At 33.2% G+C, this 72089-nt stretch overlaps 5 protein-coding genes across 6 annotated transcripts; 4 read left to right on the top strand and 1 right to left on the bottom strand.

Annotated features, from left to right (window-relative positions):
- The first annotated feature begins 13879 nt into the window (after window positions 1-13879).
- LOC108328474 (uncharacterized) lies at window positions 13880-15512 on the top strand. The gene is made up of 4 exons (XM_017562343.2): window positions 13880-14275; window positions 14361-14410; window positions 14531-14592; window positions 14862-15512. Exons 1-4 carry the CDS (start codon window positions 14128-14130, stop codon window positions 15328-15330), a joined length of 729 nt encoding a protein of 242 aa, XP_017417832.1. The 5' UTR covers window positions 13880-14127; the 3' UTR covers window positions 15331-15512.
- Window positions 15513-28736: 13224 nt separating this feature from the next.
- On the top strand, window positions 28737-31817 carry LOC108329758 (adenylosuccinate synthetase 2, chloroplastic). Its single transcript, XM_017564121.2, has 4 exons — window positions 28737-29173; window positions 29922-30614; window positions 30826-31137; window positions 31320-31817. Exons 1-4 carry the CDS (start codon window positions 28892-28894, stop codon window positions 31488-31490), a joined length of 1458 nt encoding a protein of 485 aa, XP_017419610.2. The 5' UTR covers window positions 28737-28891; the 3' UTR covers window positions 31491-31817.
- Window positions 31818-34034: 2217 nt separating this feature from the next.
- On the top strand, window positions 34035-36935 carry LOC108327114 (oligopeptide transporter 5). Its single transcript, XM_017560843.2, has 2 exons — window positions 34035-34238; window positions 34464-36935. The coding sequence occupies exons 1-2, from the start codon at window positions 34149-34151 to the stop codon at window positions 36708-36710; spliced, it is 2337 nt and encodes a 778-aa protein (XP_017416332.1). The 5' UTR covers window positions 34035-34148; the 3' UTR covers window positions 36711-36935.
- A 3947-nt stretch (window positions 36936-40882) lies between these two features.
- Window positions 40883-53174, top strand: LOC108329028 (uncharacterized). Of its 2 annotated transcripts, XM_017563006.2 has the most exons (15): window positions 40886-41080; window positions 41182-41286; window positions 41561-41629; window positions 41892-41981; window positions 42087-42170; window positions 42735-42899; window positions 43734-43921; window positions 49488-49560; window positions 50110-50163; window positions 50377-50634; window positions 51267-51473; window positions 51642-51745; window positions 52074-52218; window positions 52536-52670; window positions 52777-53174. In XM_017563006.2, exons 1-15 carry the CDS (start codon window positions 41000-41002, stop codon window positions 52951-52953), a joined length of 1935 nt encoding a protein of 644 aa, XP_017418495.1. In that variant the 5' UTR covers window positions 40886-40999; the 3' UTR covers window positions 52954-53174. The 2 variants fall into 2 exon arrangements, with proteins under 2 accessions (XP_017418496.1, XP_017418495.1); XM_017563007.2 differs by lacking the exon at window positions 52777-53174 and having other exon boundaries at window positions 40883-41080; window positions 52528-52657.
- A 2138-nt stretch (window positions 53175-55312) lies between these two features.
- Window positions 55313-56661, bottom strand: LOC108328773 (dehydration-responsive element-binding protein 2F). Its single transcript, XM_017562661.2, has one exon. The coding sequence runs from the start codon at window positions 56615-56617 to the stop codon at window positions 55691-55693; it is 927 nt and encodes a 308-aa protein (XP_017418150.1). The 5' UTR covers window positions 56618-56661; the 3' UTR covers window positions 55313-55690.
- Between the last annotated feature and the right edge of the window lie 15428 nt (window positions 56662-72089).

Raw genomic sequence — 72089 nt, 5'->3', positions numbered from 1 at the left:
TTAAACATTTGTTTCTAATGTTCATTAATTTGTGTATTATGTTATTTGAAAAAGAGACACTTATTTGAGACCAAGTATAAAAAGTGAAAAGCATTATGTTATGGGAGAATTATCTATTAATTAAATAAAAAATAAAAAAAGTTAGAATTTTCTTTTAGTAAATTGATTATATGTTACTAAAGATAGATACAGTCTTTGAGACAAGTCTAGCAAATGCAAAATATTAGATATATTATTTTTATATTATCTTTATTTTTTATCTTTAGTTAGTTTATTATTATTTATATTTTGGGCTTAACACATATTTTTTTCTATTATAAATAGAAAATTTTATGTGTATATTCAACACAAGGAAGATTAATTACATATATAGTTTTTACTATATTCAATATCTAGAGCCTAAGGTTCTTTTGAGGAAAAAAAAATTGTCGCCTCTGCTACTACACCCACTGTTGTCAGCAATGGCACCATCTACTGTTGTTAACAATGTCATCGTCTAACGTCGTCATCTACTACAGCCATTACTAGAGTTCTAGTTTCGACCAACGATCACATGATTTTGATCATCTTGGCCAAACGACCACCATGCCATCAATGACTCCTTTATCAGAGCTCATACGCATTCTTAACTCCTTTTGAAGTGGTGGGTTTGCTCCATTTTTCGTCATGCATGGTGGCATGTCTAGTAGCAATTCAGAGTGTCGAGGTTCTCATTTTCCTCTTTCAGGTTCATCGTGCATTGTCGCATGTTCCGTCTCTTCTCAAGCAGTTATTCAAAACATTGAGATTGCTCTTTTCCCTTTTCAGGTGCCTTGATTGGAGAATCTTGGATTTTTATGATTCCTCTCTCTTGTTCATCCATGGCTTCTTCCATTGTCATCTCTTGTGGCTTCCATTTTGTCGCCATTGCGTTTGACCCGTCCGTCCATATATGTTTTTTCTCCCATAGAAAAGATGGTTTTTGTAAGTTTATTTTTAGTTGTGTTGGCTCTCCAACAATGACCTATTTATCCACTAGATTTCAACAATGCATTCCTCAACAGTAATTTGCAAGAAGAGATTTACATAGAGCAACCTCCCAGATTTGTTGCTCAATGGGAGTCTTTTGGGTTGGTATTTTGTCTTTTATGTTATCTTGGAAATCATTAGCAATTTGGTGACACTCGAATGCAGAAGTAGATATTTTCACTAAGTCTTTAAGAATTATATTAGTAACAAGTTTGGTACATACGATTTGTATGCACCAACTTGAAGGGGAGTTTTAGATATATTATTTATATATATCTTTATTTTTAATCTTTAGTTTGTTTGTTATTATTTTTTATTTGTATTTTGGGCTTAGTCCATATTTCTTCTATTATAAATAGAAAACCCTATGTGTATATTCAACACAAGGGAGAAACCTATGAGAAAATATTTTATGAAGAAAAAGTAAAGTTACAAAAATTATTTATCTTAATGTCTTGTGTCTTGCATCAATTAATCAATTGCACTCAGGGACCCAACAAGTTAATCATTGTTCCAAAAACATTTTGAAATGTGTGCTTTTTGGATATCATTGTTTGAATTAGACTTGAGATGAGATCATATATTTCCATTTAAAAACATTTATCATTATGTTTGCATGATTCTATTTTAGTTGAATTTTAGTTGCATTATCATTCATACCATAGTTTAGGCTATTTTCATATACTATTGCATTATTTGAATGATTTCATCTTGTGTTATCTCTATTTTGGATCATACACTTGAATTTTGTGTCTTTCTTGTAAGGTGTTGAAATCACAGTTTGGAGAGGTTAGTGTTAAGAAAGAAGCATATCGTATTGTACTAGTATCAACACGTACAATCAAGAGCAGTATCTGGAACGTTCAAACGTATGTTGTCATCACTTTGACCTAGGGTTCTTTGCTTTGAATTATGATCATTTCTCCCTCTCGATTATGTATACGTCTTCACCTTCACAGAATCTAGATTCAATAATAACTGGATTTGAATCACAAGTTGTCTAACCACCACATGATTGAGGAAATTTATTATTATCGTTCAATTTTTTATAAGTTGAACATTCCCTGAAAATTTTTATTTTTATTGCACCACAAAAATGGAGAAAACCACAAAAATGAAGAAAAGTAAAGGTTGAAGCAAAGAAAAAAGACGAAATACAAATTAATTAAATTTGTAATACTTGTTACAATTTATCGTGACTTAAATTTTTTTAAAAAAGTTACACTACTTTTATAATTTCGAAGTAAAATTGCACCAAATTTTTTAAATTCTCAGCGAAATCGGAAAGAACTAAGTAATGTATAAAAAATATCAATTTAACTCGTTTAATTGTGACAAATAGACGCATCAATTCACAAAACCATAATCACTTATCATATTTATCTTCACTTTTATTTAATTGCTCATATTAATATTTACTCATTAATGATTAACGATTTCTTAAAAAAAAAAAACTAGGTCATGATTAAAAAGACAAATCCACTAAAAATTATCCATCACATTATTCAATAAAAATCAATCATAGACAAAGTCACTATATACTTGTATCAGCAACATGGTTATAAAAAATACTAAACATATTTTTCTAGATTATACAAATCTAAAAAGATTTTTAGATAAAAAAATAAATTTATTCCCTTTTTTAGAGATTAAACATCTAATTGATAAAAATGTTATTAAGAGAATATGTTATTCAACTCATTTCAGATTAATTTTTTCAATTTTTAATTTGTTATTTTTTTATTGCATTCAAAATATTTTAAAAAATTGGCATCACACTTTAAACATATTTTTTAATATACTTTTTATTGTTGACTGAAATTTATGGTCCACTTTTTTATTTAAGGTTTAATATGATTATTGGTTCCAATTTTGGTTGGTTATGTTTGAAATTGTCCCATTTTTTTTTTCTGTTCAATGTAGTCCTAAAGATTGTAATTTGTGTTCAATTTAGTCCTTTTTACAAACGCCGTTTAAATCCTTAACGGCCATTGCTCTAATTATGCAAACTCCAAATGAGATGACATTTAACTACTGCCACGTCACCAAAAGTAGAGTCTTCGTGACAGTCCCTTTACCACCCCAAAATTAGGGTTCTGCATTTGGGGAAAACCTTCATGCGCTTGCGCCGCAAGAAGAGGGAAAACGCTGCTCGCGATTTTGCTTCAATGGAGGATGATTTCGCGAATTGTGCGGCTCATGGTAGCATGAAGAAGACAAACCTAATTGTGTAAGAAAGCACTCATGGTGGCCGATGGAGGCAAGCAGCGGCGCGATTCTAGGTTTCTTTGATTTGGGATTTTTCTATATTTTGTTGTGGTTCTATACAGGTTGGAGAAAATGATGGCCTTGGAGTTTTGCACGGTGGCGGCAAGGATTGTAGCGCTGACGATGAAGCTCTCGATTTGGATGATTCATGGTTGATGCACGAGAATGAAGATTCGAATGGAGTTCGATATTAGGGTGGCTTGCGGCATTATTGACAGTGAAAACTTAGCGGTTTGGGTGTTGTGTAAGATCCTTGAAATTAGATACTAAAAAAAAAAAAAAAATAAAAATAAAAATTAGTGAATAGTAAATTGTGAATAGTAAAAAGTGAATAGTAAAAAAAAAAAAAACAAAAAAAAAAATATTTTTGGAAAGGATAAGTGTTACACGTAGCTTTGAGATCAGAATTCACCAATTTGCAAATAAAAAATTATTTTTGTAATAGTAAAATGAATAAAAAAATGAATAGTAAAAATGAATAGTAAAAATGAATAGTAAATTTTTTTACTATAAATAGCCAAGGGGGGGAGGCTGGAAATTTACACCAAAATTCTAGAGAAATTGTGAGAGAAGAGAGTTGGAGTAAATTATAGTTGAAGAGGGGAAATTCTGAAAGTTTCCGGAGAACGGTTTGAGAAGAGGAAACTAAGTCTGGAATAGAGGTAAGGGGAGCTAACTTTGAGTATTTCCTTTTGTATTATCTTGAGTCTTGAATATGCTATATTTTGCTTTTGTCTGATCTTAAATCTTGAATATGGAGTATTTTGTTTCTGTATGATCTTGAATTTTAAATGAGAGTATGCTTTTGTGTTGATATCCAAGTGTGATAGTTGTAAAATGTGATGTTGATTATGTTATGCCATTTGTATGTTATTAGTTGTTTATTTTGTATTTTGGAAGGATTAGAAATTGTCTAACCGGCTCTGCCAGATTCAATTTCTTGTTTCCCCAAACATTTTATTGCTTTCCTTATTTATTTTTATTGTATTTTGGAAGGATTAGAAGTTGTCTAACCGGCTCTGCCAGATTCAACTTCTTGTTTCCCCAGACATGTTAATGTTCGTGTTATTTAATTATATTGTATTTTTGGATGGATTAGAAGTTGTCTAACCGGCTCTGCCAGATTCAACTTCTTGTTTCCCCAGACATGTTAATGTTCGTGTTATTTAATTATATTGTATTTTTGGATGGATTAGAAGTTGTCTAACCGGCTCTGCCAGATTCAACTTCTTGTTTCCCCAGACATGTTAATGTTCGTGTTATTTAATTATATTGTATTTTTGGATGGATTAGAAGTTGTCTAACCGGCTCTGCCAGATTCAACTTCTAGTTTCCCCAGAAATTTTATTGTCTTATCTATTTTTTTTATTGCATCTTTGTGGAAGGATGAGAAGTTGTCTAACCGGCTCTGCCAGATTCAACTTCTTGATTCCCCTGAATTTTTATATTAATATTATTTTGATGGTAAGGGCAACTAATTATTTTTGTATGAATTTATAAATATACGAATGTTGAACTGGTGTTCTCTTGCGAAACTGTTTTATGACTTTTATTATATTGGGTGTTATAACTGAAATTGTTAAATTGTACATGTTGAGATGCGATGAATTTATTGAATGAGTTTGTTGGCTGAAATTGATCTTGTTGGAAGGTCTGGAGTAAGGGTTCTGTAATTGCTTATATATGAGTATTAAATAGATATACAGATACTGTTTGAGGTTGTTGTGAGAGGAAGTAAAAATATTAAAATTAGGCATTTTAGATTTAGAGCATAAGACAACAAGGTAGATAAATTAAATAAATAAATTGATTAATTATTGAGGGCCTCCCTTTGTTGGTAGGATAGAGGAACCTTAAAAACCTGAGTTGGCACATCCCTGATCATAGAGCAGCCCTGGCCTGGTCCAGTCAGTTGTGACTAGTCATATGTGCTGGCGTCGAAGGTGAGTTTGATGCGTTCAGACATCTGGGTCCTCTCCGGTGACCAATTGGAGTAAAGAAAAATCTCTACTAGGATGAAAATAAAATAAAACAAGTTGATTATAGATGCATAATATTATCATGTTAAAAATTTCATATATATTTTATTTATTATTACATTGAGCCCAGACTTTAATATGTAGTTCCTACGATATGTTGATATATTTTGGTTGATCCATGATCTTTGTTTGGTGAAAATATGTTGAGTTATACTCGTTATGGGCAAAATGAGTTTATAATATGAAGCATAATATATGGTAATATGTTTAATTTATTGATACCAAAACGGGTTATTATGAATTCTTGATTAAAGAATGAACATGATTGAGTTAGGTGGATAAGAGGGTATGAATTGTTGGTTTTATGAAATGTTGGAGTGGATATGAGAAATCATTACTTATGAAATGATGTTTACTACCGGGAGTAGTATGTTCGAGTTATACCATGAGAGTTTGGTATGAGCAAAGTAACACCTGAGGTTTATGAAAGCAGGCAGAAAGTGGTCTGACCATAAGGCTTTGACATAAACATATGATTCGTAAGTTATATAGAAGCAGGCAGAGAGGGGTCTGACCATAAGGCTTCGGAAAGTAAGACATAGTATATAAGTGAGGCTTAAGGAAGCAGGCAGAGAGCGGTCTGACCATAAGGCTTCATGAGTAAGCATGGTACACTTGTAAGATTTATGGAAATGGGAAAGATGACTTTGATAATGATGAATTAATGACATCGGAATAATGATATTTTATCAATTGCAGAAATACATGATTATAATATTTTTACAAGTTTAATGATTTTATGATAAGGTTGGCTTACCCTTATTTGTTTGTACTATGATCATATAACTCATGTTATATGTGATTAGATAATGTTGCAGATGCGGTTGAACAAGCTTAGAGATGAGAGAGATGCGGGGAAAAACTTTCAGGGATTTTTGTAAAAAGAATAAATTTGTATTGGGAAGATTATGTTGTGTAAAACTTATAAGTTGAAATTTCAATGGTGAAGACTATATTGTTTAAAGTTTGTAAGTTTGGTATTGTACTTTGGATTAAATGAAATAAAGTTTGATTGTTTATAAGAGATATCAAATTAATTTAGTCTCTACTATCAGTAATACCCTTTAAAATAGTAGGGTGTTACATTTTGGTATCAGAGCAATGGTTTTCGAAAATATTTTGGGACTCTGGGGAGTGAAATTATTATTCTTAGTAAAATATCAATTGAGTTGATTCTTATTTTATTGGAAACTAGACTCAAAGAGCTTCAATTTGACTACTCATACGCATATTTTGGACTTCGGGAAGGGGTCTAACCGAGCTGGGGAAAACGTGACTGTTTTGCTGTCCAGGGGCTAGCGTCCAACCTTAATTTTAGGTGTATTGTTTTTACAAGTTGCAACTTTTTGGAGTGAGTAGGTTGTGTTCTGCACTAGGAGAACATTTTGGGACCCTTTGGAGACTTTCCTACCATGTTTTAGGGCTGGAAAATGGTTTAGAATGGTCCATTGGTTGTGTATTATTGTTAAGTGCCAAGTGCATGGGTCCTTAGTTGTCTAAGGCATCTTCTTTTAATTCCAAATCAGATTTGGAGTTTTGGAGGAGAGTAGAGAGGTCCTTGGTGGGAGGTGAACGAAATCCTAAGTGTCCTAAGCGTGGAGGCTGACTTGGTCTAGCAAGGAGGAGAGGAGTTGCTCTCTTTGAAGAAGAGTTTAAGGTGTTTGAGCCTTCAAGAGGTAAGGGGAGCTAACTCAACTTAATTTCTAGAATTTTGTAGTTAGAAATATGGTTCCAATTGCTTGACTTTGATGAAGGGGAGCTAATCCTTTATTGTTATGATCATGAATATGAATATGTTAAAAAAAAAAAAAAAAAAATTTTGTAATGGTAGTTATATATTGACTTGTGTAAAATTTGGTTTTCATGATTATAATTTCTTATTTTCGAGTTACTGTGGTGATAAATTTCTATTAATTGTTTTTACCGTTGGATTTAGGTAAAATTTTAATATGTGAATCCTAAGACATATTACTAAACTTTGACAGTTCGGAATTGAAAATAGAAGTCTGTACTTGGAGAAATAAATCATGTAAATTTGAGTAAATTAGTTACCCCTGTAGTTCTGTTACTAAGTTGTCTCAGTAAAATATAGAATTCTGACCTATTTGACCGTTAGATCAACCTCAAAATTTGATATAAAATCCCTAAGACATATTAATACATTGTGACCGATTGGATTTGTAATTAAAGGTCTATGCTTAGAGAAAGAAATTTCGAAAGTTTGAAATATTTGATGAACACTATAATTCTGTTCTTACGTTATATTGGTAAAAATTTCATATATATTCCATTTACCGTTAGATTGATCCCAAACTTTAGTATGGAGTTCATAAGACATAATAGGTGATCTTGACCGTTCAGATTTGGAATTAGATGTCTGTGCTTAGAAGAATTCATTCCGTATTTGGAGTTTAACCGAGAACCACTTAAATTTCTGTCTCTGAGTTACCTCGGTAAAACCTTCATATCTACTTAGTAAACCGTTAGATTAACTTGAAACTTTAGTATGAAGCGCGTAACAGATAGGGACATACTTCGACCGTTGGGATTTTAGATCGGAGGTACCGATTTAGAGATATTAATTTCGTAACTTCTCAAGGATCTCAATATTGCTTAATTTATGTTTTTGGATCATTTATACAAAATTGATGATTTCTGCCTCATTAACCGTTGGATTGGACTGAAAATCTTACCATATAATCTAAACATGTTGTTGATTAGTTTGATTGGTTCAGATTGTCGATAAATAATATGTTGAAAAAGGTAATTTGGTTAATTTGTGCTACTTTGATAAGTAGGCAGGATGAGATGATGAAGGAAGAGATAAAGAGAATGATATAAATCGGGCTACTTTGATAAGTAGGCAGATTAACTATACTGTGCTACTTTGTAAGTAGACAGTATTGTCTTGTTGCGCTACTTTGGTAAGTAGGCAGAAGATCTTGTTTCATGCTACTTTGGTAAGTAGGCAAATTAATTATACCGTACTGCTTTGGTAAGTAGACAATAATGTCTTGCGGTGCTACTTTGATAAGTAGAGAGAATAACTTGGTTTGTACTACTTTGGTAAGTAAGTCAGATGAGGTGAAGTTGCAACACTTTGATAAGTGGAATTTTAAATTTCAGAAGTTTATGAACTGTGTGAAATTTTATTTTAGAAGACTTGTGTTGTAATAAATCACTTAATATTTTGTTGGTGTTGAAAATTGTTAAAGAAAAGTTGTATATGTATTTTTGTGGAAAAATAAATTGTAACGCCTAAATTGGGGTATTACACTATTGGGTATCAGAGCAATGGTTTTCGAAAATCCATATCTCTTTTGTAAGTAATCTTTTGTTAAATAGTCTTTGTTTAAATAAATAATTTTCGAAGACGAAAATAAATGTTGTTGGGGAGACTGTAAGATCCTTGAAATTAGATACTAAAAAAAAAAAAAAAAAAAAAAAAAAAAAAATTAGTGAATAGTAAATTGTGAATAGTAAAAAGTGAATAGTAAAAAAAAAAAAAACAAAAAAAAAAAATATTTTTGGAAAGGATAAGTGTTACACGTAGCTTTGAGATCAGAATTCACCAATTTGCAAATAAAAAATTATTTTTGTAATAGTAAAATGAATAAAAAAATGAATAGTAAAAATGAATAGTAAAAATGAATAGTAAATTTTTTTACTATAAATAGCCAAGGGGGGGAGGCTGGAAATTTACACCAAAATTCTAGAGAAATTGTGAGAGAAGAGAGTTGGAGTAAATTATAGTTGAAGAGGGGAAATTCTGAAAGTTTCCGGAGAACGGTTTGAGAAGAGGAAACTAAGTCTGGAATAGAGGTAAGGGGAGCTAACTTTGAGTATTTCCTTTTGTATTATCTTGAGTCTTGAATATGCTATATTTTGCTTTTGTCTGATCTTAAATCTTGAATATGGAGTATTTTGTTTCTGTATGATCTTGAATTTTAAATGAGAGTATGCTTTTGTGTTGATATCCAAGTGTGATAGTTGTAAAATGTGATGTTGATTATGTTATGCCATTTGTATGTTATTAGTTGTTTATTTTGTATTTTGGAAGGATTAGAAATTGTCTAACCGGCTCTGCCAGATTCAATTTCTTGTTTCCCCAAACATTTTATTGCTTTCCTTATTTATTTTTATTGTATTTTGGAAGGATTAGAAGTTGTCTAACCGGCTCTGCCAGATTCAACTTCTTGTTTCCCCAGACATGTTAATGTTCGTGTTATTTAATTATATTGTATTTTTGGATGGATTAGAAGTTGTCTAACCGGCTCTGCCAGATTCAACTTCTTGTTTCCCCAGACATGTTAATGTTCGTGTTATTTAATTATATTGTATTTTTGGATGGATTAGAAGTTGTCTAACCGGCTCTGCCAGATTCAACTTCTTGTTTCCCCAGACATGTTAATGTTCGTGTTATTTAATTATATTGTATTTTTGGATGGATTAGAAGTTGTCTAACCGGCTCTGCCAGATTCAACTTCTAGTTTCCCCAGAAATTTTATTGTCTTATCTATTTTTTTTATTGCATCTTTGTGGAAGGATGAGAAGTTGTCTAACCGGCTCTGCCAGATTCAACTTCTTGATTCCCCTGAATTTTTATATTAATATTATTTTGATGGTAAGGGCAACTAATTATTTTTGTATGAATTTATAAATATACGAATGTTGAACTGGTGTTCTCTTGCGAAACTGTTTTATGACTTTTATTATATTGGGTGTTATAACTGAAATTGTTAAATTGTACATGTTGAGATGCGATGAATTTATTGAATGAGTTTGTTGGCTGAAATTGATCTTGTTGGAAGGTCTGGAGTAAGGGTTCTGTAATTGCTTATATATGAGTATTAAATAGATATACAGATACTGTTTGAGGTTGTTGTGAGAGGAAGTAAAAATATTAAAATTAGGCATTTTAGATTTAGAGCATAAGACAACAAGGTAGATAAATTAAATAAATAAATTGATTAATTATTGAGGGCCTCCCTTTGTTGGTAGGATAGAGGAACCTTAAAAACCTGAGTTGGCACATCCCTGATCATAGAGCAGCCCTGGCCTGGTCCAGTCAGTTGTGACTAGTCATATGTGCTGGCGTCGAAGGTGAGTTTGATGCGTTCAGACATCTGGGTCCTCTCCGGTGACCAATTGGAGTAAAGAAAAATCTCTACTAGGATGAAAATAAAATAAAACAAGTTGATTATAGATGCATAATATTATCATGTTAAAAATTTCATATATATTTTATTTATTATTACATTGAGCCCAGACTTTAATATGTAGTTCCTACGATATGTTGATATATTTTGGTTGATCCATGATCTTTGTTTGGTGAAAATATGTTGAGTTATACTCGTTATGGGCAAAATGAGTTTATAATATGAAGCATAATATATGGTAATATGTTTAATTTATTGATACCAAAACGGGTTATTATGAATTCTTGATTAAAGAATGAACATGATTGAGTTAGGTGGATAAGAGGGTATGAATTGTTGGTTTTATGAAATGTTGGAGTGGATATGAGAAATCATTACTTATGAAATGATGTTTACTACCGGGAGTAGTATGTTCGAGTTATACCATGAGAGTTTGGTATGAGCAAAGTAACACCTGAGGTTTATGAAAGCAGGCAGAAAGTGGTCTGACCATAAGGCTTTGACATAAACATATGATTCGTAAGTTATATAGAAGCAGGCAGAGAGGGGTCTGACCATAAGGCTTCGGAAAGTAAGACATAGTATATAAGTGAGGCTTAAGGAAGCAGGCAGAGAGCGGTCTGACCATAAGGCTTCATGAGTAAGCATGGTACACTTGTAAGATTTATGGAAATGGGAAAGATGACTTTGATAATGATGAATTAATGACATCGGAATAATGATATTTTATCAATTGCAGAAATACATGATTATAATATTTTTACAAGTTTAATGATTTTATGATAAGGTTGGCTTACCCTTATTTGTTTGTACTATGATCATATAACTCATGTTATATGTGATTAGATAATGTTGCAGATGCGGTTGAACAAGCTTAGAGATGAGAGAGATGCGGGGAAAAACTTTCAGGGATTTTTGTAAAAAGAATAAATTTGTATTGGGAAGATTATGTTGTGTAAAACTTATAAGTTGAAATTTCAATGGTGAAGACTATATTGTTTAAAGTTTGTAAGTTTGGTATTGTACTTTGGATTAAATGAAATAAAGTTTGATTGTTTATAAGAGATATCAAATTAATTTAGTCTCTACTATCAGTAATACCCTTTAAAATAGTAGGGTGTTACATGTTGCGATTCAGCTTTCTCTGTTTCTGGGTGCTTGTGTTTGATTTACAGGTACGAGATGCGGGCAGCGGCGGCTTGAGAAAATCCTGTAATGGCGGAGGCGCGGAGGTGATCTAGTTAGCGCGACAGCTTGAGGAGAGTTTCGTGAGATTTGGGGGAGATCGCGACTTTGATGGTGGTGGCCATGGAGGTTGCGCGTGATGGCTGCCATGGTTCTCTGCAGGCGTGGCTTCACGGCGGCATGGTGACTTTAGACTATCTCTACGGCGGCGATGGCGTTAGGGTTCGATTGAAAAAGATGGTGACGTGGCAGTACTTAAATGTCATCTCATTTGGGGTTTGCACAGCTGGAGCAATGGTCGTCAACGATTTAAACGGTGTTTGAAAAAAGGACTAAATTAAACACAAATTACGCATTTTAGGACTACATTAAACAGAAAAAAAAATGGGGACCAATTTCGAATATAACCCACCAAAATTGGGACCGATAATGATATTAAATGAGTTTTATCCATGATTTTATATTTTTCAAACAAAAAATATTGAGTGTTAGAATTACAAGATATGTGTTGTTTGCACTTCTCAAATAATCATTATTAACTAAATTATTTTTTCTGAAATATTCACAAAATTATTATCTTACAATTTACTTATTTTTACATATGCTATACGATTCACGTGATCCATTCCAATTTTATTATTTATTATTATATACATTACGAGCTCTGTTTACCTTTTACTATGTCAAAACGGATAACTCGATCCGACCCGACCTATCACGGGTTGGTAACTTAGTGAGCCAACCCAACTCAGCTCATTTATTAGCGAGCCGAAAAAATTTGAACCCAACCTGACCCACCACGGGTTGGTTCATTGGCTAACTTAATTAACTTTTTTTTCACCCTTTTCTTCTCAGATTCTTATAACATATTACTTTGATCGATCAAATTAAAACAGTAATAATTTGACCAATTGATATAAAAGAAAATGAAACAAAAGAAATATATTGTTATATATTTTAAGCTATCAAGTATAAAATTTTGTGAGTTTAGTTTAATGAGACATAGACAATTGTTTGACCAAGAAACTACAGATAACTGTTAACAAAAATATTTAACACAAGATAAAACTGTCAAGCTTGTAGATAGGTCTAAAAACAAGATAAAACAAATGATATATTCCTGAATTATCGAATCTATAATATTATCCATATATTAAAATGGAATCCTGAATGGATAAATTCACACTATTATGCTCTCTTGAAGCATCTTCTTCTTTATCTCCATCTATAATATTATCTAATCTATAATCTTATGGTTTTATTTGTAGAGGGGAACTTTTGAAAAGACAACAACGCGAAAAGCTATTGCTAAGTAAAGGTTGTACATTTTGAATAATTAATTTGATTAATTTGATTTCAATAAAAAAAATAGGATTTGAATAATTAATTTAATTTAATTAAAAAAAATAGGTGGATTGGTGAGCTAACCTGACCCACCACGGATTCAACCCGTGAGCCGAGTCAAAATTGGCTTGTATAAAAAAATTTGCATTTTTTTCCAACCCAACCCGGTTCAAACCCATAGTGAGCCGGGTTCACTCACGGGTTTCAACCCATTTTGACGGCACTATCTTTTACAATTTTTTGTCCCTTCAATGACAAAACTATTATAACTTTAAATAAATTAAATAAGTGATAAAAGTTTTTATTTTATGTTAAATCAATTTTTAAATATTTAATATTATATCATGTATCTTAAATACATCCTCAATTCGAACTTTTAAATTCTCCTAAATTTAGAACCGCGCATCCCAATTTAAAAGCAAAACAATAGTAGCGAAGTTAATACGGGAAACAGGTTGAACCAACTAAAGTAGAAATTATACCCTAAATTTCGGAAAAGAGAAATATATTAAATATATATATATATATATATATATATATATTTTTTTTTTTTCTATCACAAAGGAGAAAGGTATACAATAAACTCCTTTGTTTGTATTTTTTTTTAAACAATTTTTAATACAATGAAAAGTAAATCTTAAAAACTTCTTAAATAAGTGATTTATTTGAAAAAAATTATTTTAGTTAAAAAAAATGTATCCACTATTTGTTTCTAATTTGTTCACTTCTTTTATTTATTTTCTTAATTTCAGTTTTTTCTCCTAATTCTTACAGTTTGATAATGAAAAAGAACATAATAACAGAGAGTCAAGAAGAAAGAAGGAGAAAGTGTCCAACGGTCGAATTTATTTAAAACATCCTATTCCTACACGAACGTAAATGTCATGTTCTAACGTCCAAACGTTACACATTCCTTAATCCTGATTAACCATATACAAAGGCCACACCTTCTTCTGCTTATTCCACTATAATCTCCTTCTCCTTCTTCTTCTGAGCTTTCTCCTGCAACAAAATACTGGGATCTTCACATTTCCAACAATTTTCCATCCTCTTCTTCCTTTCCATTTTCCAATTCCAATTCATTTCTCTAACTACTATTTCTGGCTTTAACTTTTCAGATTCAGATGGAACCGGACAACATTGACTGGGACAACATCGACTCTACGTTCGCTCTAGACGACACATACGAGAACTTTGACGCGCCTATGTGGGTCGATCTCTCTGCTTTTGATGACTCTCTCGTTGATGATGAAGCCTGGTTCTGCACTCGCGGTGAGGCTCTTTACGAGGGTATATGTGGAATTTCATTTCTCGCTTTTTTTCCCCTCTTGCTCAGTTGTTTCTTTTCCACTCGCAGATTGCAAGCATCCGAAAACCGCTGAAGATTTTCTTAAACGCAGTTCCAAGGTCGCACCCTCAATTCTTGTTTCTTGTATTCTATTGGATTGTTCAATAACTTAATTTGTGGATAAGTTTTTCGTGATGATGAATTAATTTTTCTTTTCCCTTTTGTTTTTGGTCGAGCAGGTTAAGCGTTTAAGATTTGCATCCTTTTCTGAAATGCTCCCCTTTAGAGACAGACACCGAAGGTACCGAATCCTATGAAAAGGGATTTAAGAAATGTCTTTAAGTAACTTGAAATTTGGCTAAAATTGATTTTAGTATCTATATTTTAGATAGCATGATTTTAATCTTATATTCTGAATTTTACTGGCTTTTATCTCCTATCAAATCAAGATTAAGTATAAGGTCCGGATCAAATTCATCACATTTCAGAAGGAGACTAAAAATCAATGTTTTTTTTTATGATTGCAAATGCGTATGATTAACCTGACTCTTTTTTATGGTTCTGTGGTAGGGGAAATTCTTCAATTGTGGAAATCGCTAAAGCCAAGAATAGTGAAAGATCTAGAAGGCCAAGCTGTTCTGAAAACTTTTATGAAGACAGTGAGAATAGGAATCCAAACTTTACGGCTCCACTTCCCAGTGGAAGTAGGACCAACAAGTTAAAGAAGCCATTGATGAAGACAAAGGATGGAAATCCAAGTCCAAAAGAGCTGAATACTGGTCCAGTGGAGTGTCCTGCGAAAAGTCAGCGAAAAAATCAGCTCAAGAGTACTTTCTCTGCACAAAATTTGTTGGGTGGTAGAGAGATTCTTAGTCAGGTCAGTGGGTTCTGCTCTGAATTGAAGAGGCTGGCAAGAGGGAGAAGAGAGAAAGGTGGAAGTTCAAGTGGGGTGTCAGAAGAAGAGGTGAAGAAGGAAAGGGTGGTAAAGGAAAGGGTACCTCTGTTTGTGGTCAAGAACTCTTCAAGATCAAGTAACTAAGCTTGATCTGTTATGTTATATAGGAATTTTTCAGTAGTGAAATGGTGCTATAATCATCCGTTTCCATTGGATTATAATTGTAACATAGGATTTGAACTTCTATAATGATTCCGTTACATAGGATTTTGAAAATGAAAATGGTGCTAAATTATGCATTTCAAATTTTCAATTGGATTTTGAGAGTTAAGTGTAATAAAGTTCATGCCTAGAGCAGTATTTCTTCTTGTTGGGGCTGAAGAACGACGTAGTCTTACAAATTTTAAATTTGTATTGAAGTACCACTTATTTACCACTATTCATCAAATCATAAACCTAAACCTGTTTTTTAACATTGAATTGAATAGGAATCTTTAAAATCAAATCGATAAAAAAAAACCTAACCGAAAACTAATTCATAAAGGAAAAAACACAGAATGAAGTCGAAGATTTTTGGATTAGTTTGCAATTATTTTTATCTAGAATAGAACGAATCACGTTACTCAATTAAATTGAGATCAACTATTTAAATACTATTATATTATTTATTATTTTTGTTATTTAAATAATATATTAAACATTAATATATATATATATATATATATATATATATATTCACGTGATTAGCCCGTACCTTTTCTGGTGTTTTCAAAATATTTGTATTGTAAATTCAATTTATCACTTTTTTTTCATATAAATAATCATTTATATTTTCCCACCCTTTTGATATTTAAGTTAAAATAAAATAAAAGATAAATATAATTTATAATAATTGCTTAAAGATTGTTGGTGTTATATCAATTATGCTTACTAAGCTTGCAACAATTATCATATGTCTCAACATTTAAGTTAAAATAAAATAAAATAAAAGATAATTATAAAATTTACAATGGCTCAAAAATCATTGACATTGTGTCAATTATGTTTACTAAGCTCATATTTGCAACATTTACCATATGTTTTAAGTATGTTTTACTAAGCTCGTGTTTGCAACAATTACCATATGTCTCAACTTTCCTTTTAACCTTGCATAACTTATCTTTCAATTTTGTCTAATGAATCCCTTTCTCCATGCATTTTATGAGTTTTTGTTCATTTTTTTATTTCCAATACTATGTTGGGTTTATTTAGTTTCCTTCCTGTGATCTAATGTGTAATCATTTCTTTCTTAATTTTGTCTTTGATCTTTTCATTGTTTGATGTGTTTATCTCATTCTTTTTTATGTATTTATCTCAGTAACCCCTTCAATGTCTCAATTTCAATGCCCTCAACAAAATAAATAATAAAATCATTCATTATGATATAACATTAAACTAACTTATAAAAAAATCATTCCTCTGATTTCATGTGTAATCATCTCTTTCTTAATCTTGTCTTCGATCTTTTCATCGTTTGATGTTTACCTCATTCTTTTTGATGTATTTATCTTAGTAACTTCTTCGATCACTCAATTTCAATGCTCTCAACAAGTAGAATAAATAATAAAACAATTCATTATGATATAACATTAGACTAACTTATAAAAAAGAAGAAATCCAAACTAAATTGTAAGAAAACTATTATTCATACCATGCCATTTTTAGTAAACATGTTTAATGTTTGTCCTATGTGTCTTCATTCATTGTATAACATATGACATTACTTTACACTTCAACACTTATCTTTTTGAATGTCACCATGGTTGTCTAAGGTCAAAATTATCACAAAGAACAAGATATTAAACAATGTTGTCCACTACCACTAAGACAACATATCATTTTTATATTTGGTTTTGAATATATGTGTTTAATTAAAAATATAAGTATGACAAGATAATACTGTATTATTGTTACGTATATAAGATTATGACCTTTTAATTGACTTACACTACTACCGTTATAAAAAGAAAAGGCCGTTATCACACAAGATTTGACTTATACTATTTTATCCACAGCCAACGATACTAAATTAATAAATAAGCATTCTCTGGGAGGATACGCCATTGGTTTTATTAATTTATTTCATTCCTACTTTATAAATGTTTAAATTAATGTTTCAAACTGTATTTTTAAATAGCTTTTATTTATATTCTAAGAACCGTTATATATTTGTTTGACGTTTCGATCCATTGATCTCCTGTACAAGAAGAAATGAATACCTAAAACTATGAATATGTTAGTGTCCACGATTGTAATTAATTATTGGTTTAATAGCCTCTTTTGCCCAGTTTTGCTCAATTGTATCATTTTGGTTATTGGTTTTAAAAAAGTGTCAATTTAGTCCTCACTTAATAAATTTTGCATCAAAATCGTCCCTTCCGTTAAATAGAAACAAACGGCGTTAAAGATTGATGATCTGGCAGAAGACATGACATTTTGTAGATATATTTATGCTGACGTGTCAGAGAATGAATGCATAGACAGAATTTAGGAGTGCACTTTGTATTTTCTAGGTCAGGCCCAAACCCTCTTTTCTCTAGGGTTTCTTTCTATCTTTTTCAAAAAAGAAGGTCTCTTCTCCATCTTCATCAGCGACAACTCTGTCCTCCGCATGACCAACGTCGCCGTGCCTCCCTCTGGCCGGCCAAAACTGTCGTCGGTGGCACCGATCGTCGACAGCGGCACCGATCGTCGACAGCGGCACCGATCGTCGACAGGGGCACCGATCGTCGACAGGGCACCGATCGTCGACAGCAGCACCGATCGTCGACAGCGGCACCGATCTTCGACAGCGGCATCGATCTTCGACAGCGGCACCGATCTTCGACAACGGCACCGATCTTCGACAGCGGCACCGATCTTCGACAGCGGCACCGATCTTCGACAGCGGCACCGATCGTCGACAGCAGCACCGATCGTCGATAGAGACACCTCAATCACGCTCAAGAACACAACCAGCGTTGTCCAGCAACCATAATGAATCATATCCCCTCCATTGACGCACCACCGCGAGCAATCTCGGACCACCGAGAATTCTTTCGTTCTTCCATCAACCACCAAAATCGCGACAATAGAGAGAACCCGAGAAAGTTCATCTTCTCCTCCATTCTCCACCGTGAAAACTCCAATCTCCTCCACGCCATCTCCATCATCCTTTGTGTCTTGACATGCCTCAACCTCAATCCAATAAACAACAACCCATATACGAAACCTAGATCGCGCCTCCACCTTGCGAGTTTCGCCCATTCCAAAACCACCATATTCATCACGAGTTCAGTACTTCTCCTTCGAAACCTGCAAGGAAATGAAACCATCCCCAAAACCCCAATCGAAAAGAGCCCCAAATTGCAGAACTCTAATCACGTAGAAACCATCCCCACCGCAAGCATCCTTATCGCGCATCAACATCATGCCTCCTTAGACCTGCAGAGCAAGAGAACCAAACCAGAACAGTCATGGATAAATCGCAACGCAGCCTTGCGCAACCCGCTGAATTGGGCATTGTGAGGGTGGTGGGAAAAAACGGCAGGGTGGATTCGGGGTCTCTTGAATTTTGGAAATTAGGGTTGGCGAGGGCGTAAGAAAGAGGGGTTTGGGGGGTGGGGTTGGTGATAGGGTGGGGGAAGCAGAGCGGGGCAGATATTCGGTGGAAGAGTGGGACGCCATTGCTAACTGTCACATTAATTATAATTAAAAGTAATTAAAAGAAAAAACATTAATCCAAATTAATTATAATTAAAGGAAATACTAAACACGTCACCACAATTTAAAAAAGCCACGTCTTGTCTTCTGCCACATCATCAATCCTTAACGCCATTTGTTTCTTGGGACCATTTTGATGTAAAATTTAATAAGTGAAGATCAAATTGACACTTTTTTAAAATTAGGGACCAAATTGACAAAATCGAACAAAACTGGGGACAAAAGAAGCTATTAAACCTTAATTATTTTGTGTCAATTTGTCAAGATGAAAAGAGGGAGAGAAGAGGGAGTTTTGCCTTCTTATCAAATGTAGAATGACAAATAATAATTAAGAACACTTTTATTTAATTGTTGTTTTATTGATATTTATTTAATATTTTTTTAATCAAATCAACTCATAGTATATTTTTGTAAATAAGACCAGCAAATAATTGTTCTTTAATTTAAATCAGGTGCGTTTTTTTCAATATAATATAAATCAGAGTGTTTTGTTTCCATATTCAAAAATTAACACAAAATTAATGTATAAATAATTTAAATTATGGATTAAGTTTATAAAAATGTTTAATTTATTGAATTGTCTTTTTACGTGAATATTAATTAGTAATTCATACATTTTATTTAGATACTTATATTTTAAGATGTAAATGAAATAGAGTTAATGGAGATGAAAAGTTATGAATAAAAATAACGATGAACGATAATGATGAAGATGAAACTTGATTGTAAAAGAAATTTAAGAGAAAGATGACCTAAATTGTAACAAATATTTTACTAGATTAATCATTATCATGTTCGCACAATCTTTCGATTTTATCTAACGAAATTCTTTCTCAATGCATTTTCTAAATTCTCGATATTTTTTTTTTCCGCTTGTGTATTTATTTTATTTTAGTTTCCTATTGGATTCCCGGTTTAATCATTCCTGGCTTAATCTTATTTTCGATATCTTCATTTCTTTAATATATTTATCTGATCATCATTTTCAAACCACGCATTTTTTTTATATATTTATCTCAACATCATCTTCGTAATTGATTTATAATTGAGAGCATCATTCATTCAACAAATAAAAAAAAAATTCAATACCTATTTTTGTTTAAAATATCATCGACTTTTTTTCGGCGATCAAAGTGATATAAATTTTTATAATTTTTGTTCAATTTGGTATTTTATCTTGAGGGCATCTAATTGTGCCACCACCACAAGGCACAATAGTTCATCATGAACCCAAGTTCACACCACCGTGAAAATCAATCTATGGCTAGACCATTTTCGCCACACCAACCTCAATCACCACAACACCACCACGAAACCCTTGCGCCTCCATCAACCATGTCCATCGCGGAACCTACAACATCTCCAAAAGCCATTCTTTTCTTCCTTGCAATCACAAAACCTACGAATCGCGAAACGCAAGCCCATATATGATCTACGTCTCCTCCTCTCAATTTTTGTTCAATCTGGTCCTTTACCCTAACGACGTCTAATCGTGCCACTACCGCAAGGCACAACAGTTCATCGTGAACCCAGGTTCACGCCACCATGAAAACCAATCCATGGCCATACCATCTTCGTCGAGCTAACCTCAATCACTGTGACACGTCTTAATCTTTCTCAAAAATTGTGCCTCTCATATCTTCATCTTCCTCAAAACCCCAAATCGTAATCATTGTGAATCGTGAAACCACCATCTTGGAATCTTTCCATCGCCACCAATAAACCATTGTGTTGCATCAAACCTACACCATTGTTCTCCTTTAACCTCCTTCACCATAAAAAATCTATAACACACACAAACACTACAAAGAACACTGTGCCACCGCGAGAACAAACCCTAAATCGCAAGATCATCTCCACCATTTTGTGAACTTCCATCTCCATCAACCTCAACATACCTCCATGCCACCTTCATATTAGTTCATTCATTAAATCCACAACCCAAATCAAAGAACACCACAAAAGCCACTAGGTTAGACCATCTCCAAGTCACTCATCACCTTACCTGTCTAAGAAACCTACAAATCAGAAAGCTAAACCAAACCACAGAAACCTAACCTATGACAAACCAAAATCGAGAAAGCCCCAAACCGCGAGCTTCATCACGCCATGAAAACCCAACCTGTGAGAAAACAAAATTGAGAAAGTCCCAAACTGCGGGCTTCATCACGCTATGGAACCCAACCTGCAAAAATTGATTCCTTAGTTTTGGGTAAAATATGAAATTGTTACTTGAGAATCTCTCATTGTGTAATTGTCATGTATGTTAAAACATTTACACCTCATTTAGTAATGGTTGTGGACATTGTGACATTAATGATTTAGACGCAGTCAAGAAAAATGATTAAATTGAACAAAAATTAAAAAATTGGACCACTTTAAACACTGAAAAAAAAAGTCAAGGACTACTTTGAAAAAAAGGACAAAAAATAAGGATCAAAATAAGTATTAAGCCTAACAAAAACTATGTAAAAGTTTAGACATAAATTTGATTTAACATTTTTTTTTCAAATTTTATAACCATTGTAACCATGTATGTTCATGGTTGTGAAATTTAAATTTAAGTTTCTAAATCTAATTTCACATACTGAATAATGAACATTTGCATTTATATAATTATATAACAAAAAGTTTGAACATTGTTCCCAATTTACTATGTTTTTCATTATATATATATATATATATATATATATATATATATATATATATATATATATATATATATATATATCACTTAAAAGTGATCTATTATTCAAATTTATTTCATACTTATCTTTAATAAAGGGAAAATTAATAATCTATTTTATAACATCAGTTGTTTTTTACTTTTTTAAGTTACATTAATCTACTCCAAACTCTTATATTTGTTTCCGGCTATGAAAAGACAAAAGAAGTGAGTTTACGAAGAAAGTGCGAGAATTAAGAAAAAAAAATGAAAAACAAATAATAGTTTTATGAAAACTTCCGTATAAAGTAGCAAAGAAAGATAAAGAAATTACAAAATTAAAGCAAAATTGAATATATAATTTGTTATAATGAGTTTCCCAAAACTAAGTGTTTCGGTAGATATTTTTCGAGACACATGACTTACCAAAATAACTTTGTCGCTCGCTATCCGAATGTTCGCTCTTCTACAATATAAACCGAACGCTCGTCCTTCTATTGGTCACTTGCGCTCCTTTGTTTTCCTGCTGCCGATCGTTTTGTACCTATAAAAGGCACTCTGACGCTCAAGTTAGGCGTGTTGTTGAAGAGCTTTAGCTCTTAATGAAATACTCAGTGAAGGGTTAGCACTGTTTGAGTATTTGAGAATGATAAAGTGTGAGTAAAGCGTAAGTGGAACGTACCTGGCCTTTGCCCTTGTCAATGTACTTATAAGTGCTTCATAGACGAAATAATAACAAACTTACTTGAAGATTCAGTTGGTTGCTCATAAACCGCTTTATGAATATCTTTAATCAGATATCCTTGATTATTTTATCCTTGCTGGATTATTAGTCTAATAACTTAAATGCTGGCCCAATTGTGGCCCAACATCATTTAACCTGGTTTGTTGACGAGCGCTGCTATAGTAGAGTTGATGAGCGCGACTACAGTAGAAAGACCGATCGATCCTAAGTGGATGGACCAAACGGTGCAAAATGTTAATCGTTCGGTCTCCACTAGGTACGATACATATTCCCCCAAGTCCGAGTTAAGCGTTCGACTTTAGCTGAGGTTAAGTATAGGACTTATGAGTTTGAGGGAGGCTGTTTTTAGTTGTTGCTCGTTGCTGGCGAAACAGTGGACTTTATAACTTCTCTTTTGAATTTCAATAGGCCGAGTGGCCATTTTATAAGGCCGGATTAGATTCCACAAAGAACGTTTGTAACCGTTCGACTTTGACATAGGAGCTCTTCCTAGAGAATAGGCTTTACCGTTCGGATTTGCACTAGGAGTTCCTGGAGAACTTCCTAGCGAGAGGGCTTTACCTCTTTGCTTTGATTTTGACCTAGGAGTTCTTCCTAGGGAACGGGCTTTACCATTCGGTTTTGGACGAGAGTGAGCGTTCACTTAGAACGTTCCCCACCGTTCGGTTTTGGATGAGAGTGAGCGTTCACTTAGAACGTTCCCTACTGCTCGGTTTAGGACGAGAGTGAGCGTTCACTTAGAACGTTCCCCACCGCTCGGTTTAGGACGAGAGTGAGTGTTCACTTAGAACGTTCCCCCTCCGCTCGGTTTAGGACGAGAGGAAGCGTTCACTTAGAACGTTCCCCACCACTCGGTTTGGACAAGGTGTTTTTCAGATAATGTCCTTGGATTTTGTTTACGAGAGTGACAGTTCGTTGAGAACTTCTATCACCGATCGGTTTGGACCATGTGTTTTTCAGATAACGTCCCTGAGTTTTGTTTACGAGAGTGACAGTTCGTTGAGAACTTCTATCACCGCTCGGTTTGGACCAGGTGTTTTTCAGATAACGTTCTTGAGTTTTGTTTACGAGAGTGACAGTTCGTTGAGAACTTCTATCACCGCTCGGTTTGGACCAGGTGTTTTTCAGATAACGTCCCTGAGTTTTGTTTACGAGAGTGACAGTTCGTTGAGAACTTCTATCACCGCCCGGTTTGGATCAGGTGTTTTTCAGATAATGTCCCTGGGTATTTTTCATGCGAGTGATGGCTTACTTCTGAGAGGGATTTACCTCTTCGGTCTTCTTGCACTCCTCTTGACCGAGTGGCCGAGTACCTGTAAGGCCGAATGGCCGAATGCTGGAATGCTTAAGGCCATGGAAGGCCGAACGATTGAGGTCGAATGGCTGAGCTGTTGTACAATTGAACACTTGATGCCAAATTTGGCTAATTGGTGAGTGCGTCATTGGACCCTTAATAAGTCTTTGAACAATATTATAATATTGAATTAAGATATTTAAATTAAATCATATAAATTAAATAATAAAATGAATCTATATCAAAATAATTATCTGTAAAGCCGTAAAAGCTTGTTGACGTTAATGGTGAGACTGTATCCTTATCCGGTTTCTTGTGATTATAAGGGATGCCCCCCGGCCCCACGGTGGGCGCCAAAATGTTTCGGTAGATATTTTTGTGGGACCGAGACACGTGACTTACTGCTCCTGAATAACTTTGTCGATTTCTCTCTGAATGCTTGCTCTCCTGCAATATAGACCGAACGCTCGTCCTTCTATTGGTCGCTCGCGCTCCTTTGATTTCCTGCTGCCAACCGTTCGATATTGGCATGAACCGATCGGTCTCCTTCTTGACGCCAGGGGGGTGGGGGGATGTACCTGCAAAAGGCACTCCAACGCTCAAGTTAGGCGTGTTGTTGAAGAGCTTTAGCTTTTAATGAAATACTTAGTGAAGGGTTAACACTGTTTGAGTATTTAGGAATGATAGAGTGTGAGTAAAGCGTAAGTGGGACGTACCTAGCCTTTGGCCCTGTCAATGTATTTTTAAGTGCTTCATAGACGAAATAATAACAAACTTACCTGAAGATTCGGTTGGTTGCTCATAAACAACTTTATGAATATCTTTAATCAGATATCCTTGATTATTTTATTCTCTACTGGATTATTAGTCCAATAACTTAAATGCTGGCCTAATTGTGGTCCAACGTCATTTAACCTGCTTTGTTGACGAGCGCTGCTACAATAGAGTTGACGAGTGCGGCTACAGTAGATAAACCGATCGGTCCTAAGTGGATGGACCGAACGGTGCTGAATGTTAACCGTTCGGTCTCCACTAGGTACAATACACTAAGTATCTTAGATATATTTTATAATATGTTCAAGAGTGTGTACATAATCTCTTAGTTTGAAAGTTAAAAATAAGGTAAAAATGTAAAGTATTGATGGATGAGTAAATTTTATCATAATCCCTTAACTATAGGTTGCATATATGTTTTTATTTAAGCTTAGTTGAAGTAACTTACTCATGTCTAACTGAATTTTCATTGTTCAAACTCATTTATTGTTTCGATGGTGGTATAGAGCATTTTCTAGATCATTGTTAGGAAAAAACCAGTAATTATCTATATTATATTTTTGGATTAATTGTTTATTTTGTGTCTAGCTTCGTAGTGTGTCAAATAGATTCACACTTTAAAAAAAGTTTCAATTTCGTCTACACGTGATATAATGTACATTAATCAAGTCCATCCAGTTAACTTTCCAGAAACAAAGTTAATTGTTTTATGATGTGACAAAAAAAGTATGCTAACGTATCAAAAATAATTTTTTAAAGTTTGGATATGTTTAAATGTAATGTGGTTACAAAAGAAGGAGCTTATACGTGGATATCCTAATTATAATTAGAAACAAATTAGGGTTGAGATTTTCCTTTTAATTATAATTAGAAATAAATTAAGAGTTAGAATTTGTTTTGTTAATTACTTCTAAAATTCAATTTCTGATTAGTTCTAAATCTCTTTGTCATTACAATTGAATATGACAAACCCTAATTTGATCCTCAAACGTTAATTTTCTTTCTCTTAATCGAAAACCCAACTTGAGGGGCGAAGGGTATGTTCGTGGCTTGGTGGTAGCGAGACTTTGGACTTGCGATTCATGACGTGGAGAAATCACGATTCCCAGTTGCATGAAGAAGACGACGGTGATACGGTGTCACGATTCGTGTGGGGTTCTTCGTCGTACATGAACGATGGCTAAGAGGGTTTTGTTTCCCCCTTTTGATCTGGTTGTTTTCGTAGGGAAGGTAGGCATGCTCAGGAACCGCAGGCGCGACCTCTTTGCGACGCAGAGGTCAAGGCAGTGACATCTCCGCGACACAAGGGTTTCTCTCTCCGACGACTTCGCGGTAAGGGTTTCAATAGGGGTTTTTGGGATTTGTTGTTCTCACGTTTTTTATATCAAATTTGGGCTTTTTAGGACATCTATTTTTGGGTTCCTGATTTCTTCTCTAAAAGTTGGTGGCGCAAGGAGCAGTGGCAAGGAAGGCTCTCACTCTTCTCTGTTTTTGGTTTGGCTTTTGGGAGAATCATTTCTTCCTTCATCTTTTTGGTTTTTATTAGGATTTTTTTTGTTTCTGGTTTATGGCTCACAATGCACGTAGGCGTGGCCACGAAGAAGACGTGGTGGTGGATGTAAATTTGGGGTTCTTGGTTTTGTGAATTTGGGTGGTTCTTTGTTGCGTTGTGATAGGTTGAGGTTGAAGAGGGTCTACGGTGGTGGTGACCGACGGCAGCGGCGGACCTTTGGACTAGCTAGGCCTACAATGGAACTCACTTCGTTGTTTAAAATATCCGAACAATGCCAAATGCATTTCAAAATCCCCAAATGCGCTTCTATTTTCGAAACCCCCAATTGGGATTCTTTTTTGTTCCTTATGTAGATAACGAATTCTCTTCGATCACTAACTCGACAATCCTCTATTAGAAATTCCCAAATTCCTTTTCTTTACTTGAAACCCTAATTTTATTAACATTAAATTTTTACCTCAAATGTAAACCATAATTCTATGTCACCCTCTTATTGGCTTACACGTTACAATTAATACCCCAAGACAATACCATAAAAGCAAAATATGCACATCATAGATTCAAAAATAAGTTAACGTTATCTATTTAAATACCGTGAATAGAATTGAACTTGATTGAGGCACATTATACCACGTCTGGACGAAATTGAAACTTTTTTAAGAGTGTGGACCAAGTTGACACACTACAGCAAAACTAGGGACAAATTAAACAATTAAACCTATGTTTTAATTGACTTGTTAATATGTTATTACTTATTTATATTATGTATCATCTAAATTTATTTTTTACTTTTACCATTTTAACATTTTAAAATTAAAATAAACATTTTATCAATATTATATTTTAAGTGATTATTTGTTTATATTTAACCATTTTTTTAAACTTAATATTTTTTTAATTAAAAAATTATGTACAAAATAAATAAAAAGTACTTACAACAAAATTATAAAATTATAAAAAAAAGTGAAAATGCATTGTTTTCACTGGTTGTTGTAAGAAAGTTACCATTTACTCTTTAAAAAAAAGAAATTAAATTTAGAATATTTAAAATAGTTAAAAAAAAAATCTTAACATAATAAAAATGATATATAATTATATTAACTTGTTAAAATGTGATTTTACAGTTCCATGAGAGGAATCTCTTAAGCCCTCTAGAAATATATTTTACAGTTCCAATGTCAACATGGTATCAGAATAGGTTGTTTGAGTTCTTTCAACCTTGGTTGTTCGCTGGCAGCTATAAAAGTTTTGTCTTTCAACATTTGTCTTAGATCTAAATGAGCAAGCTCTCCATCATTTATCTGAAGTATCTTTTAGCTATTTTTCTATTGTTTGCCATAACAATTCATCGTCAGCCACTGTCTGTCGTCGACCACTGCCATGTAGGCCCCCATCAGTCAATGATGACAATTTAGTCCTTGCAGTTTTGTTATTGTTTGCCACTGCATGCCCCATCCATTACTGATGGCAATCCAGTCCCTGTAGTCTTGTTGTTGTCTGAACTGTTGACCATCATCCACTTTTTGATGAAAATCTCCTTTGTTAAAGTCATCCTAGTTAAAGTTTCATGGTGCTAGTTGATGTTTTGTGGTTGTCCACCACTGTCCAATTCATAAGCCGTTGTTAGTTGTTCATAGACCTGTGTTTGCATTTTTGTTATCCGTTGACCATTGTCATATGTTTGCCGCACACTCTTGAAGAGGGATCATATATCTCACGAGGAGTCTCTTTGGCTACATTGGTTAGTGAGTTCAATTTGGTTTATAGACATTCTCTTTTGATGGTCTGAAGCATACATGCATCTTGTTCGAAGCCAAAGTTACCACTCTATTGTCTCATTCGAGACAAGTTGATTTTGTTGGATCAAATGACCAACTTACATATGTATTGACCATGTTCCTAAAGAGATCTCAAATTGAGTTTACCTATTCCAAGCTTGGTTCATACAATATGTATGCTCCAACTTGAGGGAGAGTGTTAGAATAATTATATCTATGTATAATCATTAAGTCTAGGCAAGGTGTAGTATGTTATATCATTTATTAGTTGTACCCAGTTCTGCATTTAGGGTCTAGTTCAGTCATATTCCATGTATTCTTTTATTTTCATTATATATAGATTAAGAATCCCTTAAGTCCTCTAGAAATATATTTTACAGTTTTAATTCAATAATAATAACTCTTTTTTATAATATAATATTAAATTTATAATATTTAAAACATTAGAATAAAATTCAATAAAATTATAATATGACAATAAATTAATATATCATAAGATATTAACAATAAATGTTTCTGAAATATTTGATAATATCTTGTGGATATACTAAATATGATAATAAGTTATTATTATATTATTAGATATTATTTGTAAATATCTTAAATATATTTTATAATAGGTAGGGCACACAAATCCCCAGTTTGAAAGCTACAAATAAGGTACAGGAGGATCGTGTGTTGATGGATGAACAAGTTTTATTATTATCTGTTAATTGTAGTTTGCATACATGTTTTAATCCAATATTAGTGGAGGTAGCTTACTAATGAATATATTTGATTATTTAGTTTTAATGAATAATAGTCCAGTTATTATATATAAAATATTATTTATAAATATTTTGAAAATATTTTATAATAGATATTTACAATAATACTAAAAAAATCTATTTAAAAGAAAATAAACATATTTGATTATTTAGTTTTAATGAATAATAATCCAATTATTAAAACTACGTTGGTAATTTATTTTAAAGGTATAAGATGCGGTTGGTAACCATTTTTAAATATGTAGACTATATCTCACTACTGTACCCTGTGGAATCCAATAATGGCTTGAAATATCAGTTATCAAAACGCAACATTGTCAACATCACACCCTTTTTGTGCCCTTTTTGTGTTTTTTTTTATTCTCTCTCTCACTCTCTTACACATTGTTCTATTCTTCAGTGAGTAGTATCTTTGGTGTGTGTCCACAATGAACAGCATCTCATCGATCACGTTTGATTCTCACGCGATATGCAACCCTCACCGCCCCTTTTCATCTCGCCGCTTTCATCTCGCTCGAAACCTTGTCGTATGCTCCGCTAAGCCCGTCGCACCTCCTCCCACCAAGCTCGCCGCTGCCGACACATCCGCCGCCCGCATCGGCTCGCTGAGCCAGGTCTCTGGCGTGCTGGGTTGCCAGTGGGGTGATGAGGGCAAGGGTAAACTCGTCGACGTCTTGGCCCAACACTTCGAAATCGTTGCTCGCTGTCAGGTACCGGGCATGTTCTTTTCTTTTTACCCTTTCGCAGCTTTTCCCCTTGTCGCGAATCGAGGGATGTCTTGGAATTTCGATGGAATTAGTGGGTTGTGGTGGAAGTGTTGTCTTAGGGTTCATTTGTCTGTTTACCAGTGCCTTTGTTTAAGGTTTTTGATTCTTTGATTCATATTTTTTTTGTAATAATTTATTATAAGAAGTACACTGAATTGAATCTTGAATTAGGTGTGCCGTCAATTTGTCCCTGAATCTACAGTGATGTCATTTTCGTTTCTCAAATTATTAAATAATGTTTATTTTAGTTCTTCGTTGTTACCAAAGGACAGTGGGTTTTGACTTTTGAGTCCCTGAAATTACAAAAAGTAAGAATTCGAGAGGGAAATCTTTAGTAATATGCTGTCTGATACACTCTTTTGAATTTCGTTTCTACTGGTGGTTGGAATTTATTTTAAGTCATAAATTTTTCAGTCTGGTTTCTTCTTTAATGAGTACTGTACATGTTTTGTAGCTTCAATCAAATTTTAACCTAGAGAATCTGTTTTTTATTTTTTTTTTCTTTTTTTCTTAAATTGATTGATGTCTGGTAATTTCAGGGACTATAACGGCATTTCTGCAGTTCCAGATTGCGATAGGGTTAATTTTAGGGATTATTTTGGTGTATTGAGATCGGCTTCGCTTGGTGTTGGTTTGTCTTTTTAGTTGTTGCTTTGCACTGATAATTTGTGGTTATTAATGTATTTCTCAGGGTGGAGCTAATGCTGGGCATACTATCTACAATGCAGAAGGGAAAAAGTTTGCGCTTCATCTTGTTCCTTCTGGTATTCTGAACGAGGATACTCTGTGTGTTATTGGGAATGGGGTTGTAGTGCACCTGCCGGGGTTGTTTAAAGAGATTGATGGTCTTGAATCAAGTGGGGTCTCTTGCCAGGGAAGGATATTGATATCTGATCGTGCTCACCTGTTATTTGATTTCCACCAAGTAGTGGATGGATTGAGGGAAACCGAGCTTGCTAAATCTTTCATCGGCACCACCAAGAGAGGCATTGGACCCTGCTACTCTAGCAAGGTTAACCGCAATGGTATCCGAGTAGGTGATTTGAGGCGGATGGATACTTTCCCCCAGAAGCTTGATGTTATATTGTCAGATGCAGCATTAAGGTTCAAAGATTTCAACTATGGTCCAGACGTGCTAAGGGAAGAAGTTGAAAAATACAAGAGATATGCTGAGAGGTTGGAACCATTTATTGCTGATACTGTGCATGTCATGAATGAGGCCATAACACAGAAGAGGAAGATTTTGGTTGAAGGAGGACAAGCAACCATGTTGGACATTGATTTTGGAACTTATCCATTTGTTACATCGTCTAGCCCATCAGCAGGCGGGATATGCACTGGTCTTGGTATTGCTCCAAGGGTGATTGGTGATTTAATAGGAGTGGTACGTGGATATTTATCTGTTTTTATTGTTCATTAGAGTATTTATCTGTTTATCGAAATTGTTTTTGCTTTTGCTTCTTATAACTAATTGTTCCTTACTGCCAAACATTAAACACTTGGCTCAGGAACTTCAAGTTGTTTCTGTTTTTTTGTGTTAAAGAATATAATGTCAACAAATTAAGCTCATACTTAATTTTATTTTGGCTGTGCAGGTGAAGGCATACACTACAAGAGTTGGTTCCGGACCTTTTCCTACTGAAATTCTGGGTTCAGGGGGTGATCTCCTCAGATTTGCTGGGCAGGAGTTTGGCACAACTACTGGCCGTCCTCGGCGGTGTGGCTGGCTGGATATAGTAGCCTTGAAATACTCATGTCAGATAAATGGTTTTTCATCGTTGAATCTTACCAAGCTGGATGTTTTATCAGATCTTGATGAAATTCAGTTGGGTATTTCTTACAAACTTGATGATGGCACCTTAATCAAATCATTTCCCTCTGACCTCCGTCTTCTTGAGCAATTGAAGGTAACTTTTTTCCATCTTTCCCATCCACTCCATTGTTGGTCCTTCTGGATCACCAACTAAATGCTTTGATTTGATACATTCTAACATAAACCAGAACGTGAAAGAACAGGTTTTTCAAGGAAGGTAAAGCTCCTTAATTGCTAGGGAGCTTGTTTATGTTTATATGTTTTTTTATGTTGTAGGTGGAATACGAAGTACTTCCAGGATGGAAGTCTAATATTTCTTCCGTAAGAAACTACTCTGACCTTCCAAAAGCTGCACGGCAATACGTGGAAAGGGTAGAAGAACTTGTGGGGGTCCCTATTCACTACATTGGTGTTGGACCTGGACGTGATGCCCTCATATACAAATGATTTTTCATGTTGAATTTGCATGCCTCTGTAGGTAAAGTTGAGGCTTTTTGCGGTAGGGATGCCAATTCCCGCTAACATTTGATGAGTTTTGGGATGAAAACATATTCGTGGTGACGAGTGAGGATCACCTACATGATGTAATATAGTGCTAGCCGTTTTGAATGGCATTTTGGATTTCATATAGAAATTTGATTCAGGATACTTCACCGTCTAATTTTGCAATACTTGTCGCAATGATGAGTCTGAGTTAGATGTCCGGTGATAACATGTGTCCCCGTTACTCATGTGGTAGAAAATAAATGTTATACTATCAACAATGTTGCATCATGGTTTTGTTGCTCCTTGCAATCTTTATTTATTCTCTCTTATCATTTCCCATCAATTTCACATGGCTCTCTGGCTTTAGTTCTTAAGAAATAAATTTTTCTACAAAGGGTCTGTTCTAGTCTACTTTAGTATGATAATATTTTGGAAAAGATAATTGTAAATACAAAAGGAATCTATTACCTATAGAGTACAGAGAACATAATAATCTGTTTGAATTTTAGTTTGGAAAATTAAGCCGAGTTAAATTTAGTTGGAGTTGAAATTTTGCTATTTGTAGATTTAAGTTAATTAGAGTTTGACGTTAATTTTGCTTCCAGCTAGATCTAAATGGAAGTGTAGAACATATCGATGCATTATTTAATAAAAATTAAAAGTTATTGAGTATTTAAATTGAAACCCAAATCTACCTTTGATATTAAAAAAAGTGGTTTGAGTAGGAGAAATAAAAATAAAAAAAAAGGAAGGATATCATGTGATAAAGAAAAAAAGAGTATTGCAGGCTATTTGAATTAAAGTATAATGACATTGATGTCCTTTAAGATAAATAATTTATCATAAAATACCTATCTATCTGTGTTGGAATTTTTGTTTTCTTTAAAAAAAAAGGTGCTAAGCGCTAGTCTACACTTTCCAAATTTCAAGTGGGCGTGGAATGTCCAAATTTTTTCCATGGATAAAAGAATTATCTAATAATTATTTATCAAATTATTGCTAATTAAAGTTTTTTGAATAAATTTTAAATAAGTTAATTTTAAATGTTGTTAAATTAAAATTTAATAAAAATTATTTATATTATTATTAATGATTTACGTAAAAAGTTACTTTAAGAAAAACATTGCAATGATAATTAACGTTAAGTATTCATTTAAATATTAAAGCTAAATTTGTTTTGTTGAAAATGTTTTTATAAGTTATTAATGATAATATAATTTTGTCATTGGAAATTAATAATAATTGAAGTAACATTGGTAATTTATGATTAATAATTTGAAATGATTAAAACGGATATATAAATTATATAAGGAAGATTGAGTAACTTTTTCACTGTTACACTTAGGTGGATTATTGTGGTAAGCGGGTGTCATCGTCTCCCAAATATTTAAATTTTATTAAAATTATATATAGTATGTACTGAGAATTGACGTGAATTAAATTATATATATTTTTATTTTTTTTATAGAGCGTAATACTTAATATTAATAAATAATAAACTATAAAATTAAATTGATAAAATAAAAAATATAATTATGATATTTTTTATTTTCTTTTTTATTACTTTTTGAGTTTTTTTTAATAATACTTGATTCTCATTCTCATGGGCTTTTTTTTATGTTTATGAAAAAAAAGGACATAAATTTATTATTTTTGTTCTTAATTTTCATATCTTTCATTTTCGAAGATAATTAATTTTCTTGTCTTATTTGATAGTAAAATATATTTTAATAATTAACATTTATTTTCATCTCATAAGTTTTCTAAATATTTATTTATTATGAAATAAGAAAAAATTTATATATTATATGTTTTTTTATATTTCATTTTTAATTGTATCTTGATTATCATAGATTTATTTAATAATTATATTCACTCAATTTTTGATTACATTGTGATAAATTAATTTAGTCTTAAACTTTATTTTAAAAATTAAGTATATTGATGAATAATAAAATAATATATTTATTTTGTAAGAGTGAGAGAAAATGGAAGTTATGTGTGCGATGATGAAAATAACACATATTCAATTAAAAATATAAGATTAATCTACTGATAAAAGTGAGAAGGAAGATGAGAAAAGTTATGAAAGTTTTACTCACTAATGATTCAATTCATTTTTAGTTTTAAAAGAATAGTAAATGATGAGAAAATCCAATGAGTCAGTTATATATTTATGATTAAACAAATTATCAATAATATTTATAATTTAGTCAGTTATATAAATGTAAAAGTAATAAAACATTTAAAAATATAATCAATTATATTATTATAATTTATTATCATTCTTTTTCTTCACACGTAATAAAAAGATTTTCTCTTAATTTATATTTGGTTTTGCACATTTTCATTTTCTCCTTTTATCCGGGTAAATTGTATATATATAGACACAAACAACAGAGAGATATTTTGGATGCGTTAATATGTCACCATCAGATAAAGAGATGCATTGGTTCATAATTGTATCATTAGTATTACAATATTTGGTTAATCGTACATGTTCAAGCAGCAATTACTGTCAAATGAATATTTTAATGAATTTCACGACAAGTTGTATCGTACTAAAGTTTCGATTTTTACTCTCTGTTTTCTAACTGCAATTCATGTACAACAACATCAATGGAGAGTGGAGTCAGTAGTAAGAAAACATCACCTCCATCTTCGCAGCAATTCATTTCTGTTACCACCCCTCTGCTTCATTTGGAAAAGGTATCCAATTTAATCATCTCATTCTAATTGAATAGTTTTTTCTTACTTGTCCTTTATGTATTGTGGAACCCGCCCCAGACATTGCATGTAAATAACAGATTTAGCAGCAGTTTTATGCCATCTAATTGCAATTTGCAAAAGGGGATAAGAGTGACAAAAGATCCTAGGTAGGGAAGAGTGGTTTATGGGATTTTGTTGTTCTCATTTGTTTCTTTTTTGGGTAAGGAAACTGGGGAATCAAGCACAGGAGTGTTTCACGAGAGGGAGATAGAGGATGCTGAGAAATATGAATTGGAAGTTGATGACTCTCCCATTGAGCAAGTGAGGCTAACAGTTCCAATCACTGATGACCCTACTCAGCCAGCACTAACATTTAGGACATGGATTCTGGGGTTGGCATCATGTGTGCTTCTTGCCTTTGTGAACCAATTTTTTTGCTACAGAACCAACCCTTTACAAATCTCTTCAGTCTCAGCACAGATTGCTACACTCCCTCTTGGCAAACTGATGGCTGCAACTCTTCCGACTAAACCAATTCGTGTGCCATTCACGAAATGGTCATTTTCAATGAATCCGGGGCCATTCACTTTGAAGGAGCATGTGCTTATCACCATCTTTGCTACATCTGGATCTAATGGTGTTGATGCAATCAGCATCATCACAATCGTTAAGGCTTTCTATCACAGGAGCATCCACCCAGTAGCAGCTTATTTGTTAGTAATGTCAACCCAAATGCTTGGATATGGATGGGCTGGGATTTTTAGAAGATTCCTAGTGGACTCCCCTTTTATGTGGTGGCCTGAAAACCTTGTGCAGGTGTCTCTATTCAAGGCATTTCATGAAAAAGAAAAAAGGCCTAAAGGAAAATACACTAGGATGCAATTCTTTTTCCTAGTCTTTGTAGCGAGCTTTGCCTATTACACTCTTCCAGGGTACCTTTTCCAAGCAATATCAACCATCTCGGTTGTTTGCCTGATTTGGAATGATTCCATCACAGCCCAACAAATTGGCTCAGGCATGAATGGAATTGGCATAGGCTCATTTGGCCTCGATTGGAACAATGTTGCAGCCTTCTTAGGTAGTCCTTTAGCTGTACCTGGCTTTGCCATCGTCAACATGTTGATAGGATTTATGTTGGATATGTATGTTCTAGTTCCCCTTGCCTATTGGAGCAATTTATATGATGCCAAAAAGTTCCCCCTCATTAGTTCTCACACGTTTGATTCAACTGGTGCAACATATAATGTTACTCGGGTTCTAAATCCCAGAACTTTTGACATTGATTTGGATAGTTATAACAATTACAGCAAGATCTATCTTAGTATAACATTTGCCTTTGAGTATGGATTAAGCTTTGCAACTTTGACTGCCACTATTTCCCACGTAGTCCTCTTTCATGGAGAAATTATTCTTCAGACGTGGAGGAAGACAACAAGAGCACCAAAAGAACAACTTGGAGATGTCCATACAAGAATTATGAAGAGAAACTATGAACAAGTCCCTGAATGGTGGTTTGCCACCATATTGATCCTTATGGTTGTTGTGGCCTTGGTTGCTTGTGAGAGCTTTGGAAAGCAACTCCAACTGCCATGGTGGGGAATTTTACTTTCTCTAACAATTGCATTAGTGTTCACCTTGCCAATTGGGGTTATTGTAGCTACAACAAACATAAAAACAGGACTCAACGTGATTTCAGAGTTAATAATTGGATTCATTTACCCAGGAAAACCCCTTGCTAATGTAGTCTTTAAGATTTATGGACATGACAGCATGGTACAGGCAGTTTCGTTTCTTAGTGACTTCAAATTAGGCCACTACATGAAAATTCCTCCTAAATCTATGTTCATCGTTCAGCTTGTAGGCACAGTTGTTGCTTCAACTGTCTACTTTGCCACATCTTGGTGGCTTCTGACGTCTATTGAAAACATTTGTGATGAAGCATTGTTGCCAAAGGGTAGTCCATGGACATGCCCTGGTGACGATGTGTTCTATAATGCTTCAATCATATGGGGAGTTGTAGGACCACAGAGAATGTTTGCCAAGGACGGTGTTTATCCTGGGATGAATTGGTTTTTCCTCATTGGTCTACTTGCTCCTATTCCAGTGTGGTTGCTTTCTCGTAAATTCCCCAACCACAAGTGGATTGAACTCATCAACTTTCCCATTATCGCTGCAGGAGCATCCAACATTCCACCAGCCAGATCAGTGAATTATATTACATGGGGCATTGTTGGAATCTTCTTCAATTTCTATGTTTATAGAAAGTTTAAGGCATGGTGGGTCCGGCATACTTACATCCTTTCAGCTGCTTTAGATGCTGGAGTTGCTTTCATGAGTGTGATCCTTTATTTCACCCTTCAATCTAATGGTATTTTTGGTCCAGTCTGGTGGGGTCTTGATGCAGACCACTGCCCTTTGGCCAAATGCCCTACAGCTCCAGGTGTATATGCCGAGGGATGCCCTCTTCTTTGATTTCCTCATTCGTGTGCAATCACCCATATTCTGTAGTGAATATGATATTTTTTTAGGTGAATTCAAGGTATGATATTGGACCTTAAATGTACCTGAAGTGTAAATATTCACATTCTATCTCTGCTGATTGTAAAGTATAATAGAATATTGAACAAGAAATTCAACTTGAGAGTAGAACAAGCAAAAAAGATCTTTTAAACGAACTAAGAATCTGTTTTACTTTGATTTCTTTGTTTTAAAGCTATCAGTGTATGTTATTTCATTCTCGCATGCCTCAGGAGGCAAGTGGAAACTAGAACTATTGATTTTAGTGTTATATGATGAAGAAGACAAATTTGTTGTGATTAGGAAGGATGACTACTTATTATGTTGTTATCCATCATCAATGCTTGTGGATTCTACAGAAATTCGATTAAGGATATTATTATTAGACAATGCATTGCAGTTTGTTTGATGATTTTTCAATATTATAAGAAAATATGGATAAATATGCTGGCTGTTTTATTACTATCTTTGACACTGAGAAATTTCGTATAAAGGCAACTACATCTCAGAAACAAAATCACCCAGTCTAGATTGTTTTTTAAAGACTTAGTCGGATGTTCTCCACCTTGGAATCCACTTTGGTTCAGATGATCTCCGTGTAAGTTTGTCAAGATGGTCATACTTTTTTAAAAAGTTTTTTCAATTGGATTCAAATTTTTGAAAGTGTTTTAATTAGTTTTTTTTTTAAATTATTAATGTGTTTTTTCTTTAATTTTTTTTTAAAATTTTTTATTGTCATATGTGTCGGGTATGACGTGTGACACTGTTAACGACGTTAGATTTTTTTTTTTAAAAAGAACTTAATTGATAAAATTTTTCAAAAGTTTAGAAATTAAAACTTTTTTAAAAGCGGGTAACTTGAAATACTCCCACCAAAGCAAGATTATCTAAGTAATTAAGTCATTTTTAAAATGAGTTTTTATGAGAAGTTGCTTTGATTTTTGGGAAAAACTTTAATTAGAATTAATCACAGACTTATTTTGATTATTGACTTTTTACTTCATGAAAGAAATAAAAGAATAAATACAATTAGACATAGCAATGTTTAAATGAGAAGTTACCTATAAAGTTCTTATTTTTAATTGAGAAATTACTTTGATTGATAAGTATGCAATAAATTAATTAAGTTATGGTTTGAAAATTTACAACAGCAATCAATTGAACAATAGATTTTAGATAACATATGATGAATCTATTTTAAAAAAAATAAAGGAATTGACTTGCTATTTACTTTTTGCATATCAAAATCTCATCTTTTTTTCGTAATAATATTTTCATGTTAGCATATTAAGCATTTGCATGTTAATTGTTTTAAGTGCATTTCTATAGATTTTTAGGCATCCTTTGCATATTTTAAAATATAATTGCATTAGGTTAGATTTTTATATTTATCTTTTATTATTTCTACTTTGTTATTTTAATCATTTGTGTGGTTTTTATAAGAATCAAATTGATAAAAAAATATATTCTTTATTCATTGAGAAATGACATAGTGTTAAATTTACCATATCTAAATTGTTAAGTAATACTGAAGTTGCTACAATTAAAATAATGTTAATTTGATAGCATTAACGACAACTTATCATTCACTCATAGTCATTATTCTAGTATGTAAGTTTTTTCACAATTATAACCTATTAGGCACCATTGTTAGTCTTGGATATTATTAAATTTTGATATCAAATTCAAATTGTAGAGTAAAGTTACACCTTTTTTTTAGTTACATTTATTTATTGTAATTATGGTACAAAATTAAATGATTTCATAAACAATTATCCTAAAACTAATTAAATGTGTCCTTCTAGTGTAGCATGTTCCCTTCTTTGTTACTTTGACTAACTATAGCTCAATTTGAGATCTTTTTTATATAAGAGTTCCTTTAGTCATGTGACCTCAAGCAATCATTCTTTGAAATGTGGTCACAATTTGTTTACATATACCATATAATGCTACAACAAGTTGTTAGAAATAAATTCAATACAATTAAATTTGTTAAAAAATTGTAACTAACCACACAATGATGTTTGTGTCATAATAATGGTTTCTCTTGCATATTTAGACTTTAACATTGACGATGGAGTATCATGTTGAGATCACCTTTCTCTAACACTTAGACAAGATAAGTATATGATACAAAATGATACCGCCCAATGTGTTGCAGTAATGTGTAACATGAGGTCTATAATCAAGTGGTCATCAAAGTGGATTGTCACTCCCTTTTCCAATCCAAATAGGGGTTAATGGATCATTTGCATGTACTTGTGTTGGTGCAACACACATTTTGACAAATGAAAATGTTTGTAAGTTCCTAAGTGGATGTACATAGAGAGCATGAAGTTCACTCAAGTGGTTTTTTAGTGTGATGCTCCTCATACGACCTTCAATTGATTGCATTCAAACTATCAAGCCAGAATTCCATAGCTTTAAGAATATATATTGCCTGACCTACCACATATCTATAGCACATGGATGATACTTGGCATAAGTGGGATTAAAATCTCTCAAACTAATCTTCGGAGAATTTTTGCATTTCCACGCTTGTTACAATATTAATCATTGACCAATGAATAAAAACAACATTATTTGCACCATGATGTGATACAAATGTTAGGTTATTAAAGAGTTTTTGTTCAAGTAGGTTAGTATTCAATATGTTCTCCTACGACGGGCCAACCCATCCTACCTTGTTTTTGGTGGACTAACTGTGGGATAGGTTGACCCATTTTGCCACCTCTATTCACCTAACCTAAGGTTATTAAAGAATTCTAAGTATGACATATCCAATAACATCATACTCATGTCTACAAATATCTTGCATTGCATAAAATGAAACAAATAAGTTCTAGCAAGACATGTCCATATATGATGTATGCAAAACTCCTTATATACCATGCAAAACCAATCGAGTCTCTTATGTTCACTACAACATTATTTGACCTATACAGATACATCATCATAATCCATTACGAGCAACCCACCATGACTATTGTTGTCATTGTCACATTGAGAGTGATGCATGCACAAAATTGTCTCATTATAAGGATGTGAAAGAGTGCAAAACACACATTTTTTCCCTCTCTAACCTTTTTTTTCTAACATAATTTCAGTGAGATCTCTTTCTATAGATCCAAGATTATAAATTCAAGATCTTTGTTTTTGTCTACTATAAAGTCAGAGATGAAACTTAAATCTAATTATGACTTTTGGATTTGTTTTCAAAATCCATATGTAAAATGATACTGATAAAAATGGACCACATTATCTCAATGTGAAAAATTTTCAAGATAAAATTACTAAATAAATACTTTAAATGTGATCACATCCTAACAAAATATTAAAGTCAACTTTAAGGAATGAAATTAAATTACTAAGTTTTCTCTTTTTACTAGACAAATTATATATTGTTAAAACAATTTCGAATTTGAAATATTTATTAAAAAAATTTATTATTTAAAAAGACTTACTATTTAAAATAACCTATGAAACTCTTATTATAATTTTTTTTTCTATAATTTTTTTTGTTATATATATATATATATATAAGCTAAAATTTTGTATAAGTTAAAATTAATTTATTTGTAAACTAAAATTAACAATTGGAAAGAGTTAATTAAATCAGAAATTTTTTTAGAAAATTAATTTTTATATAAACTAAAATTATTTTATTTGAAATAAATTATTTTATTTTCTTATTTTTCTCTTTTGAAATTATTTATGAAAAAAATGATTCAATCCTGTTTTAATAAGGTAATAAGTTTCTTAAACAAATTTTAAGATCTATTTTACTGTTTTATAATTTATTATTTGATAGTTTTATAAATGTAGTGTAGCAAATTTTTTATAAAAGGTACTCAGAAAAAAAATATAGCAGGATCATTGTTAGTTGCAAGCAGATGTAATTGATTGTCCTGAATGAGTTGCCTCCAAACCTTATATCTTTATTATTATTGTGGGTATGGAATTTGGAGTTGATAATAGGGAAAAAACTCTTCTGATTTAATTTATAAGGGTAAAAGGAAAATTAATAAACGGAAAATCCAAATTAAAAGAAGGGAAGTAGGGAAAATAACTTCACGTTAAAACAATCTATTTTTATATATGGTATTTTCAATTTTTTCTTCTTCCAAATATTCCACCCAATTAAGATATTAGCAAATGTTAATATGAAAATTGGATGCGTAAGGTATTGTGAATGCTAACCACAATACAGTAACTTCCGGGTGCAGCGGCGAGTGAGAGTGATCATGGCAACTGCGGGGAGTAAGAAGCCTTTATCATTGCAGCAATTCATCTCTGTTACCGCTCCTCTTCTTGATTTGGAAAAGGTTCCCTCTATTCTGTTCTATTATCATTGCAATAGCTTAATGTTTTCGGATTACAACCATCAAACCGATCATAACTTCAAATTATTTTATCTTTGGCTTAGGAAGCTGAGATTTCAAGCTCAATTGCTACCGGCGCGTCCAGGAATTTGGACACCGCTCAAAAGAGGGGTTCCACAATCCTTAACTTGAAGTGCATCGATGTCCAGGTTACCTCTTCTTCCACTTTTTCTCTAGAAGTCCATATTTTTTTCTGAACTAAGTGTAGTTTCTTGGATTTCGCAAACATATTTGAGGAAGTGCAATTTGTTATGTTTATCTTGTTTCATTTCTGTTGAGATTTCTGGAGTATCAAGGAAATGGAACTATCTAAGTTTACAATTGATTTTTCTTGTTTTCATGTGTGTTTAAGTAGTAAGTGGAGTTGATTTCTATTCATAAAATATTTATGTTTTTGTGTTCCCTTGTTTATTCCGAAAATAGACAGGGCTTATGGGGAAGTCTCTGATCGAGTTCCAGTCTACAAAAGGAGATGTTCTTCCTGCACATAAGGTAAATGTTTCCTTTCTATTATCTGTTCACTATCAAATTGTTTATGCGGGTTTGTTCAAATTTAAATTTGTGCTTTTTATTACTTTCTTGTGTGAATGAGCCTACTTTTATTGTGTTTTATGCATTTCTATCCCTCTTCCTTGTTTTATTCCCAGTAAAAGTTACTTGCCCGAAACATCTTGTATCACATATGATTTTTGTTTTTTTTTTTCAATTTACATTGTATTACCTTCATGAGTTAATGTGGTTTTCTTTTTCGCAGTTTGGTACTCATGATGTTGTTGTTTTAAAACTTAACAAGGCTGATTTAGGTTCTCCTGCTCTTGGACAAGGTGTTGTTTACAGATTAAAGGTATCCAATTGATTCAATTAGTGAAAAGAAAAAAATGTACACGATGTTGGTTAAGATGGTCCCACATTTGGATATATTACTCTGTTTTGATACAATTACTAACAGGACTCGTCAATAACTGTTGCTTTTGATGATATACCGGAAGACGGTTTGAACAGTCCCCTAAGGCTGGAAAAAGTAGCAAATGAGGTATGCAGTTCGATTATAAATAATTATAGATTTGCATAAAATACAGAAATGGTGAGGACCCTAATATGCAGCTGTTGCTCTCCCTTTGCTCAGTTAGCTGTTTTCTTTTTACACAATGTTAACATGTTTCTAGGCATCTTTATCTTTATTTGGGTAAAATTTGTTTTGTATCCCTATAAATTTTTTGAAATATATTAAATACTTTTCCCAAATTTTTTTATTTTTCTCTCTTTAAAATTTAAACATTTTTTAGGTCCTTGTTAGTAAAGATAAATGGAAACCGATATGATGAAGATTTTAACGGGTGAATTTTACAATTAAAAGTGATTTTGGTTAGAAGTATAACTACACTTTGTCAAGACCATTTCATCTGTCCTTATTACTAAGTAAGAACCTAAAAAATATGTTTAACTTTTAGAGGAACCAACAAATGATGCATAGTTCTTTTGGAGGACACATTTAGTTTTACATAATTTTATAGTGATGCAAAACATATTTTACTGTTTTTTTTTTTTTTTTGGTTCCTAGGTTTTTATGTGCTGTAAATATCTATTGCTCATGTAGGTGACATATCGCAGGATGAAAGATGCATTGATACAGTTGAGCAAAGGAGTGCACAGGGGTCCTGCCTCTGATCTGATTCCTGTCTTGTTTGGGGAGAGGCAACCTGCAGTGTCCAAGAAGGATATATCCTTTACTCCCTATAATAGAAATCTTGATCAGTCTCAGGTGTGCAACCTAGTTTCTTGCCCGACCACTTTACTTTTCATTTCTTATAATCTTTACGAAATAGTTTTATACCTTCGGTAGGTGATTTTCATTCAATGTATCATTTCATCTAAGGTTGCTTTTTCCTTTATAATTAACATGGATATTTCTATAACTTTTTGGGTACAAAAAACATATTTCAGTGTTTGTTACACTATTTTATTCTTATTGCTGTCAATAGGTCCTTTACTTTAGGGGATACAAGAATTGTGATCGAGGCTCCAGCAAATTTTTTTTTGAATTTAGAAAATAAAGAACTATATTTTTTAATAACATTCAGAAAGTGTTGAATGCTTACACTACAGATATTTACCTCATTAATCACTTGAGGGCTCAACAATTTTAGATATTTTTTCTTAAAGCATTCTAAAGTCATGATCTCTAAAAATATTATTTTTTGCATTTTAGCACCCTTCTGAAGTTTTTAATTTCCTTATTATTTTTAACTACTTAACTGGATTGCTTTAAATCCTACAATAAAGATCTCATGAGTTATAAGAATGCAACCGTAGAGTTCTATTTGTGTCTAATCATAGCTAAAAGAGCATCACAATATTAAGCTGAAGTTAGATGAATATTATTAATTACCACCATATAAATAAGCTGGAATATTTAGATTTCTAGGACATGCTCTATTATAATTTAAGTGGCAGAGCTTTCGTTGTGGTTCCTTATTATTGATTTTAGTATATCAATATACCTCACCTAGTGGGGTGAAGCTTTTCTTGTTATTTAGGATATCAACTAATAGATGCAGAATATATCTGTTATGTATTTATGTCTTTATCTTGAAAGAAAGAAGCAGTTTTGAAAGCTCTGTCGTCAAAGAATGCGTTCTTGTTGCATGGACCACCTGGAACGGGAAAAACTACAACAGTTGTAGAAATTATATTACAAGAAGTAAAACGTGGATCTAAGATTCTTGCTTGTGCAGCCTCAAATATTGCTGTTGACAACATTGTAGAGCGGCTCGTTCCACATAGGTATGCTTATCTTATTATCTGTTTGGCCCTGAAATATTTAACTGCCTTAAGTGGTTTTACTTGGATTGGTGTGATGTGACTAATATAGTAACCTTAACATCTGACAATATAGATAAACAATGTCTTCTATTGTGGAACATTTCTCCACAAAACCAGTAATTTTAGAAGAAAAAGAAATATCCTCTTCAAAATTCCCCCCTTTGAGAAAGTAATAATGTCTTGTAAAGTTTATAAATTTGGATACATTTTGTTGTGCTTCTGTTCTTATTTATTTTTTGTCCTTTTTCCCGATTCTGTGGTGACATGTGTTCTTTCTGCATGGTTTGGTTTTGTTAGAAATCGTGATTGACGTGATAGAGATTGGCATGGTGTATTTTAGGAAGTTTTATATTTGACGTGCTGTATTTATGTGCTTCCTTTATTAGGTTCATTTATGTTTGATTGATCCCGTAATCACATGGATCTATCCCTTAGAATTAGCGGTCCATATTTCCTAAAATATGCTGCAGACTCATGTATTTATATAGGGGTTAATAACCTCTTAAAATAATAAGAAAGAATTCTATTCCTTCTAAATTTGAGATGGTATCAGAGCTCCCGATCCTTGGGAGTCTCTGACCGTGCCGTTAACCGCAGCCTTCATTGCTGCGCAACCTTTAACCTAAATTGCAGCCTTCGTTGCTATGCCACCTTTAGGCCTTGTTACAAGCCTTCATTGCAGTACAACCCTCTCTACCTTGATCGCACCTGGGTATGGCTGAAGTCATGAATCTGGAGACGGGGGACAGACCCCAGACTGCTGGAGAACTGCAGAATGTTCATTCTGCTTATCGGTTAAATGGAAAGAACTACCTTAAATGGTCTCAAATCATTAAGACCATCTTGAAAGGGAAAGGGAAGATCAGTCACCTAACGGGTGATGCACCTGATGAGACTAATCCCAAATTCAAATCATGGGATGAAGAAGACTCCATGATCATGGCGTGGTTGTGGAATTCAATGGCTCCAGAAATCAGTGATACCTGCATGTTTCTGAAATCAACAAAGGAAATTTGGGAGGCAGTTGAACAAACTTACTCTAAGGCCAAGGATGTTGCCCAAATTTATGATGTAAAAGTGAAAACCGTGGCTGCCAAACAGGGAAACAAATCCATTACAGAATATGCCAATCAACTCAAGTCTCTATGGATGGAATTGGATCACTATCGAGTTATAAAAGCAAAGTGTTCAGAGGACTCAGCAATTCTAAAAGAGTATATTGAACAAGATAGGGTCTATGATTTTTTGGTAGGCCTAAATCCTAAGTATGACCAGGTCCGAATTCAAATTCTGGGAAAAGAGAAAGTCCCAGGGCTTAATGAAGTGGTAGCCATTATCCGGAGTGAAGAAAGCAGAAGAGGGCTGATGCTGGAGACCTCAACCACCGAAAGCTCTGCAATGATAGCTGAAGGAGGAACAATCATGGTTGCCAACCAGGGAAAAAACTGGGTTCCCAGTATGGAGAAAAAACATGAGGAGATTTGGTGTACCCATTGTAACAAGCCGCGCCACACAAGGGAAAAGTGCTGGAAATTACATGGAAAGCCCCCAAGCCGAGAATGGGAGCTGAAAGATGGAAAGACCTCAAGTAGAGAATGGGGTTCGAGAGGAGAAGATGGGAAAACCCCAAGCCGAGAATGAGGGCCGAAAAACCCAAGCCGAGAATGGGGACCGAAAGGAGGTCCACAGAAAAAAGGAGGGCAAGGGCAAGCATACATTGCTAATGCACAAGGTGAAGAAGCTGTCCAGTTGAATCATGAAGAGATAGAACGAGTAAGATCCATCCTTAGTAAACTGGAGAAGCCCACAGGTACGTGCTTCTTAACATATTCTGGTAAGTTTCCACTTTTGTTTGGGCTCAATGTTTCAGATACACCATTTACACATTACTGGATATTAGACTCTGGAGCCACTGACCATATGACCCCCCTACCCAAATACTTCTCCACATATTCCCCATGTCCTAGCAACAATAAAATTTCCACAGCAGATGGAACTCTCATAACTGCAGCCGGACAAGGAGACGTCCAAATAAGCCCATCCATGACTTTAAAAAATGTCCTTCATGTCCCTAAACTATCTACCAACCTGATTTCTATACAAAAACTCACCAAAGATCTTTCATGTAATGTTGTTTTTTATAGCAACACTTGTATATTGCAGGACAAGAACTCACGGAGGACGATTGGACATGCTAGAGAATGGAATGGCCTATATTACATGGAGGACCCTAATCTGCCCAACAAGAGTCTCATCTCTGAATCCACCATGACCAACAAAGAGAAAGCTCAACTTTATCATTACTGGCTAGGACATCCGTCATTTCGAGTTATAAAATTGCTTTTCCCTTCCTTGTTTAAAAATTTAAATGTGGAAAGTCTCCATTGTGAGGTGTGTGAGTTTGCGAAACACAAACGTGTACCTTTTCCCATTAGCAATAAGATGAGTTCTTTCCCATTTTCCCTTATTCACACTGATGTATGGGGTCCTGCATATATTCCTAATATTTCAGGTGCAAAATGGTTTTTAACATTCATTGATGATTGTACTCGGGTGACTTGGGTTTTTTTATTGAAACAAAAATCTGAAGTTAGCTCTGTGTTTGTCCAGTTTGTCTCAATGATTAAAAATCAATTTGGGGTCAGTATCAAAAGAATTAGGTCCGACAATGCCAAGGACTACTTTAACCTTGTCCTAAACTCTTTTTGCCAGAAGGAAGGGATAATCCATGAGTCCTCATGTGTGAACACACCCCAACAGAATGGGATTGCAGAAAGAAAAAATGGTCACCTTTTAGACCAAACTAGAGCTCTACTTTTTCAAAATCATGTTCCTAAGAGATTTTGGGGGGAAGCCCTTCTTACTGCCACCTATCTGATCAATAGGTTACCTACTAAAGTTTTAAACTCAAAATGTCCCATGGAAGTTTTATCCTCATTCTACCCACACTTAGACCCTACAAATAAACTCCAACCTAGAATATTTGGGTTTGTATCCTTTGTACATGTTCATAGTAATGAAAGGGGAAAATTGGATCCTAGGGCTGTCAAATGTGTTTTCTTAGGGTACTCTACCACACAAAAGGGGTACAAATGTTTTCAACCCCTTTCCAAAAATTTCTGTGTCAAGAGATGTCACCTTCAACGAACAAGAGAGCTACTTCCAACAACCTCATCTTCAGGGGGAGAATGTAAGAGAGGAAGATGAGACTCTCATGTTCCTAAACATGACATTTGGACCTGAAATTGGGACAAATGGCATTGTTGTTCCTGAAATTGAGGGAAGAACTGAACCTGCACCTGAACCAGCGAGGCCTGCACCTGATGGCGGCGGAAAATTTGGGAAAAATCTGGTATATTCAAGGTGAGAAAAGGCCATTCTAGAACCTGGCAATGTCCAAGAATCCGACCCACCATCACTGCATGAGGTAACACCACCTTCAAATTCTATAAATTCCAATGATTCTAATGAATTTGTTTATGAAAATCTAGAAGCACAGGTGGACCAAACTCTTGACCTACCCATTGCCCTTAGAAAGGGAACTAGAACATGCACCCAACAACCACTTTACCCACTATCAAATTTCTTATCCTTTGAAAAATTCTCACCTACCCATAAAACCTTTCTCACTAACCTCAACTCCACACACACACCTTCCTCTGTATCTGAAGCATTGTCTGACAGGAAATGGAAACATGCCATGGATGTGGAAATGGAGGCGTTAAACAAAAATAGGACCTGGGAACTTGTCACCCTACCTCCTGGAAAAAAACCAGTAGGGTGTAAGTGGATATATGCAATAAAGTATAGGGCGGATGGGACCATCGAACGTTACAAGGCAAGGTTGGTGGCCAAAGGCTTCACTCAAACCTATGGAGTTGATTACTTGGAGACATTTGCCCCGGTTGCTAAGATGAACACGGTCAGAGTAATATTGTCACTAGCAGCAAATAATGATTGGGATCTGCAGCAGTTTGATGTGAAGAATGCTTTTCTACATGGAGACCTTGAAGAAGAAATATACATGGAGTTGCCCCCTAGTTACAATGGACAGGTTGCTGCTGGAACTGTTTGCAAATTAAGAAAGGCTCTATATGGGCTGAAACCATCCCCAAGAGCATGGTTTGGAAGATTTACCAAAGTTATGACAGGTCTGGGCTACAAACAAAGCCAAGGGGATCACACATTATTTATCAAACATTCAGTTTCAGGAGGAGTAACAATTCTTTTAGTATATGTAGATAACATTATAGTAAGTGGAGACGATAAAAAGAAACAACAAGTGTTAAGCGAATGTCTTGCCACTGGATTTGAGATCAAGACACTAGGAAGGCTTAAATATTTTTAGGAATTGAAGTGGCTCATTCCAAGAAAGGAATCTTCATATCTCAACAAAAGTATATTAGTGACTTGCTTAAAGAAACAGGGAAGACAGGCTGCAGACCAGCAAGCACCCCAGTTGATCCAAATATAAAATTGGGAAGTATAGAGGAGGATATTGCTGTGGACAAGGAAAGGTATCAAAGACTTGTGGGCAGGCTTATTTACTTATCTCACACTAGACCAGACATTGCGTTTGCTGTGAGTCTAGTCAGCAGTTTATGCACCAATCAAAGGAAGCACATTTACAAGCTGCCCTTAGAATTGTCCAGTACTTGAAAGGAACCTCCGGAAGAGGGATTTTGTTTAAACGAAACAAGAGTGTAAGTCTTGAAGCCTATACAGATGCGGACTATGCGGGGTCAGTGGTAGATAGGAGATCAACCACAGGATATTGCACCTTCCTTGGTGGAAACTTAGTGACTTGGAAGAGTAAAAAACAGAGTGTAGTGGCTAGATCAAGTGCTGAAGCAGAATTTCGAGCAATGGCTCACGGAATGTGTGAACTTCTATGGCTGAAGATTATATTAGAAGACTTGAGGATAAAGTGGGATGAACCTATGAGTTTATATTGTGACAATAAATCTGCAATTAGCATAGCCCACAACCCGGTGCAGCATGATAGAACTAAACATATTGGAGTTGATAGACACTTTATCAAGGAAAAACTAGACAGTGGCATGATTTGCACACCATATGTATCCACCCAAAACCAACTTGCAGACATACTCACAAAGGGGCTGAACTGCATTAACTTTGAAGGAATCATATCCAAGCTGGGAATGGAAAACACATACTCACCAGCTTGAGGGGGAGTGTCAGAAACCAGAAACCGTGATTGACGTGATAGAGATTGGCATGGTGTATTTTAGGAAGTTTTATATTTGATGTGCTGTATTTATGTGCTGCCTTTATTAGGTTCATTTATGTTTGATTGATCCCGTAATCACAGGGATCTATCCCTTAGAATTAGCAGTCCGTATTTCCTAAAATATGCTGCAGACTCATGTATTTATATAGGGGTTAATAACCTCTTAAAATAATAAGAAAGAATTCTATTCCTTCTAAATTTGAGAGGTTTCTTCAAATGTGTAAAATGATGTGTTGGTACTTAATACACATTCATGATCTGTGATTTTTCTGCTAGAGTTAAGCTGGTGAGAGTGGGTCATCCTGCACGCTTATTGCCTCAAGTACTGGACAGTGCGCTGGATGCTCAGGTACATTTTGACAACTTATTTAAACGCTAACATTTGATATCTGCATTAGTTATTTTATCCATATTTTCATTACTATTCCCCAATAGGATCAGTAAAATGTCCAAACTTATGTCAGTGTTGTATGCATATTCTCTAAAAGATAGGCAAAGCAGTAATCTGAAAAGAGGTCTGCATTCTCTCTAGAGATCCATTGTAGGAACCCCCGCTAAGAATCATGGACCAATTACCAAGTAAACTACTCTGTCCAACACAACAAGAGAAGGGGGAAAACTGGTTAAATTCTGTCATTTTATTCTATTCATAACTGCCAAATTCGCTTCAACCAAATCACAATGCCAAAGAACATTACATTCCTCACTACACATCCCTTTAAAAACTTTTACCCAATGATTCTGGACAGATAAATCGCTCTGATATTCTGTTATTCGCCCTCCTCTTGTGGTTTCTATTAATGATGGATTAAGTTAAGCAGTATTCTTTGGCATTCTCAAATACAATGTTTTATGTCATTGTTTTTACCCATTCCATATTGAATTTCTCTGATATTAGGTACTACGAGGAGATAATAGTGGTCTTGCAAATGACATTCGGAAAGAAATGAAGGTGAGTTTTAGAACAAAAGTTACAGATCTGCATCTTAATTTTCATTGTGATTTTATTACCATTTATAAACATTGTTAATTCATCCAGCTGATGATTCCGGGACTGATACTTCAGATGATATCATTGATTTCAGCATTAACTTCTGTTAGCTTAATTAGATATAAATATGATTAAGCAATATTACCTTTTACATGATATAACCTATTTTTTCAGGCATTGAATGGAAAACTTCTGAAAACCAAAGACAGAAATACAAGAAAGGATATACAGAGGGAACTTAGGACTCTATCCAAAGAAGAACGTAAAAGGCAGCAGCTTGCTGTAACAGATGTACTTAAAAGTGCAGATGTAATATTAACTACTTTGATTGGGGCTTTCTCCAAGAAACTAGACAGCACTTCATTTGATTTGGTGATTATTGATGAAGCTGCTCAAGCACTTGAGATAGCATGCTGGATACCTCTGCTGAAGGTAGTGTTTAAAGAATACCCACTACATTCAATTTTATTCACTGCTAACCCATTTAGATTTCTGACTTCTTTTTATCTTCTGATTACATACACAAGCCATGTTTTATTGGTTTTTGAACACTTCATATTATCACCATTATGGTTGGTGGGAGGAGGGAAAATAGAGAAGTGATATTCCATGACAAATATAGTTAAAATAAAGCATGGTTGGTTAATTTTTATACAATAAAATCTCCCGAAACCAGACTTTGAAAACTAAATATTTTAATTTTTTGTTGCACAAGTGCTTCTAATGATCCTGAGAACTGATTTTGAGGATAATGATTGGAAAAATGATGTTTTCTAACATAGTCCTTCATTTCTCGTACAATATCCTAGTGTTCTGGACTCCATACGGCAGGGTGTATAAAAGATCCGACTCAAATATTAAATTGAACTGAATTTAAAGTTTTAAAGGGTAGTTGGATACCAAAATGTACTGTCTTTTACAAAAGAGAAGTTGCTCTGGACTGGCCAAACTAAATGCTTGATACTACACCTGGGTTTGATTCTGTATTAAAACATGTAGCTTTCTGATCATTACATGATGTTTTTTTTATTCTAATGAATTAAATGAAGAGTTCATTGTTTTAGGGTTCAAGATGTATACTTGCAGGGGACCATCTTCAACTTCCTCCAACCATTCAAAGTGTTGAAGCTGAGAAGAAAGGCTTAGGCAGAACTCTCTTTGAACGACTTGCAGAAACGTATGGAGATGAAATCACATCAATGCTTACTGTGCAGTACCGTATGCATGAACTTATCATGGATTGGTCTTCTAAAGAGCTTTACAACAGTAAGGTGCTCCTACATTTTAAAGCCTGTTTTCCTATTGCATCAGTTTAAAGCTATCTTTTATATGCCACTACATAGCATAATTTATCAATCATGAACTGAAATAATATTATGTTAGGCGAAGGGGGGTAAACAATTTATTTGATCATCCTGCATGTCATTACGTGTTAACAGATCAAGGCTCATGCAAGTGTTAGTGCACATATGTTATATGATCTTGACGGTGTGAAGCGGACATCTTCAACTGAACCAACCCTTCTTCTTGTAGACACAGCTGGGTATGTGGATTATGTCCTTGTTGAAATTCTATCTTCTCACTGCTTGATTAGGAGGGACATGTGGAATGAAGTCATGGCTTTCTCTTAAGAAAATTTATATACCATCATTTTGTTTATAGTGGTTGTGTTTTGATAATCTGCATTCAGTAATTAGTATACTGGTTTCTTCTATCTAATCAAGAAATTAACATTCAACCAACCTGTTAGCAGAGGCCTAAGAGGAAGAAGTAATTATATTTTGTATGAAGCAAATGTAGATTGTTTAATATCCATAGGAGTTAGTTTTCAAACAGAATGTCATCGAAATGCTTATATTGATGAGATTCAGATGTGACATGGAAGAAAAGAAAGATGAAGAAGATAGCACCTTTAATGAAGGTGAAGCTGAAGTTACTGTGGCTCATGCGAAGAGACTAGTGCAAAGTGGGGTGCTTCCTTCTGATATAGGAATTATTACCCCATATGCTGCCCAGGTATGAACTTGTTCTATGTGGAATTTGAGTCTTCTAAATTGAAGAATGCACTTTACAATAATAACCGTTTATTAGAAAATGAATGGTTCAGATTGTAATTTATTTAATATTTTTTCATATATATGATTTCTCAACCATTGATTTTCTAATGAACAATTATGAGTGAGTGTACTTTATTCTCTAAAGTTCACCTTCTCACTTTAAAGGAGTCAAATCCTTCAATGTAAACCTTTGCTGTAAATGTTCTGCAACAGGCTTCATATTTTAGTACTTTTACGGGGATGAAATTTCGTAACTCTCTATAACTAGTTTGACAGGTTGTTTTGCTCAAGATGTTGAAAAACAAGGAGGACCGGTTGAAGGATGTTGAAATCTCAACAGTTGATGGTTTCCAAGGAAGGGAGAAGGAAGCCATTATCATATCAATGGTTCGATCAAATTCAAAAAAAGAGGTATTTCTAACAAGTCTGCTAGTTTCATTTTCTTCATATAGGTTCTGTGTGGGAGATTTTGGTAGATGAAATGAAGAATAAGAGAGACTTGAAATATATCTTTCAGGTTGGCTTTCTAAGTGATCGCCGGCGAATGAATGTAGCCGTGACACGGTCTAGAAGGCAATGCTGTCTTGTCTGTGACACAGAGACAGTCAGTGGTGATGGATTTCTAAAGCGATTGATTGAGTATTTTGAGGAGCACGGTGAATATCTGAGTGCATCTGAGTACCAGAATGAGTAGACCAGACTCTCAAGATTAAGACATCTATCGTTGCACTCGTGCTTATTTTGGTGGATTCGTGAACGTTAGTAAAATATTTCCTAATGTATTTGGAAAGGAAAGCCGTTGATAGTTTATGTTGAGGAACCATTCATCTAGGAGAAATAGGAGAAAAAAAACTCTTGGAATGGAGTAATGTTATTACTCTTTTTTATTAAGAAACTGCATTATTTCTTTTAAAATCATGCTGGTATAGGTTTGAGCCTCGTCTATCCTTATAACCCTTTCATATTTTTTATTTAAAGAAACTTTACTAAAATTTTATTGTCCGGAGAATAGATCGCATGGTTTTTAGCCTCACAAAGAAGATTGGAAGGAGAGACCACGAAAGATATTAGAAGACATTATAAAATGGGATAACAATCTAATTTGGTCTTTTACTAAACCTAATAAGAAGAAGAATAATAACTATATCATTATTATTAATATTGTTATTTTTAGTCTTATTATTTTTATTTGTTACTATAATTCCTGTTATTCTTATTGTATTGTATTATATAAATGAGACATGGCCTTGTTCTTTTGGCGGGAGGGGTAAGACAAGTAGTTTGTTTTGCAAGGTCAATATTTTGATTAACAGGAATTATTTATAAATTGGCCAGTGTGTAGCAAGCAGAGGCAATAGTTCCTTTTTCTTCTACATTTGGTGTAATTTTTAATTCCGGATTAATCGTGGGATACTCCAAAAGAGGAATATACATACAATCAAATTTGTCATTCAGAAATACACGCGATGTAATAAGGAAAAGTACTTTGGATTGAGTTTTCCAATATCTGTTTAATGTTTATGTGACAATAATCTAGATATGGTTTCCTGGAATGGGTTTTGGATTAAGTTTTTCAGAATGTATTTACAGATTTAACTTTCTAAAATGCATTTTCAAATTATGTTTTCAGAATGTAATTTTTAAAATTTAGAAAAATCCTTCTAGATTATATAATTGGAATGTAACTTTTAGCGGTACAATCCATTTTGACACAAAATTAAAAATTATATTATGGATGTTCTTACCTAGAAATCTTTAACATGACCCAATGGAAACATATAATATAAAAACCAGTGTTGGAAAACTCCAATTTTTATCGAAATGATTTCCAAGCTATATCTTAACATCTTAGGGTCCACCATCTTTTGTCACTCACCATCCACCGTCAACTACGGGACAAATATAAAAGAGAAAAATATAAAGTGTTCTTTTGAAAGATTGGGATCCAGGCAGAAATTATGTGTCATTTTGTGCTAACTCATCATATATAATTGTAATTATTTAGGTCCCACTAATTTAATTCTTGCGATTATTTTCTCCACCTAAATATATTTTTTCTTTCCACATTTCTGTCTTTAATAATTTCTAGCTAGTTTAATGTGGAAACATTAATGTAAAAATTGTATTTAACTATGTATAATATGTTGCGACTTAAAAAAATGTAATTATAAAAAAAGTGCGGTAACATTTTTATAATTTTTGAAAATGTATAAACCACGGTTCTGTTAAAATTGTAGTTTATACTTTTACAGTCAGAATATAAAATACATATCCTATACTTTATAAAACCGTAACCTACTAAAGTATAAGTTACAATTTTTTAAAGGGAATGTAACTTATATTCTGATTAACAGAGTATAAGCTATTGTGTATTGTAGCCTGTATTCTTGTAGTCAAAGTATAAACTATGATTTTAATTACAAATTAGTTTATATTTTTTCAAAAATTACAAAACCACTATCAGATTTTTTTTTTTAAAATCGTAATATATTATGTCTAATTAAATGTAATTTTTGCATTAGTGAAGGTAAAAAAATCTAGACGAGGAAACCAATATCTTAATTTATTAAGTACTTTTTAAATCAAACTTAGGGTTGTGGTCAATTCGCTAGTTAACCCATGACAACCACATTGTACTTGAGCCTCTAATTAGGGTTAGTAATATTTTACTTTAACTTAATCAATTGCTTCCTTGAGCCATATATTTTAAAATCACAACATTGCCTTGGTATGTTTTATTAGAAGTTGAGGGTTGCACCTTGTCCATGATTTTAACAATTAGAGAGTTGTTGGTGATTGATGTTTGAGTATGGTTGTAAAATGGTTCATGATATTGTGTAAGTAAATCAACTTTTTTTTTTGTTTGAATTCCCTAGAAATACTTTATGTAAATCCTGTGCTTCAAAATTTCTTCCCAAGTCTATTATAAAAGACTGTTTTTCCTCATTCATTATGATCTCTATAAATGATATATGATATTAAGGACCTTGTGACATAAACTATTTTTCACAAACAAATGATATATGATAAAACACAATTTTATTAATGCAAAGAAAATAGATTAGATCTTGAACCTGCCTCATATTCCTAACAGCTTCTCTCAAAGAAATCCGTGACATTCCAAATTTGATGTCTCAGATTGTTGGCTATGGATGAGCTTCTTTTTTAATTCTGCAGTCCATAACACTCGCACAAGATGCTACGGATTATTGCATCTGCAACTGCAATAAAAATCCTCACTTTCTCATCTTGCAGAATGATGAAAGTTCTTTTCTACCTGGTAGTCTACTAATCTAGCTACTTTCCTACTCTTATATGCTGCCAGCAGATTCAAATTCTGCAGACATAAACAGGACTAAAGTGCTTAATCTGATATTCCAAGTACCCATATCTAACCTACTCTCTTTTCTTGAACAGAAAAAACAAGTTACTTAGAAGTTCCAAATGGAAGTTGAAAAAGTAAGGTCATCATTTGGGCCATATGCTTCAAGCTGGGTGGATTCTAATTCCTGAATACCAGCAATTCCATGCATCTCAATCAAAGCCTCCCAGTTAACACTCGTGTCAGAAAACACTCCCAATTCGTCATTTTCATATCTCAACACAGCTTCAGGAACTGTTGAACTTTCTGTGCTATCAGCTGACTGTTTTTCATCTTTAAGTATTCCCAGCTGTTGAAGAAACTCATGTAGGTCTATCTGGGGTTTCTCTTGAATATCTCCTGGAACCTCCTCTGATGATGTTTGAGAGTCTTTTGGAGGACTTTCTGCATGATTAGTGTTGTCCACTACATTCTGAATTTCTGCCTCTGGATCATTGGATGAACTATTTGGGGACTGCCTCTCAACTGAATTTTTCTTTAGCTCTTGTAGCCTCTGATGGATAAAATGAACACTGGGTTGAGCACTTAAATTGAGTAATCCACAGGAAGGGAACATCGAAATGAAGTTCTTGGAAGGGAACCATTTGAACTTTCCTGGTGTAATAGGTGAAGTAGACCTGGGCTGCAGATGGGGAAGATTAAGGTATGCATCTGGTCCATAGAGTCTCCTTGCAGCCTCATCATAAGCCATGGCAGCTTCTTCAGCTGTGGAAAAAGAACCAAGCCAGAGTCTGGTTCTCTTCTTTGGCTCTCTTATCTCAGCAACCCATTTGCCCCAAGTTCTCTGCCTAACACCTCGGTACTCGCACGAGGCATTTTGTGGACCACCTTTCCCCCTAGTTGGCCCTTTCTTCCATGGCTTCAGGGGTGACTTCTTGCAAGTATCCATGGTTAAAATACTGTGATAGTTGAATAACTTAGATAACTGGAAAGTGGTGCTTTGAGTATCACTGCTTGATGATACTTGGAACTGCATGCAAGGCGCGGGATATGTAGGAGCAAGGAGTGTAGGTTGGTATAAATGTCTTCACGTTTGGAGAAGTAGCAAAACCCATGTGACCGTTATTGACTGTCTACTCAGTGATTGTTTCAAATCCCTTTTTCTTTCTTTTTTTACGATAATCTTTTAGGTTTTTATGTTTCTCTCTTACATCCTTGGCACTGCCACCACAGGTTGATGTCTATGTAGCCATGCATGGTATTAACACGTGGTGCTAGTAATTATAACTTTGTTTACTACAAAAACATGACACCTAAATTTCTGTTGTTTTAGAAAACGAAAGATAATTAAAAGTCCACAAGGGGAATGCTGAAATCCAAGGATTTTGAATTGAATGGTTTGTATATATATATATAGAAGAGTGTTTGGAGTGATAGTAGTACGCGTCGACGTTGACATGCCTTATGCAGGAGAATGTCCTTGAACTATAAAATGACAATGCTATACGTCCAAGGGTTTGGTAGCTCCGTACCTACCCAGTTGTCATGATTGGTACACAACAAAGCTCCTATTTGAGACCACAATAACCTTCTTTAATATATATAATATATAGGTTGAAGATAGTGATGAAACCGATACAATATGAAAGAGAGAAAAAAGGGGTATTGAATGTTGTTGAGGTGGCGACTATAATATTTGCAAGACTTTTTCCTACTGATACAGTGATTGTGTTGAATGAACTCTGACACTCTTCTTTGGATTCTATTTCTATAAACTACATAATAGTGTTGAATCTGTCCTTGAGGAGAAGGATTTTAAATAAGACCCACCTCAACAATTTGCAATTCACGAACTACATTTCACATGTTGTCCTGCCATATACAGCCTGATTCTCGAGACTTTGCTCACCTTTATCCCATGCTTCCTCTCTCTGTGCATCTCATCGTCAATTACCTCTCATGCCCCTAAAATCTCCACATATCATACCTAATGATATCATGCTGATGAGTGATAAATAACCATGCCAATTCTGGAAATATTCATGTGAGTCATAACGTCTATATGCTTTCAATATAACATTTATGACATTGTTATCCTTGTGGCAGAGAGAACAGCTGGCATACACAAAGGACTTGTAGAGAATATCATAATATAAGCTTACACTGATGAATATTATGTAGAAAATTCTTTTCAGGAAAGGCCAGAAAAATCCAATCCCTATAAGCAAGAGACTGCAAGATATTATTTTGGGTTTCAACAGATCTTTGAACTGTTCACAAATTGAATAAGTGCCCTCTAAATCTGGGATTGAGTATATATAATATAATTCATCCAACAGGAATAATATTAAATAAAAATAATAAAGTTAAATACTATATAAAAATTTCTCATAAATCCAATATTTTGAATTAAAAGTGGCGTCGTTATTATACAATATAACAATTACCAAGATGAAGTTTTGCTTGTCAATTTTGATGTGTGCATATATTATCCTTCTCAAACACGAGAACCAAATATCAAATTTTGCTTCATAGGAAATTGTGGGTCGCCAAAATCAAAGTTCTGCTCTCCCACTTACTGAGTGAAATCTAGCAATTGTTGAAAACTTGTGTATATAAGCTAAAAATGAAGAGTTATGGAAGCAATGGAAAATCATTCTTGTTAAACAATGACATAGAAACATAACGCAGTTAGGTGCTTCTAAAGTCACATCACATCACATCACTTGTAAAATGTGATGAACGATGAAATTAATACCCTCAGAACTCTTCCTCCACAGTTGTCTTAGAAATAGCATTTTGTCCTGGTTGAGGGATAGCTTGGGGTTTTTGCAAGTCAATAAATATCCATGAACGGTAATTATCATAACGATGCCATAACTATACCAACAAAATATGAAGCAAGCTCATCTTTGGGAATTGCATAAAAAATAATCAATAATTTCAATTTTCTCCTATAGAGTTGTGCAAGAAAATAAAGTTCTGACACCTTATTAATCACAGTAATCACGCGCAGTGAAAAAGTAAAGAAATTAGGAAGTTACTGTTGTTCTGGATCCATAGGCATACCTTGATATAACAGACTTCTCATGTTTTTATTTACAAAATTTCTTCCTGCTCAGTATTGTGTGCACAAGCAGGATCCTTTATTTGAAAAACAGTATACTGTTCTTCTAGTGTTTCTTTCTATATATATTCTCTATGGCTTTGATAAACCCGAAGAAGATTTGCTTTTTCATTTGAAAAGTTATAGTGGTCATCTTCATGTTAAGATTACACTTGGTTTTCTTCAACTTCTCATGCTAGTTGAGCTTCAAGTTTAGCAGGTTTCCATTCTTCTCCACCTAAAACTTCTACTATCCCATTATTTACATTTTTCTGATATTTTCTTGAAATGATGAATTGGCACATGAAGTAAGAGCCAGTGGCTGACTTGTTGCAAAGTGAATGTTTTCCATGCTCAGCTACATGATATTCTTTATTGTCTTCAACCACTGGTAATTGAGTATTTCCCTTATTTTAGGCAGGAACATACTCCTATTGCTCTTTTCTGGAAGACTATGTTCTTTTCTATGAACTTTAGAAAGTCACATTAAGTGTTTTCGTGCCCAATATCCTTAAAATGAAGAAATTTAATTCCTTTTGTGCGCAAAGAAGTCTTTTTTTTGCTTCAATATATTCTGAATTAACTTGAGAATATGCATAGTATGGGCATAAAGAGTACCTCTCTGCATTAATTTGAGGAGAGGTACCTTATATGAACCATCAACAGGCAGGTATGTTTACAATGAAATTGAACTCCATCATTACACACAGATTGTTTCTGTCTGCTTACCTGCTGAGAAATCATCACCAAATCTGCACTAAGAGCTCGAGAAATCATGCTTTTTGGCTGCATGCTCAATGGTTTTATTGTGATAACCATCCCTATCACTTGATATCTGCTCCACAACCATTAACAGTATCATCTACTTTACAACTTTATCCCTTAAATCTGTACGTTGAGGCATTATGACATTTGGCACACTATTGAAATTATGGAGCTATAGGTATAGATTGAGGGAAAAGAGAAAATAGAGACTAATTATTTTTTAAGATTGATAGTGACTTGATATGTTGTGTGTATTACAATGTTATCATATGATCAAAAGACCATAAATATTGGAGGAAATGATTACAGGCTGATAGGGTTGGTGGAACGTTTCACATCCTCTGATAAACAAACAACGGATAATGTTTTTGTTCCTAAGGAAGACAGTAATGACGAAGGGAATGCAAGTGGACGTTCAAGAGTGATTGGGGAAAAATGGAGGAAGCTAGATATTCCTGTTTCTGCAGGAGAAGATGCTTATGGCTGGACTAACCGGTTGAAGAGATATTTCCGGTTGAAAGAAGTCAATGAGGAGGAGAGGATGAGGGTTGTTATGGTGGCTTTGGAAGGAAAAGCCTTGAATTGGTTCCAATGGTGGGACACTTGCTATCCGAATCCCACATAGGCTTTCAAAGAGGCGGTTGTTCAACGATTCCAACCAACAATGCTTCAAAATTCTTTAGAAGTCTTGATTGGGCTTAGTGATAACTCTCCAATTTTGCACTCTTTTTCTAGTCTTAAAAAAAGTCTATTTTAGTTCATTTTAGTTCTTAAGCATATAGAATTAGGATAGTTTTAGTATTTTTCGAACATTTAAAAGGATAGTGAGGATCCTTTATTGGGAAGGTATGAAAAAAGATATTAAAGAGTGGGTCCAACAGTGTGAAGTTTGTCAAGGGAACAAAGCTGAAACACCTGCTCCAGTAGGCTTATTACAACCTCTGCCCATTCCCACTCAAGTTTGGTTTGACATCTCTATGAATTTCATTGGGGCCTGCCTAAAGTCCAAAGGAAAGACACAATCCTCGTGGTGGTGGATAGACTCACAAAGTATGCTCACTTTTTAACACTTGCTCACCCCTTTACAGTAGCAGAAGTCACTCAATTGTTCATTAAAGAAATAATAAGATTTCATGGGTTTCCCTCTATAATTTTCTTTGATAGAATATTTTCTTAAGCAATTTTTGGAAAGCATTGTTAAAACAGACTGGTACAAAACTCAGGTTCAGCACTACATATCATCCTTAATCCGATGGCCAAACAAAGGTGGTTAATTGATGCCTAAAGACTTATTTACGTTGCATGACTGATACATATCCTAGGAAGTGGCCCCACTGGTTGTCTTGGAAAGAATTATGGTTTAATACTAACTACAGGACTTCTACTAAGATGTCCCCTTTTATTAGTTTCTATCTTTATTTTGTAACTTGTGAAGGTTAAGGAGGGAGAGTCTGGTTCTCTCTAATAACCATAAAGTTGTATGTTGTTTGGGTCCTCTCTTTAGAGGAAATTTAGTGAATGTTATATAATATTTTACAGTTTAGCCAAGTTCATTCATATAGGTCTGCAATACCTATCACAGTGCACTCGTGTTGATGATTCTCTAAGAAGCCTTCTCCCAAATTTGACATTATATCACGACATTGATTCACACCATCTTTCTTTCATGCTCAAATACCAAAAAATTCTTGTTCGGTAAAAAATATTCTAATCAGGTAAACGTTCTTTCTATGATTGATTTCCATTCTCCAACATTAAAGGCATTGAATTCTCTTTAAATTCTATGATTTTGCATTCACCATTACCGTTATTGTACCATATGACCGTCAGATTAAAGACAGACTGGATGGCCAATTGTTAGTCAGACAAAGCGAATCGAGCTACTCACAACCGAACGATCATATAACTGGACTGAACGGTCATGCAGTCAGATCCAACAGTCATGCAACAAAGAAATTATTTTTAATGCTGAACAAGTTAAGGTGAAGTGTGATTATTTCTAATTAGATCACTACTAATCAAGAACCTACGTCAAAATCTATAAATATAGATATGAGATAAGAAGATAGGTGATTTTGTATTTACTGCGTGGTTAATGCTTGAATTGTATATAATCTCCAAACGTAATGGATGAATAACAAGGACAAACCGTGGCATGAAGACAAAAATTCACACCCTTCATAATCTATAAGACATTAAACCATTGAGCTCGATCCCACCCGAAATAAGTATCATTAACATGCACAACCCCTGTTCTGAAGTGCCAGTCCACTTCTTTCTTTTGAAAAATCCTACAATGTTTTATGCATTGTCATTCCTTCTCTGTTCTGCTAACTTTTCTTAACAATACTGTAGACCATAAATGGTAGCCATAATGAAGGTTGTTTTCAACAATATTGTTTTGGATATCTGGGAGATGAGGAGTGCTAAAATATTTGGTGCTCCTTTTTCTTAAGCTTTATTTGATTGGAAATATTAATAAAGTCGATATGGCTAATAGAGTGGATGATCTCACTATTTTTAAATACATTAACATATACGACCATGCAAAAACGAAGAGCTCTTATATATAGATTTCTATCATTTGGAAAGTTCCTAGTAGAGGGTTTGCAAAACGCATCATCAATTATATTGCACGTGGTAATAATGGATTGGCTGCTTTGCTGGTGGGATCTTTAGAGAAGTGTTGGGAAATTTATTAGTGGTTTTCCATCTTTAATTTGTAAAATAATTATTTTAATTAAAAAAAATTAATTATTAAGGATAAAATTTAGAAAACGAAATCTGTACATCAAGGAGGTGAACTTTGACTATATAATGGTATAGACAAATGGCTAGATGGGATTTACTTTGACTTGAACGATATTCTTCTTTCATAATTGCTATTTTTAAATTTTCATTTATTGTTTATTGATCTATTTGATTAATATAGTATTATTGTCTTTTTATGTGGAGAAATATTAATTTTCATGTTTCTCATGTGCTAAGAAAGGAAAATAAATGTGTGGACAAACTTGTTAATTTTGGTTTGGTTGCTCGTCCACTTATATTATTGATTGTTACGTATGGTGTTACGAATGATTGGTTGCAGTAGTTTGTAATTTTTTTCTTTTCTTTCTTTTATGCATTTATTTTTTATAAACATATAATTCTTAAAATTTTAAAGTTTTTTTATGGATAAGTGTTAATTGTTAGTTATTTTATTGGAAAAATTAAATTCAGAACTTCTTCTACCATTTCAACTTTATCACTACATCGTCGTGAAATTTTGAAATGTTAGCCTAGTTAGAATTTTTTATGTCAAGTACAATGTTTTCGTAACATCTTTCTTTAAAAATAACTTGAAGATTGTAAATTCATATTTATAAGTTATATCACTTTTTTATGTACCCATTCATTACCGAGATCAAGGTGTGTAACAAATACATTCACAATGACCAACATGCCATTTAAATATAATTAAATATCCTTTTTCACAAAATTACATAGTGGATTAAACTTAAATAATTTTAATAATAGTTTTGATAATATTTTATGAATAATAAAATAGTTGTTGAAAAGGAAATTTTTATTAAGAAGGTGAATTAAATTTTTTATATAAATTAATCTTGTGTTATGGTAAAATGATATTTTACGTACAAATAAAGTAAAAAAAAAAAAGATACTGAGATTTAAGAAATCTCTTTTGTAATTAAAAAATAAAAATTATAACAAATAATTCTCAATTAGTTTTTATTTCTCACAATGCTTTCAATAAAGATATATTCATTTATTTCTAATTAAAATTTTATATCTTAGTATCAAAGTAAGTAAATCTCTCTCATCCACCACATATTGATAGATAAACCTACGTAACTCTATAAACAAATAAATTAAATATTTAAATTATTCAAATCTTATTAAATAATATTATAGTATGTAAAAAAATAAAATTGTCAACTTATATATTTAGAAATAATAAATAATCATAATAAAAATATTGTCAGAAGGTGATAAAAAATTAATGAAAATTATTATTAGTGGATTAGGGGTTAATCCGCATTCAATACAACTCAAATCTATTTAATATAGATTAAGTGAATCAAATTCATTTTAATCTATATCTAAAACTTTTTCATCTCAATTTTACTCGAATCCATAGTAACTGGATTGATCCATCGATTAATTTTGATATCTCTACTTCTCACTGTTAAATAAAGATATACACACAATTTTAATACAACTTTTTGTTTTGTAATTACATACATCTATTCATATTAAAATATAAGTCACACCGTTATCTTACTATGAATTATTGATATTAATCAAACTATTAATTTGATGAATGAAATTCTCCACATATAAATATAAATGAATTTAATTGATACGAACAAAGATAAATATTTTGTATTAATGCCGTGGTAAAGAAAAACACATAATTAAAAAGTTATATATATATATATAGGGAAATTACTACCTAAGGCACATTGGAAATTGTACGTGGGACACAAATGGGGTGTTGCTCCCCACCACCACCCCTTGCTTTCTTCACCTCTCCAATTCTTTACAATTTTTTTTTAATTATAAAAGTTGCATTTTTTACTTTTAATCATATTTATTTACTTTATTCTGAAACTCTAAATTTCTACCTATTTTTACTCACCAATTTTCACTTGCCCCCACCTCCCACTCTCCCAAGTCTCACTTTTTCTCTTTTTAGATTCTCACTCCCTCCAACTCTTACTAGATCCGTTTCTTCTCATCTCCCAACTCTTACTTCTCTTCTCCATATCCGTTTGGTTCTTCTTCATATTCCTCTCTCCATATCCGTTTGGTTTCATGGTGCGGTGGTGTGCCTTTTCGTGGTGCGACGATGCATGGTGTTTGCAGTAGTCATTCGGCAGTGCAGTAGTCATTCGGCAGTGCAGCGGTTCCAAATGATAATGAATATTTTATGACTAACAATAATGAATATTTTATGACTAACATCATAAAAAAATAATTATATTGACATTGATAAAAAATTCTAAATGACATCAAGGAAACATATATCATTAATGTTGATAAAAAAAGATGATTGCAAAATAAATCTGGAAATTAACCACAATCCATTGTTAACATGAGAGAAATATTCATTATTGTTAGTAAAATTTGTTAAAGTATTTGTATCTCAATTTCAAAACGATAACGGAATAAAAAAAATGAAAAATGTATACATGAATTAATTAAAAAAATTTCAAAAGTTCAAAATTCTTACTATTTAATTATAATTTAAATTTTTCTAAATTTAAATGATCAAATTCCTCTCTTAAAGTTTTAAAATTTCAATATTTTAATTTTCATTTAAATGATTATATAAAATGTTTCAACCTTTTTATAAAGTTAACTATCCTCCACAATATTTTTTCTGACACATTGCGACATATATTTCTTCCTCATGTATCAACATTTTTTTTATGCGAGATTGCTTAACTCTTCGTACGTTGGTGTGAGTAAGATAAACAATCAGAAAGTTCAAAAGATACAACAATGGAAAGAAGCATACAAAACAGAGACTGACAGAAGAAAATGAAACATAGAAACATGGGTCCACCATTAAAATAGTTGTGTTGTTTGGGTGATGAGATCGAAGAGAGAAAGAAATAGTATAATTGTCAATAAGAAATACTTATTGGTTAAGCATAAACTAGACCATCGCACTTATGTAAGTGATTGGAGTAGGTAAAAGTTAAAAAATATTAACTCTAAAAATAAAATTGTACAGAAGTGTAAAACATGAATAGAAAGATGAAAGGAGGAATAAAACAGGAATGAGGAGGTGAAGGGAGCAAGAGGTGGTGGTGGAGGGAGCAACACCCCCACAAATGGTACTTACAATTTGGAATATTCTTCTTTTGCATAAAAGCTTATTTTGTAGGCCATGAAAATATATATGAACGCCTGAAAACATGGAGAATAGCAAATTTTTCTTTTTAAATCTTAGTTTTCAATTAAAAATGAAATAACATATATATATATATATATATATATATATATATATATATATATATCACTTAATTTATTTTGGCTTAAACTAGTATAATTTTTTATTCTATTTTCTTCATTTATTTATTTATGTGGTTCATATTCATGAGATAGGTTTATGTGGATATATAAAAAGTTGATTGGTCAATAAAATATGTGAATATAAAAAAAATTGATTGGTTGATGAGACAAATATTAATGAAAGTGCAATTTAGAAGTTAAAGAATCGAATTATAAAGGAGAAATATTATTTTATAATAATAAATAGAGAGTTTTAGAACAACCTAAAGAGAGAGAGAAATTTGAAAGCAAGATAAAAGGAACTATTGGAGATGGAAAAAAGATTATTCTTGAATGCTTCTAGTTGATTAGTCTTAATACTTTTTGGTTAGAATATTTTAGCATTGACAAAAATGATGGGAAGTTGAGAAGAAAGAACCAGAAAGTTAGGACAATTATATAAGAGTTCCAAAGATAGCATGAAGACCTCATAAGGGAAAATGAGCAATCTCAACTCTTATTAGAAGAATCTATTAGAACATTGTAACATACTGACGACAACCTATCGGCAAAATGAGTTAGACTTTGTAGAATACGTTGAGTCTTGGTAAAGGAAGCATACGAGTTAGAAACATTAAATGGGAGACGAGTCTCAAGGACTAGGAATGTAAGCAATATGCACTTTTACTATAGCTAAATTATTATATGGTGTAATGTACTTTTTTTTACTTGTTGTATGTAATGTTTTCAACGAGGCATAAATAAAGTTTACATGTTTTGCAAATCTTTTTAAATAGTCTCCCAAATAGTGATATAGTGGTTGCGCAACCTGTCTCCCAACTCATATTTGATGAGTTAATAGTATCTCAAATAGCAATATGTTGGTTGAGCAACTAATCTCCTAACTCATATTTGGTGACTAATAGTTTCTCAAATAGCGATATGTTAGTTGAACAACTAGTCTCCTAACTTATAATTGGTTAAACATTACTTAGTTGAACAACTTGTCTCCCAATTCATCATTGGTAATAGTCTTCCAAAAGGTGATATTTTGGTTGAGCAACTAATCTCCTAACTCATAATTGGTAAGCAAATAGTCTCTCCCAAATAGCGATATGTTGGTTAAACAACAAGTCTCCCAACTCATAATTGGTTGAACATTAGTCTCTCAAAATGCAATATGTTGGTTGAACAATGAGTCTCCTAACTCATAATTGGTTGAACATTACGCTCCCAATAATTTAGTTGAATGTTAGTCTCCTAAAAGGTGATTAGTTGAGTGTTAATCTCATAAAAGGCGATAGGATAAACGTCTTAAAGTACTCCCAAAAATTTGGTGAGCATTAGTCTCTCAAAAGTTTGGTTAAGCATTAATTCCTAAAGACAATCACTAACCTCATAAGGTATCTTAAAAATTAATAAACATTAGTCTCCCATTAAGTAAATGGTTGACCTGTTTAAATAACCGATAATCATCCTAAAAAAGATGAAAGTCAACTTATCAAAATGTTAGTAAAGATGATTTATATTATTAAACAAAGTAAAAAGTAGCATAACAAAAGAATAAAGAGAAAACTTTTATAACCCTAATACTAAGGTTAAAGGGATATGTGATGGTAAGCCCAAAACTGATTATGTTAATTATTGAAAAAAACTCTTTTAGCCTTACATTTTCACATACTAAGATTAAGAGACGATGTGGTAATAGGTTCTAGACCGATTATGTTAATTCTTGAAAATGACACTTTTAATCTTACGTTCTTTAAATATAAAGTTAAAGGGAATGTGTGAAAGTAAGTCATTCATAAAATCAATAGACCGATTACCACCTATATGTGGATAAAAAAAATTCGGTAGATAAGAGAAATGTTAATAATAAATGCTAAGGGACAAATTATGAAGGAAAAGTATTTAAGAATGTTTTATGATAATAAACGGAGAGTTTTAAAGCATTTTAGATGTGAGAGAAATTGAGAAGATAGGAGAGAACAAAATAAAAGGGACTTTTGAATATTTCTTTTAAATATTTATGGCTCATCAGTTTTAATACTTCTTTGCTAGAACAATTTATTTTCTTCAAGCAAACTCAGCGAGCATAGGAGAGAAGATAACGTTTTTGCTTCTCATAGTTTATTTTCTGAGAGTAATTTATTATATTATAAATAATTTCGTGGGAAGAAAGAACACCATTAAGTTCTCACTTCTTAATCTAAATCATTAACAACTGTAAGGAAATATTGGTCAAATGAGGGGAATAACGCCACCTGCTATCTAATGTCATCAGCAATATTAAATAAGGTATTGTTTTTATTTTACTTCCAACAATATCTTAGTTCTCATCACCCAATTTTGCACTTATATGGCACTAGGACACAGTGCCAACCATGATTAAGATACTATTTAAAAGTGACTAAAGACAAAATAAATGTTTTCTAAATCAGAAAACTCTATCTAAGAAAAGTCAGAGTCATTATCCTAACAAAACACTAATCCCATACTCCCCCCTCCATTCTAAATTCTTCATATTTAAAAGTATTCCACAATAGACATTTATTAATAATAACAAATGATATATTAATCTAAAATATCAGCATTTAATATATATACTAAAAATTAAAATATGAAACTACCGTAATATATACACGTATATGTATGTATATATAAATAAGAGTATAAAACTGTAAAAAATAAAAAAATTTGAGAACAAAATTGAAGAGGTAATAAACATCAAAACTTATGCGTGGTAATTAGTTCGTTTAATTACCCTGATCAATCATTGCCAAAGAAAAATAATTTAAATTTCATATAGTTAATTTTAGTTATAATACTTCATTCAACTAAAGTGAAATTGTCTTTTGTACCAAAGTTTTCATCTCAAAGAAAACATGAAAGTTAGATTTTTGACTATTAATTGATGTGATTTAATGAGAGGGAAGTTGGCGTTGGTGGGTTGAAAAGTAAACGCAAAAGTTTTTAAATGTTGCCCTGGTCGACATGCACCAAGGCTTCTGCAACTGCAACCGACAAACACGAGAAAAATCATGTAAAAAAGGCCAACCACAAGTCAAACCAAATCGTCAAAGGAACCAAGCAACCAACCCCTCCATAGAAAATGACACATCTTTTCCCCACTTGCCCTTTCTTGTCCTATTCCTAGCTCAATGTAAAAACTAAAAAGCCCATTCTTCAAAAACAAAATTTATTTATGCAGTATAAAAGTCATAAACTACTTAATAGAAAGGCGTTGCATAATCTATACAGCCAAATACCCATCGACTTTCTATTCAGTTTTTAGATATCAATCAATATACTTTTTAAAATAACCATCTAAAACAATAAACTTATATAATTGAATAATAATGCATGACTTACCTGTGTTCTAACCTCGATCAAATATTTGGGATATAAATAGTTTATATAGTGAAATTGTAAGTTAACGGTGAAGGTTATCAAACTCAACTCGTAAACTCAACTCAGTAAGTGTTGATGAAAAAAAATTATATAAATAATATCTTAATTCAAATAAATCTACAAAATTATATAACTTTAAATAAATAAAATTTATAGATATATTGTTCATAAAAATAAATATTATCGATAGCAACGGAGAGAGAGGGGTGCGAGAGATAGTAATAATCAGGTCATGAAACCCTAAACTCCAAACAACCTCGTTTTTCTTAATTGTTCCTCTTTCAAACTCCCAGAATCCCTCCAACCTTGCAATTCTATACCAATTTCACAGTCGATTCTATCAAATTTACACAGAGAACAAGTTTACTTCCGAGTTAACTCAGAAGCATGTCTATAAACGTGAATTTACGAATTAACTCGAGAGTTTGATAACCATGTTAATTATTATTATACAATTATCATCACAAGATAGTATTTTATTTTTTTATGACAAAAGTTATTAAATTTTATAATACCTACCTTAAAATCTATAATAAAAATGACATTTTATTGAATAACCGTATTCATAATATGAAAAATGAAAAATTCCTATTGTAGTTTTTTTTTTACTTACACAGTCAAATACTTTAAATTTAATTATAATTTGCTAACACGACACTGAATAATCATGTGGCAATTTACTGTTGCCTGATTTCACATGAATGTTAATGCGGTTTAATTGTTCCTTCACTCCCTTCCAGATACCATTAAGATCCCGTAAGACGATCACAATGTTGACGTAGCATAAAAAATAGTAGAGAGATTAAAATTGCATGATCATGATATCCGAGATCCAATTTGTGCGAGATTAAAATACATCAAAGCAAAATAGAAGAAATATAGCATTTGAGAGAGTAAAAAGTAAGGCAAAAATTTGCTTGGATCCGAGTGAATCCTATGGAGCAAAATTGCAATTGGTTGAAGTCGCAACAATCGAACATAAAAATTGATGAGCAATAAGAAAAGAGGGGGAAATTGTGGAAAGGGGAGATTAAGAAAGCAAGATGAGAGAAGATTATACAAGTAAAAGTTGTTGTTTATTGATGGATGGACGAATGAATTATGTGATGGCATGGCAGGAAGAAGCAGTTACACGTGGCGTAATACATCGGTACCCTAACGTTTGAAGTGCTTGAGAGAGAGAGAGAGGATCTACCAGGCAACGTGGACGAAGGAGTTGAAGATGCGGGAGAAAGCGAGTCTGATGCGGAAAAAGGCGCGAAAGGAGAAGATAGAGGAATCTTGTAGAAAGCTCTGGAGGGCGTGGACGAAGAGATTGAAGCACCGTATGGGCGGAATGTATAGAGTCAGCGGCACAGCGGAGAACGCCACGGCGAACACCAGTTGGAGCATTTTTTTTTTTTTCCTTTTCTTTTCTTTTGGTGAGAGAGAGAGAGAGTGAGAGAGCCACTTTCGATGTGGGATTATAAATGAGTGAAAGGTGGTTGAGATTGTATTTATATTCTGCAAACAAAATATTACGGTGGCAAATCACGTCCTTTTCCTCGTACCAATCCAATTTTTTTTCAAAACTACTTCTTTTATTTCCCTTTTACTATGCTGCTTTATTTCTCGTCTTTTTCTTCTTTGTTTGACAATTGTCTAACTTCTTCAAACAATTTACTTTTTCTTCTCTACCAATTTAAAAATAATATTTTTCTAGATAAAAATAATTATGCTTCAGAAAAGAAATTTAGGAATTGTTATTTTACCATGTTGGTGTGGAACACGTTTAACTACCTCCACAATGATAGGAGATCGATCATGTTATCCCAAGATGAGAGAATAACACAAGATATTAAAGATACCAGATGAAGAGCTTAGCAACAGAAAAAAAAAGAGAAGAAAAACTACTTATAAATTAGTTAAAGAGGAAAAATCTAATAGAATAAATTACACTCACTTCGCACATAGCTTCTTCACCTTATATCAGGAAGTCGTTCCGGAACTGTTATCAAAGCAAATATATTGATTTCTATTATTATGTTTAAATTTTGAAAATTAACTTTTGGAGGAATAAGGAATAGTAAAACACTTTACATCTCAATACAGAAAATCTAGAATTTGATTGTGCAATTATTGAACAATTTGCATTGCGAGGTAGAATTGTATTGGAATAAACGTAGTGAAATGCTAAGACTATTGACTGAGAAAAAAAAAAGAATGAATATGTCGCTGGTAGAATAGGATTATATTATTTTTATATAAAAAAGATACTTTAGATTGTTAAAATAACTTAGGCGTACGCACCTGCTAGCTAGCTAGACTCTCCTGAAAAATATCTCGCGGGACATATTGATTCTTTAAAAAATATTATTAAACTTAATCTCCAAAGAACAATTTGGCCTTTAATTAATTTTCTGTGTTGAATGCATGTTTAATATTAATTTAATCTTAATAAAAATTTTGAAATGGCAAAACATGAAAATATTCTATAAGGGTAAATATATTTTTAAATTAATGCAAAATATGTAGTAATCAACGCTCAGATACTTTTTTTCTACGATCGGTCCATGATTGTTAAATAATTTATTACAGGGACCAGCACTCAAATCAGATGCTCATCATTCTGTCATTCAAGCTCGGAATGAAAGAGTAATGACACGATAAATTTTACAGAGTAATCACTTTTATGACACTCCAATACTTCTTATTTCTCTGTATTGTTTTCAAAATTTCAATTATATTTCATAATAATTATGATACAAACATAGTCAAACAAGAAATATAAAAACCTTTTCGAATGAAAACTTTTAATTTATTATTACATAGTACTTACATTTTTTATTTTTCTGTACTATTTGTTGAACAGTATTTGAAGTGACAAAAGAGGTTTAACTTTTACTATCCAAGATGTTGGAATGGGACGGATGTATGGGTGTGTCAAAATTATTTTTTATTTTTTTGCTTTAAATCTCATTTATAGAAATGTCGCAAAAATGCTCTGTTCTTCACAACACCAAATCTCTTTTTAAAGTTAATCTATACAAATAAAGCTTACATAGAACATTTTCACAAATGAACAAAAAAAATTCTCAACTCCATCAAAATATAGTTATATCATTAACATTTATCACTACATCTTATTGTAAAAGATTGAAATAAAAATACACGATTGAAGTGAATTTCTTAAAGTTAAGAGCAATTAATATTTTTATTTATTATGCGACTTGAAAATATTTTA

This window comes from Vigna angularis, chromosome 2 (assembly GCF_016808095.1).
Source record: "Vigna angularis cultivar LongXiaoDou No.4 chromosome 2, ASM1680809v1, whole genome shotgun sequence".
In the NCBI taxonomy this organism is placed as follows: Eukaryota; Viridiplantae; Streptophyta; class Magnoliopsida; order Fabales; family Fabaceae; genus Vigna; species Vigna angularis.
The sequence above is the reverse complement of the archived record's forward strand: the minus strand, read 5'-3'. Positions and strand labels throughout refer to the sequence as shown.

Coding starts and splice junctions, on each gene's coding strand:
- LOC108328474 (XM_017562343.2), top strand. CDS start 14,128: ATGGAACCGGACAACATTGACTGGGACAACATCGACTCTACGTTCGCT. Junction 14,276..14,360: donor AGCCTGGTTCTGCACTCGCG/GTGAGGCTCTTT, acceptor TTCCACTCGCAG/ATTGCAAGCATCCGAAAACC. Junction 14,411..14,530: donor TTCTTAAACGCAGTTCCAAG/GTCGCACCCTCA, acceptor TTGGTCGAGCAG/GTTAAGCGTTTAAGATTTGC.
- LOC108327114 (XM_017560843.2), top strand. CDS start 34,149: ATGGAGAGTGGAGTCAGTAGTAAGAAAACATCACCTCCATCTTCGCAG. Junction 34,239..34,463: donor CTCTGCTTCATTTGGAAAAG/GTATCCAATTTA, acceptor TTTTTGGGTAAG/GAAACTGGGGAATCAAGCAC.
- LOC108329758 (XM_017564121.2), top strand. CDS start 28,892: ATGAACAGCATCTCATCGATCACGTTTGATTCTCACGCGATATGCAAC. Junction 30,615..30,825: donor TTGGTGATTTAATAGGAGTG/GTACGTGGATAT, acceptor TTGGCTGTGCAG/GTGAAGGCATACACTACAAG. Junction 31,138..31,319: donor GTCTTCTTGAGCAATTGAAG/GTAACTTTTTTC, acceptor TTTATGTTGTAG/GTGGAATACGAAGTACTTCC.
- LOC108328773 (XM_017562661.2), bottom strand. CDS start 56,617: ATGCAGTTCCAAGTATCATCAAGCAGTGATACTCAAAGCACCACTTTC.
- LOC108329028 (XM_017563006.2), top strand. CDS start 41,000: ATGGCAACTGCGGGGAGTAAGAAGCCTTTATCATTGCAGCAATTCATC. Junction 51,474..51,641: donor AAGAGCTTTACAACAGTAAG/GTGCTCCTACAT, acceptor ACGTGTTAACAG/ATCAAGGCTCATGCAAGTGT. Junction 51,746..52,073: donor CTTCTTGTAGACACAGCTGG/GTATGTGGATTA, acceptor GATGAGATTCAG/ATGTGACATGGAAGAAAAGA.